This window comes from Uranotaenia lowii, chromosome 2 (assembly GCF_029784155.1).
Source record: "Uranotaenia lowii strain MFRU-FL chromosome 2, ASM2978415v1, whole genome shotgun sequence".
NCBI classification, from domain to species: Eukaryota; Metazoa; Arthropoda; class Insecta; order Diptera; family Culicidae; genus Uranotaenia; species Uranotaenia lowii.
Genome location: NC_073692.1, coordinates 428507394 through 428579482, shown reverse-complemented (window position 1 = coordinate 428579482; position 72089 = coordinate 428507394). Strand labels below are relative to the sequence as shown.

Here is a 72089-nt window from a genome sequence, read left to right as displayed (position 1 = left end):
CACTCCTCGTTTGTCTGTCTTTCCGCTAAACTGAGAGAAAAATTCTATTCAGCCAGCCAGCCAGCCAGACCGGAGATTATCGATTCTGTGACGATGCTCTTCGGGGAGAAAAGTATGTTGTTGTGCGAATTTAAAGCTAACCTACCACCCACCGATGGAACATGTGGGTTACGTTCGAACGAGGATATCGAACATAGGCACTCATTTTCCCCTACACTTGAAAAGTGAGAGCAGAGTGCGAGTGGTTGAGTAGCACAATTGAAAGCTTTCGGTGAGCTTTAACCCTTAGTAAAACTAGTATATTATTGATGGTGAAATAGAAAAAAAAATTAAAATAAATACAACATGATGAACTTTTTTTTCAAAACTTAAAACTTTATTGAATTTTTTTATGACAAATCGACAAAAATGACAAAAATGACAAAAATGACAAAAATGACAAAAATGACAAAAATGACAAAAATGACAAAAATGACAAAAATGACAAAAATGACAAAAATGACAAAAATGACAAAAATGACAGAAATGACAAAAATGACAAAAATGACAAATATTACAAAAATGACAAAAATGACAAAAATGACAAAAATGACAAAAATGACAAAAATGACAAAAATGACAAAAATGACAAAAATGACAAAAATGACAAAAATGACAAAAATGACAAAAATGACAAAAATGACAAAAATGACAAAAATGACAAAAATGACAAAAATGACAAAAATGACAAAAATGACAAAAATGACAAAAATGACAAAAATGACAAAAATGACAAAAATGACAAAAATGACAAAAATGACAAAAATGACAAAAATGACAAAAATGACAAAAATGACAAAAATGACAAAAATGACAAAAATGACAAAAATGACAAAAATGACAAAAATGACAAAAATGACAAAAATGACAAAAATGACAAAAATGACAAAAATGACAAAAATGACAAAAATGACAAAAATGACAAAAATGACAAAAATGACAAAAATGACAAAAATGACAAAAATGACAAAAATGACAAAAATGACAAAAATGACAAAAATGACAAAAATGACAAAAATGACAAAAATGACAAAAATGACAAAAATGACAAAAATGACAAAAATGACAAAAATGACAAAAATGACAAAAATGACAAAAATGACAAAAATGACAAAAATGACAAAAATGACAAAAATGACAAAAATGACAAAAATGACAAAAATGACAAAAATGACAAAAATGACAAAAATGACAAAAATGACAAAAATGACAAAAATGACAAAAATGACAAAAATGACAAAAATGACAAAAATGACAAAAATGACAAAAATGACAAAAATGACAAAAATGACAAAAATGACAAAAATGACAAAAATGACAAAAATGACAAAAATGACAAAAATGACAAAAATGACAAAAATGACAAAAATGACAAAAATGAAAAAAATGAAAAAAATGACAAAAATGACAAAAATGACAAAAATGACAAAAATGACAAAAATGACAAAAATGACAAAAATGACAAAAATGACAAAAATGACAAAAATGACAAAAATGACAAAAATGACAAAAATGACAAAAATGACAAAAATGACAAAAATGACAAAAATGACAAAAATGACAAAAATGACAAAAATGACAAAAATGACAAAAATGACAAAAATGACAAAAATGACAAAAATGACAAAAATGACAAAAATGACAAAAATGACAAAAATGACAAAATTGACAAAATTGACAAAATTGACAAAATTGACAAAATTGACAAAATTGACAAAATTGACAAAATTGACAAAATTGACAAAATTGACAAAATTGACAAAATTGACAAAATTGACAAAATTGACAAAATTGACAAAATTGACAAAATTGACAAAATTGACAAAATTGACAAAATTGACAAATGATTTGTAAATTTTGTAAATTTTGTAAATTTTGTAAATTTTGTAAATTTTGTAAATTTTGTAAATTTTGTAAATTTTGTAAATTTTGTAAATTTTGTCAATTTTGTCAATTTTGTAAATTTTGTAAATTTTGTAAATTTTGTCAATTTTGTAAATTTCTGTAATTTTGTAAATTTTGTAAATTTTGTAACTTTCATAAATTTTGTAAACTTTGTACATTTTTTAAATTTTGTAAATTTTGTACATTTGGTCAATTTTGTAAATTTTGTAAATTTTGTAAATTTTGTAAATTTTGTAAATTTTGTAAATTTTGTAAATTTTGTAAATTTTGTAAATTTTGTAAATTTTGTAAATTTTGTAAATTTTGTAAATTTTGTAAATTTTGTAAATTTTGTAAATTTTGTAAATTTTGTAAATTTTGTAAATTTTGTAAATTTTGTAAATTTTGTAAATTTTGTAAATTTTGTAAATTTTGTAAATTTTGTAAATTTTGTAAATTTTGTAAATTTTGTAAATTTTGTAAATTTTGTAAATTTTGTAAATTTTGTAAATTTTGTAAATTTTGTAAATTTTGTAAATTTTGTAAATTTTGTAAATTTTGTAAATTTTGTAAATTTTGTAAATTTTGTAAATTTTGTAAATTTTGTAAATTTTGTAAATTTTGTAAATTTTGTAAATTTTGTAAATTTTGTAAATTTTGTAAATTTTGTAAATTTTTTGTAAATTTTGTAAATTTTGTAAAATTTGTAAATTTTGTAAATTTTGTAAATTTTGTAAATTTTGTAAATTTTGTAAATTTTGTAAATTTTGTAAATTTTGTAAATTTTGTAAATTTTGTAAATTTTGTAAATTTTGTAAATTTTGTAAATTTTGTAAATTTTGTAAATTTTGTAAATTTTGTAAATTTTGTAAATTTTTTGTAAATTTTGTAAATTTTGTAAAATTTGTAAATTTTGTAAATTTTGTAAATTTTGTTAATTTTGTAAATTTTGTCAATTTTGTCAATTTTGTCAATTTTGTAAATTTTGTAAATTTTGTAAATTTTGTAAATTTTGTAAATTTTGTAAATTTTGTAAATTTTGTAAATTTTGTAAATTTTGTAAATTTTGTAAATTTTGTAAATTTTGTAAATTTTGTAAATTTTGTAAATTTTGTCAATTTTGTAAATTTTGTAAATTTTGTAAATTTTGTAAATTTTGTAAATTTTGTAAATTTTATAAATTTTGTAAATTTTGTAAATTTTGTAAATTTTGTAAATTTTTTACACTTTGAAAATTTTTTAAATTTTGTAAATTTTGTAAATTTTGTAAATATTGTAAATTTTGTAAATCTTGTAAATCTTGTAAATTTGTCATTTTTGCCATTTTTGTCATTTTTGTCATTTTTGTCATTTTTGTCATTTTTGTCATTTTTGTCATTTTTGTCATTTTTGTCATTTTTGTCATTTTTGTCATTTTTGTCATTTTTGTCATTTTTGTCATTTTTGTCATTTTTGTCATTTTTGTCATTTTTGTCATTTTTGTCATTTTTGTCATTTTTGTCATTTTTGTCATTTTTGTCATTTTTGTCATTTTTATCATTTTTGTCATTTTTGTCATTTTAAATCGATAACAAGTTTCATGAAGAATGTTACCATATTCTTTTTTGAAAGATACCCGAAGATGAATTTATGAAAGTAAATTTAGTTGAAATGTTTTAAATTTTTATCTAGAATTTGTTTTTTATTAGCAGCTTTTTATTTATTATGATTATTTATCATGATTCACTTCCAAAAAAGTGTGGTCGACAACCATGTTAATTCACCTCTTGAAAAACACCCAACCGATAATATTATTTCACCAGTTATTGCCTACTGGCAGGCGTATTCATTATCTCCTCTCATAGGTGTTTTGTCATAGAACATAAAGTTCCCATGTGGCTTTATATTTGTGTTTTATAAGCATTATAACGATTTAAATATTCATAACTCATTATGCAGAATGCAACTCATGCTAAAAAGTTCCCCCCTTTTAAATCACCGAACCAGGTTCAGCTTAAATATGCTGGGCATCCAAATATTCCATTCTGACGACGACGACTCAATATAATTTACGAAACGCATTCCCTCTTCAGCACACATGCACCTGTATTTTGCGAACGAGGCCAAAAATGAGGTGTCAGGCAGCCAGAGTGCTGTCGTCCCATGCAAATTTCGGAAACCAACTTAACCAAAAACCTCAATCCATCCCTCCTGTTCGGATCGTGTCACACGGGTCGGGTGAGGACGTGATGTGTCAGCGAAAGCGACAGCACTGTCGAGGTTCGGATTTGGAAAAGTCACGCGAATGCTACTTGTTGAATGAAAGAGCACCCCCATTAAACTCTGGCCATAAATCCTGGCTCGGCCATCAGCAGCAACAGCTCTCCCCTATTCCGCCACAATCTAATGCAAAGCAGCCGAAATGAATGGGTGGCAGCCACAAAACTATTTTTCCACAAACGGAAAAATAAAACGTTCAATTGGAAGTGAAATTGATTGCGAGTTGGTTGGAGCGGACTTTTTGTATGTTGTTCTTCTGGTTTAGAAAATCAACCGAAAAAGAATAATTTGGAATGATTGAATCTAACTACAGACATTTCAACAATAATGAATGAAGTTTCCAATTTTGGAATACGAATGTTAACAGATCTAAGAACTTCACCTTGAAAGAGACTTCGATACTTTCAGTTTGTCTTAGGCAACACAAGGTTTTAGCCATGTGGCTTAGTCCCGGGAAGAATCTAAAATATTCTAATTTTAGAACATCCCCGCGAAATTCAAATAAGGGCAAACAAACCAGTAAAAATCAAACCTACATACTTTTAAAAATGTAGTTCTACCAACAGTGGGTGCATCTGATGGAAAAGCATGGTTATTTATTAGGGTGACGAACAACTGTGCGTTTCTCCGCAACAAGAAGATCAAGCTAGTGACCTACCTAGTGGTAAAATTCAAAGCAAAATTTTTTGCGAAAAACTTTATTCCAGTGAATAGTTACGAGGAAAGTTCATTCGATTCCGGATCTCGATCCAGGCGCACGATTACATTGCACAAATCAGTAAGTTATCAGGATTTGGAACAAGGTCCAGAATCAGGGATAAGACCCAAGATAATCATCTCGATTTACTTCTAGGGCCCAAATCACTATCCAGGAGCTAAAGATCCACAGAACAAGTTTGCAGTAAACAGTAAGGCCTTTGCTATTATTATTTTACCCTTAAATGCTTGACTTTTTTTAAATGAGAATTGCAGTTATTGATTCAGTGAAATAGTAACATTTTAATTCGAATAACAAAACTCAACAAGTTAGTGAAGTCGTTATTTTGAGTATATTAGACCAAGCCCACCGCAAGTTGCTATTTCTGTCGGTATTCTAGAAGTTTTGATTGGTTGCGTTTTTATCTACTTACTTATTTTCGCACCCATTGTTGCGATCCAGGTTGGTAATTGTGTTTGTTTATTTTCTGATAGCAACTACCGGCTGCGTTGCTACCGGGTTGCTACATAAACGAATCCTGTAACAACCTACTGCTCGAATGCTATTTCTTGAATCAAGTTAGCGACTGTTGGTGCGATGATGGGTTGATAAATATGTTGCTGAATGTTCTCGATTCGCGGTTTAGCAACCATTGGTGGGCTTGGTCTTATAAAAGTTATGGCCCATCAAAGTTGAAAAATAATTTTTGAAATTTTTAGTTCATTTGAATACCATTTTGCTAATTTCTTCAAAACCTTGTTAATTTGGTGCAGAAAAGTGTTTGTGATTATTGAGATTAAAAAATTTGTTAGAATTTGCAAATCTGAAGAAATAACCATTATTTTTTAAGCAATACTTTGTCCGATCGTATGTGAAACTCATTTACGAGCTGAATCTGTATCTGAATTTTGAATATTTATTCTGAATCTGAAATCCGAATTTGAGATAAAAATTTTAATTTTCAATATGTTTCCGAATTTTTAAAAATTTTATGAAATTTGCAAAAAGCAATTTCTTAATCTAAATGACAGATAAGAATTTTTCATTTTAGCAATGAAGTGAATTTTGTTTCAGAGCCCTCAACTCATGAACCAAAAATTAAAATTCTGATGTTTTGGACTTCAATCTTAATTGATTATTATTTGCGTTATTTATTTTTGATCCGGCTTGTGACTCTGAATTAAAAAATGAATTTCAAATGGTTAATCTGGTTTTTCAATTCTTGATCGCCGTTTTAAGGCTTTGTTGTGTATGAATTCTGCATAAGAATTAATTTTAAAAACTTCATATGTCATGTAGGTCATTTTGATTGTTACTTATTGTTACAACACTTTTTAAAGTAGGAAATTTTTCGAGTTTTGTCATGCTACAAATTATTATTCTCATTATTTGATTTTAAATTACAGAATGTAAATTATACTCTTATAAGCTATCTATATAAGTACTAAAAAAAAACTCAAGATGGTTTCTAATTTTCTTTTATTATCATCTTAAGACATTGCGGACCGAGTACGAGATATCCCTTTTTTTCGCTCACCGCTAGTGTACAACATTTAGTAGCATAACTCAAATGTTATCAAATTAAAAACGAAACTATATGAGACATTTAAACACAACACTTTCGGTAACTCAAAGCTACTAACTTCGTTGAGTTTGGTCCAGTGATTTCTGATACGTAGAATGCCGAATTTCGGTGTTTCCCAGCTTACATTCCTTCGCGGTCCTTGATGTGTAAATATTGAGTTTCAAAAATCATGAATAAAATTTTGAAATAAATGCATTTTTCATTTCAAATTGAAATTGCTATCGATCATTAGAACTAAAAATCAGGAATCTTAAATTGGATACAGAATCCGACGTATGAAAACAGAAATACAATATTAATCTTTGTAATGACAAACCAGAACCTCGAAATGAGTTTCATCTCATTTAAAGTTTTATTAAAGAACTGAATTTCTATCAACAAGCGGGAAAATTTGGAAAAACCGTACACAGAAAAAAAAATTGTAACGTTGGACGATGTAATTTATGATGATGTTAGCAAACCTACGTATTTTTATTGATTTAGGTTAAAATATTACATCAAAATGATGTGCTTTCCGAACGCGTCATGTTGTGTAATATTCCAACTTGCTATGTAGTATTACATCAAGTAGTCAGTGTTTATTCCAATTGACATTTTCAATAGTTTTCGTGTCGGAAAGTTTGGAACGGATTGTGGAGCTCAGGAGGATTTGTTCTGTTGGTAAGTCATATCAATTTTGATAATACATCTAAGCAAAACTATTGGTAATAATTTCTTTACATAATTTTGCTCTTTTAGGAATTTTGGCCATCGTTAATCAGTGATACAAAAGAGTTCCGGTGAAAAGAAAATAAAAACAGTTGTATTTGAGGTGAGTTTTCTGCGTACAATTTTTAATACTCCCTGTAAACTTTTTCATTCAATGTTTACAGGAATTGGATTGCTACAGTTTGCAAACGCGAAAGTGTATGACAAATTGCCTTCAAAGGGACAGATAAAACGGATACGGAACCTTGCCAATCAGTGTTTTTTTCGCGTGTAAATGTCTGGCTGAAGATCGAATGCCCCCTTTCCAGTTTCCTTTTAAAGTAAGGATATAATTTCAACAGGATTACCAAAGGTCAACCGACGCACAAGTGATTGACTCCATTTTAATGCTTCCATCCTTCATTTGTTAGTTTGTCGTATTATTCATGGAATAAAATTGTCTCTTAGTTTTTAATGGTTTGAATTACTCTGATAAAATTTTCTGAACCCATCCTACATACATAAGCAGAGGCCTAAATTATGAATCTTTAATTTGAATTGTCGAATTATTTCAACATATCAGAAATTATCCAAATTTTGAAAATGATGATGGTTAATGATTTTATCACGAGATGTATTTTATCTCTGTGCTTGATCATGTCTACTGCGTTACATATATTCAGTGTATTTTTTTACATCCAAAACGTGTAGTTACTTGGTACATCAAAACAATGTAATATTAGATACCTTTAGCGACTCGAGTTATGTGCACGTTTTTGATGTAATATCGCAACACTTTTTTTGCTGTGTATCAAAATTCTGAACCTTGGAAAGTTGTTGAGGTTCTCGCATCAGTTCTGAGCAAGGCTGCCGAGAAAATTCTGTGTTTTTACGTAAATTCTGTATTTCTGTAATTTTACCAAAAAACTCTGAAATTGTTTTCTGTGATGCAATTCCCATTAATTTCATAGGAAAATAATAATAAATTAGGTCTTTTTACATTTTAAATAAGAAAAAATCAATCTTATTACACAGCAAAAAAAGTGTTGCGATATTACATCAAAAACGTGCACATAACTTGAGTCGCAAAAGGTATCAATATTACACTCCTTTGATGTAAAAAACAATGTAAAAAAATACATTAGATGTATGTATCGAGTAGACTAATTCGAGCTCGAAGATAATATTGCCATTTCAATACGGTTTGATGTTTCGAAATTCGCTTAACTTTCTTAGACTGGATTTTTGGTTCTATTTATTTTTGTATTTGAGTGTCAAATTCTAGCCCCTAATTTAAAACATGGATTTGTTACGATACAATGATCAGGGTATCAAAAGAGAATAAAATTGAGAAATCATTCAAACTGTTAGTATGTCGTTTATTTGAAATTATAATGAATATTTACACCTGTATCCTCAGGTTTTTAATGCGCTTATTCTAAGTGAGATCTTTCCTTTGTGGGATATCCGGATACGGAATGTATACATAGATCTTACGTGGAGTCACTAGTCCTTTTTTCATGCTGAAAGAATCCAGCGGCTCTTATTACGATGGATTCTTCGTAATCCAATAGATTCATTTCACTCGATTCACTACAATTATTTATCACGGACTTTGCGATGAAAGATTGGTGAGAATACTTCCTTACGGTAGTTAGAATTTTACAGCTAAATTCCTATCTTCCAGGTATCGTTAACTTGATATTTTGACCAATTCGAGATTTCGTATCCCTAAGAAGACATAGCCAGTATGTTTGTAAACGGGGAAGGATTTTTTTTTTCTATAAGAGTGTGTTGAAAGTTAACATATGATGGATAAACATGTCGAAGAAATATACTCACCTTAATATCCGGATGATTTAAAATCTTTCTTCATTTCCATAGGCTAACCGGCGTCTCTGGGCAATACTGACCAGCACTGAAAAATGAAAAACATAACCTTGTTCAATGTTTTTGCTAGGTTATTACGAAAAGATTGATACCACTCACCAGAAAAACAAATCCTCCTGAGTCTCGCAATCCTTCTCCAACTTTTCGATGTGTATAACAAAACAAATGTCAATTTGGACTAACATTGGCTACTTGATGGAATATTACAATGCTGTTTGTGATATTACACTAAAAGACTTGCTGAAATGGTGTACATAGAAATGATGTATTATTTAATAAAACGAAAATCATGCTTGCCTCCTCCAAAATTACATCGGCCAACGTTACATTTTTTTTTTTGCTGTGTATATTTTTCCGATGCAAAGCTATAATTCCAAAATTTTTACTGGCATAAAAAATTGTTATTTTGATAATACAATGAAATTTTAAAAAAAATGAGATTATTTACAAAATTCTGCGTTCTGTGACACAGATTCTGTGATGAGAATTTACCAAAAATTCTGTGAAACTATACATTATTCTTTGATTTTAGCTACCTTGGAGCTGTGAGTCAAGATTGTTAAAGAACCTTACTCAAGCTTGACTAAGAATTTAAAATGTTGAGTGTTTAGTGAAATACCTGAAATAACCTGAAATAAGTTTATTAGATTTTGATCTTAGTTCTGAGTCGAGATTTTGACTCGCGTATTATCGATAATTGACAAAATCTGATAAAAAAAATGATTTAGGTATAGGATAGATCACAGGTATTTTAAATATCAAATATTTTAATTTACTCTTCAATTTTCCTCAACATTTCTAAGATTTTTTTGGTTTAAAACTTCTTCAACATTTCGTAAAATACACCCTTATTCTGGTTTTCGATCGAATGGCATTCGTTCGAAAGTTCCCCCAAAAAGTATTCTTGTTTTCGTTCGAACGAATAAGAACAGTTCGATTTTTCGAACATAGTTCGTTCGAACGAATGTAGGTATTCTCGTTTTCGATCGAACGTATTTCTGCTACCGCCTGACAAACGCAAGTCCAATGCTGCGAACAGAGTGCGTTTGATTGAAAAATTCTCACACGATGCCAACATATTTTTGAAAAATTAAAAGAAAATAGGAGAATAAAATGATTATAGGGAAATTCCGATTCAAAATTAATTCAGCCAATAGTTGACAGATATTTTTGCCATTAAATAAGACCGGTAGTGGAATTCCAAGGATTTTTAAATTATTTAACTTTTGCGGAGTGCAATAAAGTGATAAAAAAATCGTTTATTTTAAAAATAAAAATCAATAATTTGCAAGTTGGAATATGTAAATCATTTTATTATAGAAGAATTATTCATTTGATAGCGGATTTTGAACCGAATTAAACATATGCAAACGAGAATGAGGCCGTACATCTTGGGAGGAACAGCAGAGATAGAGAAGCATCATTAACACCGGCGGGTAATGGCTCCGGCTCGATTGCCATCTTTTTAACACCCGTTTTAGCTGCTGCTGGTGATGTTGACGGCAGGCAAGATCCATTCGTACAGCGTTTTCCCTGGTTTCCGGCTTCCGTACTTCAATCCGCCGAGCAAAATTTCACAACCCCACAAAACAAGAACGGTTGTTTACATTGAATTTGCTTGCCAGAAATGTCATTTTGATACGCAGGGCTGCCTATAAATTTCGAATTTCATCTGGTAACACCAATCTCGTACGTATCTGATTCGAACGAAAACAAGAATAGCCTTTTCGAATTCGTTCGAAAGTATCCGTTCGAACGGAAGCTAGATACGCCGTAAACAAGAATACACAGCAAAAAAAGTAGTGTGATATTACATCAAATACCTGCACATAACTTGAGTCGCAAAAGGTACCTAATTTTACATTGTCTCGATGTACCCGGCTGTTTGGAGACAAAGAATATGTTTCTTACCGCTGATCCATATGGGCCAAATTTCCTAAAAAATGAAAAATAATGAAATTATTTTTCAAGCTGTGGGTTTGCTTATATTTTTGATTAATTTTGGTAGTACTTACAAGCCAAACAAATACAGCTGAGGTCCGTAATCCGTTTCTTAATTTTTGAAATGAAATCAAATTTGAACGTCAACAAAGGAAAACATTGACTACTTGATGCGATATCACATAGAAGGTTGTGATATTACACTTCACGACGTATTCGAGTTGTGTACATCATTTAGATGTATTATTGCAACAGAAATCTGTAATCCCCAGAAATTACATCGTCCATCGTTACATTTTTTTTTGCTGTGTAGGGGTGATAATCTTTTTTTTCAATTTGGCATGGGATCTTCTGGCAGGTTAACCAGCGATTTCCTCATCCTTACATGAACAAGGATCACAGCTGACTCAAGTATTAGGATCCGGAATGCAAAGCAAGAATTTCTAATCTGAGTCCAGAATCTAGGATCAGGTTGTCAGATAAGGATCAGGTTCCAAGGTTAGGAGCAACATTTAGGGTTAGGAACCAAAATTCAGGATCATATAAAGAAGATAAATCAGAATTAGATAAAGATCAAAAGGGACAAGGATCGATATTCCAGATCAATCCAGAATCAGAGTCTCCAACAAAATCTGGAATCAAGAATCGGAGATCAAAATCCGGAATCAGAATCAGGCTTAAAATTTGCGTTCAAGATCAGAACCCGGAACCAGAATCAGTATCAAAGTCAAACATCGAGACCAGGAACAAGAATCGGGATCAGGATCATTATCATTATCGATTAAATCTATTTGGGATTTGGAAAAGAATACGCAGTAGGATTAGTAGGATACTGAATTCGTATCCAGAATTAACACCACGATTTGGAACAAAGATCCAGAATCAGTTATCAGGACCCGAGATAATCATCACGATCATCACAGAACATGTTTGAAGAAAACCGTAAGATCTTAGCTATTATTATTTTAAAAAAAAACCTTGAGACCTTAATAATACCTAACTTTGCCATCAGGAAAAATTTGTATTCATTTGGTTATAGATAGCTTATATTCGTTCCAGATTTTTATCATTTTGGGCATCAAAATCTGCTCGGATAAATCTTAAACATTAATGAAATTAAGATGTTTCAATCATTTTTCATCTCCGCTGTTTTATGTTGCTTCGGATGATCCTTAAGGAAAAGTTTGGGATGGTTTTATTACCTAATGCTCAAGCAGGTAAATTCCATTTGATTATCGACTCGTCTGAAATTTTTTAGTTTAAACTTTAAAGCTCTCACGATTTCAAATTTAAGTTCAAGTTTGTAAATTCCTTATACAGCTCAGATATCTGGGTCATTTTCAATTTTTTTTTTTTTGCCGAATTATTTCCGACCCCTTTCCAACGAGTGTCAAAACAAGCAATGTGTGTCAAACAAATTGCACACCTTGGCTGTAAACAGCAAGCACCTTCCTTCGCAACAACAACGACGCCACGCATTTCCCAGCCGGGGCAATGCAACCGGTAAAATTTCTCAGGTTAATCCTTCCAATGTTGGTTGAGATCAAACAACCCACAAGAGATTAACGGAGAAGGATGCACTCATCTGGTTTTATCTTTGTTTTGCTTCACTTTCACTGATTGAGTTGCACCTTTCTGATGTGATAAACTACAGATAGAGAGAGTTTTTTTTTGTTTTTTAACGCTGGTTATCAGTGTTTGATTATTATTGTTTTTATTATCATCTCGAAAAGAGAACGACGGATGTTAACACTAGTCGCTTGACTGTTTAAATATTTACAAAATAAAAATATATTTCTATTTGTTTTTTTTGTGTGAGTGTTTTTGTGTTGGTGTGCTTGTATGAGGGTTTGTATATGTATATACACAGTAAATTGTATAAGAAGACATCATGCGTAGTTCTAAATATTTGACGGAAAGAAAACATCAACTTGATGATGCAGCTGGTACGCGTGCAGTACAATTTGTACGAATAACGGATATTGTTTTCCCTAGCCTTTACGTATTTGTTTCTCGTTTGTGCAGTGATGTGTCTTGTCTTGCGAATGCGACTGGCCCTAAGCAATGGATGTTCGCCTCTCGACCGATCCCTGGAAGCTTCACAATCTATCATCTGGTCCAGCAGTATTAGACCTCATCGTTTGGGCAGTTTTGTAAAACATATTTTATAGACTCTTGTAAACTTTGGATCACAACCCATTTTCACAACCCACTTGTATGGGTTTTTTGTTTCCTATAACGTTATAACAAACAATTTTACTCTACCTTTCTTTACAACTTAACTAGAAAATCACTCGCTGACATCCTTTTTCATAAACAGGATGATCTAGAATTGTTTACAATCAAAGATTTAAAGCATCGAATATGAGGAAAGTTGAGAACAAGTGGTGAAAGTGGAAAATCGTGAGCTTGAAGAAAGTGGGTTCGATTGGTACTAATGTCTATTGTCTTTTGACCGAGTTAGAGAAATATCCTACCCTAGCAACGAGGAAAGGACGTTAGGAGGAAGTGGGGGACCTAACATCACAGCTCTATGTCTGTCAGTTTGTCTGTCTATTGCGCTGCCGTCCGATGCGTCACACCGTTTCCGTTGCTGACTCCATTGTGGCCGTTCTCCTGCTGGCTAGGTGCTTCTATCGAGGCTGGCTTTTCGATTTCATCGTTGTCCGGATTGTCCCACGGCTGTCGGGTACCCGATGCGAAGATGTTGTAGAAGGTGGCCGTGAAAATGTAGACACCGGCCGCGATCACAAAAACGATCCTCCATTGAGCAATTGTGGGCTGGTTTAAAAACGACAACCGGATTATAATCATAAGTACTTTATACGGATTATATGCAATAAGAGTATAGAGTGAAGGATGCATGATAATATGTGCACAAAAGATACGAATTGTGGCAATAAAAGATTATCGTCACTTGGAATGGTCTTAACATACTTATAACCTTAATCAGTGGGACGTACCTTTCCTTCAATGATGTTGCCAGCCGCAATTGGTGCCAATAAACCTGCCAGATTAGCGGAGCAGTTAGTGATGGCCATCAGAATGCCAGCGTACCGTGGCGTAATATCGAGATGGTTGATTTTGAAGCCGGCATAGATGCCACCGTTGAGGCCGACGCCAATTGTCAAAATGGCCACCGTCAGGGCTCGGTTGCAACCGGTGAAGGAAGCGATGATAAGCGCAATGGCCGGACCATACTGACCGATGCTGTTGGAAATCTTACGGGTGATGGTGTGTGTGAATCGACCGGAAGTCAACATCCAATCCGCAACCCATCCTACGACAATCGAGAACAGCCACATGGCCAAATATGGCAAAGCCGAAAGTGTTCCGTTCTATCAAGAGAGAAAAAAAATCATTCAATGGACAACACTGGACCGGATCAATCCAATTAAGGCACTTACGGCTTTGATCGAGAATCGCAGCACCTGCTTCATGTACGTGGGCAGTTCCGTCATCAGCGTTTCGTAGCCATAGTTCTGGCCCAAGTGAGCCAACAAGATCGCATAGAATGGCATACTGGTCAGAATGGATTTCCACGGAATCGGAGGAATGTTGACACCGGCCTTGCCCCACAGCGCCTGTTGGATGTATTTCCTTTCTTCGTTATCGATTGTGGGATGTGTGATCGGATCTTCGTGACACGTGAAGAGGAAAGCTACGGACCAAACCGTACCGATAATTCCGAAAACGTAGAAAATCGATGGCCAGCCACCGTCGAATCCATGATCTGCCAGCAGTCCGGACAGAGGCATCGAAATTACCGTTCCAAATTGAGCACCTGTTGATAGTAAATTAAATTAGAATCTCCAAAATTAGATTCACAAGACAAAAAAAAACCTACCGGAATACACAATCGAGCCGACGCGAGATCTTTCATTGGGTGGAATCCATTTAGCCAACATGGCATGGGTACACGGCACGATCGGACCTTCCCCGAGACCCTGGATAAATCGGATGATGATAAGCCAGACGGCACCGCCCTCACGAGCAGCCACCGGAACCAGGAAAGCAAACACCGAATTGATCAACATTCCCCATCCGAGGAACCTCATTGCACCGTACTTTTTGGCCAGCAATCCAAACGGAATCTGCGTGATCACGTAGCCATAGAAGAACGACGACAAGATGTAACCCTGCATACTGGTGGTCCACATGAACTCCCCATCCTGGTGGGCTTCCTCAGCCTGGAGTTCCCTATCCGGACACTCGTCGTCGAAAGTGTCCTCCTTGTGGAGGGCCGTCTGATTCACCATTGCCACGATGGCCACCGACATGTTCGTTCGCATGACGTAGGCGTTGGCCATGCCGAGGAACAGCATGAAGACCACATAGTGACGAGTTCCGAAACGGCCTGAAAGAAAGAACAAATAGAATGATTCGTCATTTTCACGTTTGTGCAAACTAGCGGGCAACAACCAAGCGGCTGGGAAAGTATTTCTTGGATTTACAACAGGGATTAGGAAGCGGATCTGTTCTTGTGGCGGTTGATGGATGCGATAAAAGTGGATGTATCTTATTTGCTTTCGTAGTATCTACACAGTGGAAAATCACCTTACTGAGTTTTGTAAAGTACAATCCTTGTAAAAAAAAACCTCCGAAAGCTAAAGTTGCGATTCTTTAGTAGTAGATAAACGACTTAGGATAAAATAAAAGGAAAAAATAGTAGCTTTATGATTAAGGCAACTAATCGATTTCTAATTTGTCATCGGATGACTATTGTACTACGCTCTGCTGTATAATAGGAAGATCCATACATCCATGGTGGTATCAAAATTCGACTTTTCAAATATATTTTAGAGGCTTGGATACCTCGCACATTTAAATCAATGGAAAGCAGTTCAGAAGAAAATTACGACGGGAATTTGGGGAGGACAGCAAATTAGGGTTTCTTGGTAGCACTCCAAAGTCTAAGAGCAAATAAGAGTCATCCGTGTTGACTATAACCTAGTTATAGTAACAAAGTTCCAACATTGTTTGGTTGTGTCAGCGTCACTTTGCGAAAAAGTGCATTGTGCAAAACAAACACTTTTTTAAAATTTTCCATTACAATAAGTACACACTATTTCCAATTAGAATTATTATTTAAAAAAATCTTAAATGAGGGTTAAATTGTTGCTAAGCCAAACACAGATTATCATGCCATATATCAGCCCATTCGGTTACTCTATGAGGCTCAAATTTGTATGAAATTTTAGCACGATTTGTTGGAGCTTACACCTCCAATCCTAACAAACAATTCAACTATAAATACGATAGTAAAAGGCATGTAGGATTAGATTGGTCCATAACAAAAAAAAACCGTATATTCCACGCGGCACCCTCTAGATTGGTGCATTTAGACGAAAAAATGACTTTCTGAATGTTTCAGGTCATTTGGTAGAAGCACGAGCTGGCGCATAGGACTTGAAATTTGTATGGAGATATTCGGCAAAATGTATGAAAAATCGACATACTTTCACTCTTTGTGTTCTATAATATGTTTCCAGTATGCTAGAAAGCTCAGAATTTTAGGAATTGTAGTTCAAACATTGACAAAGAAGTTTGTAGAAGATTGTGACGCGATACGAGTTATCCGCAATTGAATGTGTGATTTTTTTTCGCACTTCTTTGATGTATCGTGAACGGTGTATAGGATAATAATCGCACTAACTTGATCGCATCGTCACACAATGAGAATAAAAAATAGAAAGTTTGTGTCCTCGGAAAAGTTGCGAAAAAAGCTCTAACAAACATTATTGCAGCCGAGAACACAAACTTTCTATCTGTTATTCTCATTGTGTGACAATGCGATCAAGTTAAGTACTAATAATCCATCTATACACCACGATATATCGATGAAATGCGAAAAAAATCACACATTCGATAGCGGATAACTCATCACAGTCAACTCGTATCGCGTCACAATCTTCTACAAACTTCTTTGTCATTGTTTGAACTATAATTCCTGAAATTCTGAGCTTTCTAGCACACTGGAAACATATTATAGAACACAAAGGGTGAAAGTATGTTGATTTTTCATATATTTTGCCGAAAATCTCCATACAAATTTCAAGTCCTTTGCGCCAGCTCGTGTTTCTGCCAAATGGTCTGAAACTTTCAGAAAGTAATTTTTTCACCTAAATGCACCAATCTATGCACCAAAAATGTTGTAAAAATCATCCCATACAAATTGGGTCAGTCTAATGTAGGATACACATTATCATCTAATGAAGTTAAATTATAACAGTGATCTGAATTTCAAAAAGTTATTTATAAAAATGAAAAAAGAATATTAAACCTTTGTTCACGTATCTTCTATTTCCTATTGAGATACTGTATTTTTCCATTCAAGATCCCGCAGCAATTGGATTAGTAGTGTTAGCGTACTGATCATTTGCTTATTGTTCCAATTTCCAGTATCTATTATCAAAAAACCTGAGAAGCCTGTAGGAGTCAATACAATGAACCGGGAATGTGTTTCCCTCAATCAGTAGGAAAGAATGACCGCAGTGTTGAATTCCCAGAAAAAAAAATCCTTCAATCATTTTGTTTTGGTACATACACTCAACCAATGTCTGAACCACTTTGAATATAACGCTTCTAGAATTTGCTTTTGGTTTAAGGTTTATATAAAAACAATTGAAACAAACAATTCCTTCGACCTAACATCGTCAAATAAGTTGAAGAATTTGATTTAAAGTTTTAGAAAGTGATCGGATAAAAGACAAAAAATGTGAATTTTTTAGACAAAATCCAGTTTACTTAGATGTGTTTTGATATATTCTAGTAAATTGCTTTAAAACATAAATTAATTTCCATGCGCTAACTTACGATTCTCTCATCATTATTGCTCATTTCACTCTGTCTTATTTCACGGAGGTAATGTATATTTTTATAGGCCATTCCACACAAAAAATTTTATATTCGTTATATCATACATTAAAAATTTCACAATTTAGGATTTTTTTTATTCCGATGTAAACATTAAAACACTTTCAATAAGGTGTCTGTTTTTCCTGTCGGAGAGAGAGAGTCCATTGCGACCCTTAACTTGATCTATTTTGGTATTACCCCGCGTTACTATATTTTACTTTGCTATGCTACTTGACACCCCTGCACTATTGGTTGAAGTTGCAGTTGTTTACCGGAAGCACTAAGAGCCCAGACATACAGTACCGTTCATAATTGTATAGAAATTGGAAGCACGCGCACTGTCATTTTGACTTTGAACGTCCATAACTTTTTACTCTGATGATATTTTTTGATCAAATTTGCTTCGTAAGATAGATCAACTATCAACTATTTATAGAAATCGCATTTTAAGGTTCATGCTTGAAATATTGTACATCGCGAAACTTTTGATCCCATCGATAGAACTTTTCAAAAACTTCAGACATTTTATCTTTATATTTCAACAATCTCACTGTAAAATTTCAATAAAAAAACGTTGCGTGGTTTCTGAGATATTGCAGTTTGAATGGTGAAAGTCCAAAAGTCCCATTTTTGTAGAACTACTGTATCTCTGGCCACTCAATTTTTAGAAAGCTCAAATTTCGTGATATGATAGTGTAATAGTTGATCTACCTTACGCAGATAATTTGATCAAAAAATATCATCAGAGAAAAAAGTTATGGACGTTCAAAGTCAACATGATGAAGCCCAAGCTGCCAATTTCTTTACAATTATGAACGGTACTGTATCTAGGTAGGATCTCTAAGTACAATCTAAGATCCCTTGAAAAGATCCATCCACATGCGTGCTGCATCATTGAGGCGTAAAATTCCAAAGTTTACCCGGCTAGCATTTCACTAATGCTAAAATCGTCAACTTTCATCATACTATGTGTGCCAGGTTATATCGCAACCGAAATTCGATCTCATGACCGTTGGCTTAGAAGACAAGGATGCTATCATCTAGGCCACGATCTGCTGTTAGGTGTCACAAAGCAGGGAAAAATGAATAAGACATTTTTTCTGACACATCAAAAGGGGAAACTATGATTTGATGCTGAGAAATCATACTGAACTCGCTGAGATATGCTTTTTTATGGTTATGTTTCATCACGGCTCATTATAACGCGCCAATCGTAATATGCTGAAGATAGCATCAATTTTTCGCCCAAAGACGCCCAAAGACATGCAGCCGTTTGGGTTCCATGAAATTCGCCAATGGGAATTCATATAAGTTTACCTGATGTATTGGAATTTTGATTAATCGAGAACATTTGAATTTTCAAAGAAAAGTTTGCGTGGATTATAACTGGACAGTGAGAATTTCTATATGGAATTGATATCAGTCGCTCTCTGATAACAATCAACTGGATAATCGTGCTCGTCGTCGAAATCGGTCTGTCTGAATAGCAATTTCCAAGAATTTTCAATGGAAGACGCAGGGACTGCAGCCCATGCCTCAGCTATTCAAAACTTTACATCTTTAATGTCAATACGCTTAACATTGTCGGTAAATTCTCCAGGACGAATAAACACATTTTGCATCAGCTTTTGTCGATAACATGGTTTGATTCAGTGTTCGGCATCGCTAATTGAAAAATTAGCGGCGCTTATTAAATCGCTAACTCATTCAAATTTAGCGATCGCTAATCAAAACCGCTAAATGAGCGGAAAAAGTTATCGCTCCAAGCTTATATCCCTAATCTCTAACTGTTGATAAACAATAACGTAAACAGGATGGCAACAGTATGGATTATGGATGCATCTCAATTCGTTTGCTCAAATACCTACTTTACAAACATAGTGCAGATAGTTTATTGTGCCCAGTCTATTGAAAAATTTCATTTCAGGTTTCATTTTTTTTTTCAAACTTTCAAAATAGTAATGCAAAATTTTCGTGATAGGAGCATTGCCAAACGTGTATCTAAAAAACTTAATGAAATAAATATGCAAATTCATTCTATGGTGATACTATCTTATTTTTATTTCACCTGATTTAAAATACTTATTAAAACTGCTTTGTGAAAAGTAAAAATCTCATCTACTTAAAACAAGTTGTAAAAAGCGAATTTCGAGACTCGCCGTGTGAGATAGTAATGTGAGATCTAAAAAAAAACTTAGAAATTTGGAAAAGCTTTTGAAAATCCATCGATTAACCTAAAAAGCACATTTCAACAAATCACCGCATGTGGACGACCGTGCTAAAGTCATGTAAAATATTGATCAAGTAGGCCGTTTACTGTACTTTTGTAAGCAAAAAACAGTATCTAAAATATGACCTTCTAGCTTTGAATTATATAAATGATGTTTAAAATAGTTTAATACTGTTTAACAATATTTATCGAAGTACTTAAAGAGAAAAAAAAGTTAATCTGTATTAGGCACTTCTGCCCTGAGACCATTCGAAGTGACCATTTTCACTTGGAGCGCATATTGGTGTAAGAATGATGCTCGATGTCTCCTTTACTTGTCAAATGACAAAAAGTCTACTTTTATCAGTAATAGAAGTAACATTTGAAACAAGTAAATGGAAGTTAGCGTTTTTCATTTAGCGGAATTAAAAAAATAGCGGAACTTTTTAATTCGCTAGCTCAATCAAAATTTTGCGGCAAAATTAAACCGCTAACAAAAAGTTATCGGACTATCTAGCGATTAGCGGTTTAGCGTTTTTGTGCCGAACACTGGGTTTGATGATTATAAAACCATTCCTTAAAGAGATGAAGAGTCGTTCACGACTTTTTTGAAGTCATGTAGTACGCGGGCTTTTTCTACGTAGAGAAATAGTAAAAAAAAGTGTTTGTGAAGTTATTTTGTTGACTCGATAACCCCGGGTTGATGGAGCAGAGTGACGCCGATGTAGAAGAAGACAACAGGGGGATTGGGATTCAAAACAATCCCAGTAACGATTTACCATTCTATGGTGGCGACGATACATTTTCGACAACAGGAAATTCTTCTTCAAGTGTAGATCCCCCAATCGATAGGGAAGAATGAGGATACTTGGTCTCTGGGGATACTTGATTCTTTCGGTTTATCTCGAAACAGGAATGTCTTACAAATAAAAAATGTTCGAGAAAAATGTGCCAAATAGAACAAAAAAAAACAATTCTGTTATCTCAAAAAATTATAAAAATTTCATTTTTCGAGTAATTGAACTTTGTTTGAAAGATTTTACGAAATTTAATTTGAAGATCTTTTTTCTAGGGTAGAACACACACTTTTAGAATTCTCTTTGTCTGATATACACAAACTGTGAAATGAGAACTAATATGGCAAAAAAGTCACCGGAACTTTTATCTTTGGATTTTACTAGATTTTTGAGTCAGGGCACCCTGAATTAAGGATCAAGTCTCCTTTAGTAAAGGATCAAGTCTCCTGTAACTGCTAAATTTTCCCAAAAAGATATGATGAAAATGAGAAAAGGGGATCAAGTACCGCAGCCCGTGGCGTAGAGGATAGCCTTCAAGTCTCCTAAGCCAGCGGGTATTTTGCTCAATTTTGTAGCTAAATTTGTTCAAAAGTCATTTAAAAGATTTTTTTTAAATACGGATATATTAAACATTAACTGTACTCTACCAGAATACAAGCAAAGAGAATTGTTTAATCGGCAATATTAAAACTATAAAACTGGCATCTTTCAGTTAAGTAATTTTAGTAGTAAAACCACAGAGAACAGACATACAAGCTAGCACACAAAACTTGTGTAAAAATCCCAACACCCTTTTTGAACCAATTTTCGTTTTTTGGCTGGGCGACCAGATGTCTCCAAACACACCAAAGAGAACTGCCAAAAAAAGCTGACTAAGTTTCAGTCAGTTTTCTATAGGTCATATGAGCTGCTCAGCATGCTTCAAGTAAATCGCTGTTGAAGTTTCGTACCTAATACGTTCATCATGTTGCATGAAAAAAATAATCATAAAAGTTATTATCTTTTTCCATCAAACTTGTTAGAAATACAAAGTTTAAAACAGCTGGATGCTAAAGTGATATGTGAAAGAAACCCGCTTTGAGATGCCTAGAATCAGTACTGCTGGGTGAGAATGATCGTCAAGAATGTTCTTGTATTTGACTGGACATAGGTGATGCATTTTCTACCATGAATTACTGTTCAAGAAGTGCGAAAACTAATACCAAAGCTGTTAGTTATTTTAACTGTCATAGTAGTACAAAGATAAAGAAAGTGAAATTTCGCCCAGCTAAATAAATGAAATCATAGTTACGATTTCATTTATTAAGCAATAAATTAAAACCGTCCATTTTACTGAGACATTGGATTGTTTTTTTTTGTGAGTTCATATACGATTAAGCCTTTTCGAAATCTGGGCACTTCAAAGTTGATTTGTAACTTTTGAACGGCGCAATAGATGCCACTGTTTGTAGTCAATTTCTAACGTATTTTTTTGGTGATAGCATTTGAAATTTTACACACTTTTTTGACGATTTTTTGTTCGAGTTTGTACGTCTGTTCTCTGTGGTAAAACCTCATGCGTACAAATGAAACTTTATGTTCACTAAAGTTGAAAGATTACGCTTTCTAATGTATATAATTTGGTTTTGTACTATCTATTATATAAAATTCTCTTGTAACGGTGTTTGTAGTACTACTCCTCCGAAATGACCCAAACGATTCGAATGAAATTATTTTTAGAATATTCTGTAGCCATGCGAATCGGTTTATATCGAATAAAAACAACACAAAGTGGCATCAATTGTCCGTAATTATTAAATTTGTAGTTTTTTGAATGAAATGAAAGTCATGGCTTCCATTTTTTCGAGATTTTTTTTCCTTTGGGCGGTTTGTTTTTCGTCTCCAAGGTCGAGGCGTCGCGTCCTGACGTCGTTAGAAGATAGTAACCATGGCATAGCATACTGATCAGTGAGAATATTTTGGCACGTATTTCTCAACCAAGCATATTTTCAATGCAAGTGGTGGCGATATGATGCCTTGATGTGATTTTTTTATTCTTGATGTTATTTTTTTATTCTTGATTGCTAGCTCATTTCTACAGCACATGGTTATGAATGACGCCTAGATGTGACTCAGGTTGACATTTTGCTGATCGGATAAAACATATAATATTTGTTTTGCTAAAATCTGAAATTGAAAAGTCAGGCATCCATTTTTAGAGATTTTCTTTTCTTCGAGAGATTTGTTTTTCGTCTCCATGGGCGAGGCGTCGGAAGCAAACGTCGTTGCAAGATAATAGTAACCAAAGCATACTGTTCATTGATCGCTGGAAAAATTTAAAAATTAGGCGCCTATTTCTCAACCAAGTATGTACCTATATTTCTTATGCACGTGGGGGCGATATGCAACCTAGATGTGTTTTTTTTCTTGCTTATTTGTACACAGCACATGGTAATATATAACGCCTAGATGTGACACGGATTGATATTTTATCGATCGAATCAAAACCATATAAATGATTTCAAATATTAAAACCATTTTTAATTCGTGTTAATTTAAGTAGTAAATTGTTGTCCAAAAAATATGAATTTGGTAAAGATAAATATGAAATAATGTTATGACACTTTGCGGACGTTTGAAAATAAGAAATTGGGAAGCTTTACATTCAATTTCGTATAATCCAATACGCCTAGAACGCTAGACACATTAACTGAACAAGAATCTATTCTATTCTATTTTGTGTATTTATAGAGGATTTTAACCAACTTGGTCATTCGTCCTCTCAACAAGAGTCTGTTCTTTGAAATAGATTAGATAGGATTGAAGTTTTAAAAGGCCGAATGAACTATTTGATTTTTTGCAAACGTAAATTGAAGTTATCAATAAAATAATCCACTTTTTAATGACAAAAAGTGTGGATATGCATTTTCTGGAAAAAATTTTAAATAAGAAAGTAGACTAGAGCAAGTGCAAACTATCAACTTTTACAAAAAATGTTTACATTATTTCTTCATCTAAATCATTGTTGGACCCAAAAAAAAATTTGATTAAATAAACTTAACTCTTTTTTTAAAATCATTCACCAAAAAACTGTTTACACGTTAACTGTTTGTTTACACACAATTCAAGTACAAACTTAACATGAAAATTGTGTTTTTGTTTTACATATTTTAGCTATATAGAAGAGACTTTTGATTCACTTTTTTGTTGAAAAGTTTTTTTGTAATTAATATTTCAGGGGCTGCAGATTTTTATGATGAACTTTTAATATGATCTGAAAGTGTTAAAAATTATATTAATTCCTGTAATTTCTCAGGTGGAATAAGTGAAAACGCGCCATTCAGCTATGAAACATTTACAATTTAAGAATTTTATCTCCAGAATGGCCAGAAAGGATATCCCGAGTGTTGAATCTGAAGCGGATATTCAAAATTTTTATAAAGGTTTTTTTTTTGTAAATCAAGGTCTTTTGGTTGAACAGCATTCAGTAAAATTGAAGTACCAAGCATTAATTTATTCCGGAGAAAAACTTAGGATATAGCAATGAAAGTTGATAAAACAGACAAACAAGAACAAGTATTAAATTAATTTAAAGTCTTTTCACTGACGCATCTGAGAAGACCTATGTGTTTTCACTTGCCCCAATAAATGGGACAAATGTATACTTCGATATTTCTTTTTGTCAACATAACTAATTTTTTTTTGAACAAATACCTTTTTTCAGAGAATATGAAAGTTGAACTGTGGTGATATTATTTAGGATTTAACCGGTGTTTCAATTTTGAAAATAAAGATTTACAGTAAAATGACACATAATTTTTATTAAGGTTTTGTTTGCATGATAATTTCCAGGAATCAAAATGAACTCATGAAACCATCGGAGCCTGAACAGATAATTTCTTTTCGATATATTAAATTTAAAAAAATCTGCTTTTCAATTGAATGTTATTAAATCTTAAAAATATAACGTAATCCTAAATGAAATCGCAGATCACCACCAACAATGTTCAGGAAATTTTGAAATCAGAACTGCTTCAATTAAAATCTTTAAAATAATGGTTTGTATATTTAAACATTTGTTTTCCTCTTTTCAAAACCAATCGTTTCTTTGTTCAAAGTTCAAAGGAATTAAAAGGAATTAATTGGCATTTTTTTGCTTGAATAAAAAAAAGTAATTTGCAATACGCAAAATCGCCAGATTTAATGCCATGACAAGTGCTGTATTGGAACACTTTAAGTTGAAATGTGTAAAGTCTATAACTTAAGTATTAGGCGAAGCTTTTTGGCAATGATTTTGGTGAAAATATGGATTTTAAATCAAACTGCTTCGAAGGATGAAGATGATGAATAAAAAGCTGTTTGAAAATGGTTAGTAAAAAAAATTTCTTTTGTTTTTTTTTTATTCCTTCAGCTCTAAAAAATACACCATCCAAAGCTAATTGGGAGCTGAAAGCACTGCTTTAGGCAAAATATTCGGCAAACACTCAAAAAATTGTTCCGAAATTGAAAACAATATAACAAAACGGAATAAATTTACTGAATGGAATACAGCAAATGATACGCACATATTATCAACATACAGTTATTTATTGAACAAGTTACAAAAATTAGATTTTAAAAGATCCGTTGAGTTTGAATTCTTTGGTTTAATTTTGATAGAATTGAGCGGGACGATTCGAGTAAAAGGAAAGAAGGAAAATGTAAAGAAAACTAGGAAATATAGAAAATGGACGCCAAATTGAACATTGTAAGACGAAGTTTACCGGGTCTGCTAGTAGTACTATAAAACAGTACAAAATATAGTACAGTACTATAGTACAAAAGTACTATAAAACTTCTAAATAGTGATTTGACACCTTCAATTAAGTTGTGTAGTTTTACAATTGTCACAACTCTCTCATACAAAGTTTATCTCAAAACTCGCTTCGAAATAAGTTGAACGAATTATTTGTTTTTTTTTTTTAATGTTAGTTTTTGAAAAAAATGTCTTTTTAACGCGTTGTTTCAAAAGACAGAGCTTTGACGTCTTCAACAAAATTTCCTAAAATCTGATGATCTACAACTTTCTTGAAGACGTCATAGTGATAAAATGATAAATAAAAAAATTGAAAATTCATCTCACTTATAGGTGATTTAATCAGGAAAAAATTACAACAAAATATGCGCATTTGAAAATGATGAAACATTGTAGAGCATATCATAAAACTATTTTGACAGTTAGGCCTTTAAAAAGCCCATGATCACGTTTTTCGAGTTTTAAACCATTGTGCCCAGGTTGCAAAAGTTATAAAAGGTAATTTCTTGACGCGACTTTCTAGTTCCTACACCTGCCTATTGGAATATCTAACAGTTTTTTTTAAATATTTGATTGATAATGGGGAGCAACTATGAAATATCTGAAACATTTGAATAATTGAGAGTTCAGAAATCCTATGGACCTCGTCAAATCCTAGAATTCAATAGGCAGATATCTGCAAGGATCCTATAGTGTTTATTTCTTCTTATTCAAATGAACGTTTCAATTGTCAACAATTGATTTTTCTCCGAAACACTTCCGACCTCGTGGTGAAATCCAATCAGTATGGATCTGCCAATCATATGTAACTAAGACGCCCATAGTTATCAAACAGCCATTGTTTCAGGCTCTCTAATTTCCGTTATCTCAAGTTTGTATCATAAAACGGTCCCCGGGTTCGTTTATCACTAGTTACAATGCTAGGCCAAATACCTCCTACAGAGGCGCGCACAAAACGCGCGCAAAGTTGTCGTCAGCTCAGGTGCCAAATTTCGGCTAACAGTTTAATAAATATGTACACGTTCGTTTTTTAATCCAAAAAATGAGTCACTAATGCGCACAAATTCCACATAAAGGGAAAAAAGTTACAAATAAATTAATCTAAACACAGCAGACCGGTGAGATGGTGTTCCATCACGTCGTCATCTACCTACTTTGCTTAGAACGGAAAGAAGCGACGCGATAGCTGAGCGCCGCCATTCGACCGCGAGAAAACAAAAAAAAATACCAGTCTGTGTCTGACTGAAGTCCACTCGGACGACGACGACGACGACCCGGTCTCGGAGACGCTGCTTTGGTTTCGAACGGTTCGAAGCGTCACAAACGGACATATTGGCACGTGCAAAACGAACGATTCGAATTGTGTGATCGCGTGCCCACACGTCGCCTGCTGTGCTCAGCAAGTGAGTGAGAATACACGACGTTCCTTGTCAATGTTTTTTATTATTATTGAAGCAAACTTTTGACAGCTTTGTAATCGAATCGAGTTGTAATTTTGGCTAATTGTAACGCACACCATAAATTTCCGTTTTTTTGTCTCTCGCTTTTGGATGTTTCACCACAAAAAAAACAGTAGCACTTCGGCTTTTCATTATTGCACCGTGCGCTCCCATTCATTGACGAAGTGAAATGTGACCATTTCTTTCGGTTTTGTTGAATTACTTTGTGTGTTTCCCTGTCATCCCGAGGGGTCATATGAATGTCAATCGAGGTTTTTTTTCCTTCTTCTTGTATATAAATATTCGCGAAATCACGAGGATTGACGCTGGCGTCTTACTTATCGGGGAAGATTGAAATAAGGGGTTCATTTACATCAACGACTACGACTAGTTTACCAACAGGAGATTGTACTAACATCCTTTCTTCGGTTGTTCCTCTTCGGAGATGCCGGCTTGCTCCCATACCAGAACGTGCCCATCGCGGGTTCGATTTTCGGTGCTCGCTGCAGGTGGCATTATCGAAATCGTAGGTTTAACACACTTAGAACTTAATCACTACTACCCTAAAAACCCGAACGAAACACTCTTCGAGACGGGGAGAATCTTTTTTCTACACTAGTTGGTTTACTCGAGGTTAAAACAGTAAAAAAAATCACGCTCAGAATGAACACAAATCGTACTTTACGCTCCGAAGATGCTGATGATAGTGACCGAGCCAATGCCAATCGTGATGCTGTGCATTACTTTCGCTCCCATTGACTTGACTTGTTGAATCTTATCACGACTACGGTACAGCACCAAATTAATACACTTTTATTCAATCGGTCAACAGGCAACTGGGGCAGCTAATCCGGCAAACTGAGGAAAACAAACAGTAGACTAAACTTAGATACGCAGAAACAACGGCAGCAGCAGCAGTTGCTGAACTTGAATCATTCCGTATGTGTGGGCGTAGCGAGGTGACGTGACGTAACGAACTTAACTCGCGGCAGCACCTTTAAATCAACGCGATTCCGGTTTCTTCACTCTCCAACCAATAAACTAATCCGTCTATCCCGGGGACACACAGAAAGTCCGCCGGCCAACCACACAACAATTTATTCTTGGCAACGACGCCACCTGTGAATTTAGTAGTAGCTACCTTCCTATGTTGGACACCGTTTATCACTACTAGTACCTAGAACTGCTGCATTGTTGTTTTCGTTATCAGATCCGGTAAGATTTACTAAACTAAAATCGGAATACATCTAGTGTCTATCTCTAAGCATAACCGGTTCGACCGTTTTTTTCTCTCTCTCTTGATCTACTAACTAACGCGTCGTTCCCGACAAACAACCTAACTAACCCTAGACTGGACTACTAGCTACACACCTTCCGAGTCGTTACGGATCTATCGGGCGACTACAGGGAAGAATGTGACCGAACGCGACTTCATGCTTCGTCGAAGCACGTTGCCGTTGTCGCGATGTCCCGGTCTCGGAGCTGCCGCTGCCACTTCTGCTGATAACAACTGCTGCTGCGACGCGCAAGAGTTCTCGTCGTCCGTCGTTCGTCTATCCATATGGATCGGAAGTCTGCGGGGTTCGCGGCGCACGGCGCTGAATGAAATCGAACGACTAACGACAGACAGACCGACATCAATGAAAAAGAAAACAATCTAATTCTTACTGTCAATACAGGGAAAACAGCACACACCAAACATAGCACACTTGTGCGGTGAAAGGGTGTGTGTGTTTGTGTTTGTGTACATTGTTGGTGTCGATCAGCGTTTGCACGTTTGCTTTCATGGTGGCTTGCCTCGTTTTTTCCTCAAAGTGACATATTACTGTTCGGGTAGAATAAACAAGTGTATTTGATCGGTAGCAATCAGTGAAAATAGAATTTACTCTCCAGTTTTTATCATATTCAAACAATTGCTAGATATTTTGCAAATAAAGAGAGAAAATCTTACTGAATTCAAGAACAGTCTCAAGAAATTAGGAAGAGTTTGTGCAGCATAATGATCATAATTCTCTAGAAATTGGATGCTTTGTCATTTTAATTTTTTTTTTTTATATTAAAGGAACTTTGAACTTTCATATCCTCTAACTGATGATGTTAAAATTTTCTACTAACGATACACCAACTGTTAGATATCAAACGAAATAAGACGTTCCTAAAATAATTGTGCTGTGTCTAAACACCCCGTTTGTAGGTTTTCTACACAATGTTAGCTTACTATCCGATCCTTAGAGATTTTTTCTCAATTTGATGGATGTGTAGCGCTTTGGGTAAAATCTTTTTTAATCATAGTTAATAACTTGGTTTTATTTATGTAACGAAAGATTACAATCTTTAAAAATGTTAAAATGTGGTGGATGTTTGTTGTTTTTTAAACTAATGTGCAAATCGTTCCATTTTCGCAATTCTTAATCATGTCGTTTTACTACATGTATTCTTGAGGAAAACTGGGAGATTATTCTAATTTACAATTCTTCTAACAAAAAAGGATCTGCCATAATAAGATGAGCAATACGGAGGGATGAATATGTTTCCAGTGTAAGAATTTCTTAGCGAAGTGAGAAAATTTTTCAAATAATCTGGCTTTCTAGAGCTGAGAGTTCGATACATCACCATGCATGATCGATATTTATACAAATTATCAAATGAACAATCAATCAGAACTGTTTGAAGATGGGAAACTCTACAATTAGGAGTGTATTCGAAAAAATTGCTGCACTTTGTATTGTGAATAATATTTTTTTGTTTCCTAAAGCTTGGCTTTCAAACCACTCAATTTTTTTTGATTTTATCGAAGTTATGGCAAATTTAGCCCATATATATAACAACATATTTGACTTGTTATAACTCCATCTTTGTTTTCGAGTTCTTGCACCTTTCCAGATCCAACCAAAACAGAGTATCGACTTTGTAGGACCTATGGAAGTGTTATTCAGGAAAAAAGGTTGAATTCGGGGGCAGCCTTCTTCGTATGTTCAGCCATTCCAATTGTCAATAGTTATGTAATACTAACTGATTTTCAGCTTTCACAGATCTTCAGCCAACTCAAATGCTAGACATGAAATTTTTCATTTTTTTTCTCCTTGTTCATCTTCGGAACATCCAGGCAAGACATGTCAACGAATTTTTTTTAGCTCGGAACCTGCCAGGTGCCCGATAAAGAGTTCTGTTTCTGTCCATCACGTTATTTTTCAAAATATTTCCCCACTAGCGGTTTCAATATTTTGCGCACGATTTGATCACCGTATTTTGTTTATTCTAAAGGCTTGTTGCATTTTTACCTTGCAGAACTGAAGTCAGGCCTGTTTATTAGTCATCTAAGCGAGCCAGTAGAAAAAGCTTTTTTTTTTTGTCTTTTACTAATCGAAATTTTTGGTTTGCGCTTGATAAAATCTTCAACATTTTCTACCTTCATGGAATCATTCATTTTCACTTCATGAATAGTGAAATTTGGAATGAATTAGCTTACCATTGGATCCTCTAGGACTCCATGAACGATTTACCATATGATTTTTTTGTTGAATAGTTGATTTCCAGTTGTTTTTGGGTCATCATGTCCACTTTTTTTTATAGGGGTTTGTAGTTATTTTTATCTTCGACAGGTTTGGAATTCTTCCAAGAGTTATAGGCCAAATTTCGGTTTATGATAGCATGATTTACTCAATGGTTCAACCATTCATTCTTGCGGTTTCTACGATATTTTGGTGAAAAAAAGACTCTTGAATTCCCTGCAAATAATTATTGAAAATATCAACTAGCATATCAGAATCATCAATGCTATGGAAACGGGTCAAATCCGATTCTTCCAGAAAAGCCGAAAGTTAATTTACAAAAAGTTTTTGTTGTCACGAAACCACCAAAAACCATCTTAGGCGTTAAAATGTATTCAGTTATGTTTTTGGATTAAGGTCAAGTTTCTTGGAAGCCTATATATCCTGAAACATTGAGATTCGAAACTCAACGATGTTCCAAATGGATAAGTCACGTGCTAACTCCTTTCAATACGGCATTGAAATTGAATAAATCGCTCATATTTTACGAGAGTGACTACTGTAAATAGCAACAAATCGGCTGGCAACGACGGCATCGCAGCTGAACTCAACAAAACGGGCCCGGACAAGTTGGCCGACGCCACAAGCAAACAGATTCGTGGGAAGTCATCAGGCTGGCTTTAAGAGGGAGGTCTACGATGGACCAGTTCTTCACATTACGGCAAATCCTCCAAAAATGCCTCCAGGCCGCACCATTTATTCATCGACTTCAAAGCGCATACGACACAATCGACGAGCTATAGAAAATCATGGACGAGAACTGCTTCTCCGGGAAGCTGACCAGACTGATCAAGGCGACGGTGGATGGAACGCAGTGCTGTGTGCGGATTTCGGGTAAAGTTCATTCAAATCGCTCAGGGGGCTTCGACAGGGCTATAGTCTATCCTGCATGATGTTCAACGTGCCGCTAGAAGGTGTTATTCGACGAGCGTGCGAAATGCGGGCACAAATTTCAACAGATCCAGTCAACTCATCTGCTTTGCCGACGACATGGATATAGTCGGCAGATCATCTGCGGCGGTGGAGGAGATCTGCCGCAAACTGGAACGCGAAGCAAGAAGGATTGGGTTAACGACTAATACGTCCAAGACGAAGTATATGCTGGCCTGCGGATCTGAGAACGACCGAACCCGCTTGTCAAGTAATAACAAGGCCACGATTGCCGGCGACGAGCTGGAGATAGTCGAAGACTTTGTCGATCTCGGCTCACTGGTGACCGCAGACAATAACACCAACCTTGAGATCCGACGGCGAATGATCAGCGGAATTCGAACATGTTCCGAATCGGAATTCTTGAGAGACTGACGAAGGAATCATGTAGCTTGAAAATTTCGTCGTTTTCTGTGGGCCATAACTGCTGCTCTTGTGATAACCAGGTGGAACCGTCAAACCACAAACTCTGTTTTATCAATTGCTATAAAGATGCACCGCTTGAAATCAAGTCTGCAGGATTTTCGATGATTCCATTTTTCGTTCTTAGTGATGTGCTGAATTTATGACACTCGGTTTGCGACGAACATCTACCATCTTGATAGTGAAGTGGCAAGCCAGTACATGACAATTATTAAATCTGTCCAAAAGAAGGTCTCGGCGATGTTTGGGTGGACTTGAGTGAACATTTCGTACCAATGCCTGAGGACCATAGGCTTGTTCTGATATGTCGCACTTCTGATGCGTGCAACTGAACTGATACAAGAGATTAACTCTAACCCAACGGGGAACTGTGATACAACAAATCTTTCTTCAGGCGCCCCAGTTATAAACGTTTACCGACTCTACCAACCTGTTGCTGAGTTCTTCCAGTCAGTTTCCTTGAATGACGATGGACTTCACCTGTTTCTCTTGAATCTTTACCGTCATACAATTTTCTTGTACCTACTCTTACACTTTCTGATGTTGACATCTATAATGCCCTTATAGCAGTGAACGTTTCGAAAGGACCAGGACTACACCAGTGCATAAAAGTGGCAGCGCACATTCCGTCGAAAACTACCGTCCGATTGCAATCCTTAACTGTTTTGCGAAAGTACTTGAATATTTAGTGTACGACGCTAGATATCCGTCCATTGCTCAGTTAATTGATGGTGCTCAACATAGATTCATAAAAAAACGTTCAACCACCTCAAAACTTATGGCATTTACAAATTTAGCCAAAACTCGAAAAACGTCAGCAAGTGCACACTGTATACATCGATTTTTCCAAAGCTCTTGACAGCGTTGCTCACATACTGGTAATAGACAAACTTACGACACCTTGGACTTCCTGAATGGATAGCAAAGTGGCTTGTGTCGTATTTGAACTCCCGCTTGGTCTATGTTAGAGTCAACTCTTCGAAGTTTTTGATACCATCCGGTGTTCCTCAAGGTAGTCACCTTAGACCATCATTATTCATACTGTTCGTTAACGATTTGTGTGACATGTTGACGTCGCGTAAACTATTTTATGCAGACGACCTGACATCTTTTCCGACAAATTATATTACCGCTGGACTGCATCATGTTGCAGAATGATCTCGACGTTGTTATGAGATGGTGCGGTTTGAATGGAAAGTTGGTGAACGTTAAAAAGTGCAAAACAATGAGTTTGTCAAGAACCTGTAACGTGCATTAGTATGACTACACAATGGGTGATACCGTTTTCGAAACTGTGGGCACAATTAAGGACCTGGGTGTTACTTTTGATAGCCGAATGAGATTTCACACGTATATCACTACAATAACCGCCAAGGCTTACGCTTTGTTTGGTTTCCTCCGTCACAAAACAATCCATTTCAACAACGTGTATGCACTTAAAACACTTTATTGTTCGATCGTCAGAAGTAACTATACTTGAATACACAGTTCCAGTTTGGGCGATGTTTCAACTGACTATGAGTCAATCTCCCGAAGGTGTCCAGCGAGCGTTTGTTCGCTTTGCTCTTCGGAAACTTAACTGGAATCCCGAGGTCAGGACTCCCTTTGAATATCGATGTAACCTGATTCATTTTGAAACGCTATCTCGTAGAAGGAAGTTCCTGCAGTGTTTATTCACATTCGACTTGCTGAGCGGCAATATTGAAAACAACGATCACCTGGATTGCATAAATTTGTACGCTTCGGAATCAAATGCTTCTTTTGATTCCATCTGATCGAACCACGTATGGCAACTACAATCCAATAGACCATGGGTGGCCAAACCATGGCCCGCGGGCCACATGTGGCCCGCGATCAACTTTTTGTGGCCCGCGAAGCTCATTTAGGAAAAGCCATGTTCAAAGAATTGATCGGTTTTCTCCGTCTGCGTTCATCATTTCAGGGTGGCCAGCGAACCGGGAAAACCGGGAATTGAAAATAGGACCGGGAAAACCGGGAGAAAACCGGGAATTTTAAATCAAAACCGGGAAAATTCTTTATGGATCATTTTTCCCCTATATAAACCAATTGAATTCTCCAAGATATATTGAGATATTAGATTTTTTTTTGTAAATCTACTAATTTTGACTTTTACAAATTTACAACTTTTTTATAAGCGTCAAAAGCGCGAAGAATTTATGTATCTTTCATATGTTCCAAAAAATTGTTTTTCACAAACAAATTCAATTTTTAACCTTTTAGAGCCGGGAATTCATAAGATTATGCGGGGAAGAATGCGAGAAATCAGAAAAATTCAAAATGAGTGGCCACTATGTTACATGGTTCTATAATAAAATGCCAAATAGGTAGAATGAGAGACCAAATGTTTGTGTGATTTTTTGACATTTTGCGCTTTTACTGGCAATCGCATTCTTTATTGATTAAAAAATTTGAAAAATACAGATGACATTAAGATATTATCACAATAAAAAAGCTAATTTTAAAAGCAAATTCAAGCCTTAGAATAATTTTCAAAATTAGTGTTAAAACTTCATATTTAAAGTTTGAATTACGATATTTAATTTTCTGGTTGGATTGCAAATTCAGACTCAGAGTTTAGATTAACATGCTAAGTCCAAAGTCAAGCTCTTAGAACTCAGGCTCAGGCTCAGGTATTCAAGACGAGAATCAAATCAACGTTTTAGAATAATAGGAGGAATAGAATTTAGTGGATTTTGTTCTCAAAATTTCAGTGAAAAAAATTAAATTAGAATATAAATCAATATTAATCAGGTAAAATTGGAATCATAAATCCAAACTTCAAGTTGTTAGGTTTTGATTTAAAGATCCGTAATTCATCGTTGATGATTATATTTCAAATTGTATAATTCAGAAACCAGAGCCGAATAATCAAAATCTGAGTGCGATAAAGTGATTTTTAATGGGAACATCATCGTTTTAATTGAATCGAAAAAGTGTTGACAAAATTATCAAATAATCAGAGTTTAGCTGCAGATGAAGAATAAGATATGAAGAATCGATTGGTATATGTACTAAACTCAAAGTTGGTGATTTTGGCACCTCACCCTCTGATTCTGAGGGCCTCAATTATATACTTCATCCTTTGTGTCAACAGTTTTCTGTAGAAATTCCAACAAACATTATCGTTATCAGAATATTCTTACGTTTGACATTGAAAAAAGAGCTTATTTTAGTTTTTAAAAAATCCTTCTTGTCACATTCATGTATTTCAAAACTGGGAAAATCATAAAATCTCGATCGAAAAACCGGGAAAAAACCGGGAATTTGAAAATGGAAACTTGCTGGCCAATGAAAAATAAATCTGAATCTATTCTAACTAAATTCAAAACAATGATCTGAAAGTCTCTTTGAAGTGATATAAGCCAAAGGGATAAAAGTGTAAAAAACTAATTTCAAGAAATTGTTGTGTTTGGCAATTTGTCATACATTTTTAAAAACTTTGCAACTTTCTTTCGAACGTAAAAGTATGCGAATATAATTTTGAAAATCTAAAATATTGAACAGGGAGAATTGTTCGGCATTATTTACTCAAAATCGACCACTTTTGCACTTATACCCCTTTGGCTCTGCGGGCCTTATAAAATTTTACAAAAAAGGTTACCGTCACTGTTAAAAAAAACAATGAGGTACAATAACAAATTTTCTATTTATCAAAAACGGTATTTGACACATGATCTGTCAATTTAACAACACATTTTCCCATGTTTTCTGATTGGGTTTTGGTGACTACATATCATTGGTATGAAGAGCATTCAAGCGAACTCAAGTTTTAATATTGAGAAGTTTAGAAAGCCTCTGAAAAATAATTTACAACAACTTCAGCCATTCGTAACATGAATTCTACTTCAACAACGTCGTTCATCCACCCAAATTCAATAAGTTTTGCAAATTATTCAAAATATCGAAAGTTTGCTATGTAAATTTTTCAATTTGATATTGCTTGCAAAGCTTTAACAGAAAAAAGTATATTTATGAAAATTGAACCAAATACAAATAAATTTTAATTGGCATCTTGCTCTGTATTTATGAACATTAATCATGAAAAACTAGACATTATTTAAAGTTGGGAAGTAAAATTCAACTATAACCGGTGTTTTTTTTTGCAAAAGTTGACTTCATTTGGTGCAATGATTAAAAAAGGTTCAAATTCGTAATCATCCTGTTCATAGAAGGCTTTACTTGTCAATTCGAGATATTGAAAAATTTGGAAAAAGTTGGATTGAGTTGAGGTTGAGGTCCGTACTTTGAAAATCAATATTATTTCGCCGGCCTTCGACCAGACCGAACTAAGCGCCATTAGAAAATTTAAAAACAACCGAAACTAAATCTTGAGTTATTCGTATCCTAGATCGCAAAACCGTATACAAATGATTCAAATGAATTCCTTGAATTAAAAACTATTGATTCTTGCTCATAAACTTCATAGATTTTATTTATAGATGAATATATTTGCACATGAAGTTCAAGTGTCTCGAGAAAATGCTGATGGCGTTCAGTTCGATCTGGTCGAATCACGACCATTTATGATATAGCTAGAGTTCGTTGAAACGTCAGAAGCTTGTGAATGCTACTTTTTTGACTGTCCGCCAACTGCATCGTTGATATAAGTCGCGAATGACATAAAGATGTTAATGGGCTTGTGATATAGCTCAGTTGGCAAGTCTGTTGTCTCCTGAGCCGATGTCCGCGAGTTCGAGCCCAAGAGTAAACATCGAACACAGTTGTACCGGATAGTTTTTCAATAACGATCCGCCAACTGCAACGTTGATAAAGTCGCGAATGCCATAAAGATGGTAAAACGACTATAATCGAAACAAAAAAAAAATAAAGTTGTTAAAACGACTATTGGGTAAATGTACCCGAACTTGGCCCCTAAGGCATGGTTGACTATATTTCCCATGATTGTAGTCTCTCTGTAATATGTACATTGAAAAGTCCTTCGACAAATATGATTGCTTACTAGCCTGAAATGTAGTAAAAATATGTCCTTGCTTTAAAGCGGTGGATAATTTGATATAAACCTGATTAAACTATTGATTGAAATGCTCCTTATTGTGGCCCCCGTTCCGAATTGTGGCCCTTTCTGAGTTCCTTAAATTGGCCGCCTCTAGAAGAAATTTGCCTCACTAATACAACAACAGCTCCCACGAATTCGTTGATAATATCCTGGAAGGAAGCACAACAATGTTCTGTGTTGTTTTCAAAAAGTCGAAAGTACGAAATGTCAACCATTTTTTAGAATTGATATTTGCTTGCAGAATTATAATCTTACGTAAAAAAGTTTCATTTGTTTGTTTCAGTTTTTGGTGTGTTTAAAATTTCTATTATCAGAATGACAATCTAGAACAAATAGGTTCCAAAATATAGCATTGGTTAACATAAATATGTTTATTAACCGAGCAAACAAATCGTTTGTTCAATTTTTTAAAATGAAATCATGATAGATCTGTTTCCATTGAAGTTAACATACGATAGTAAATGTTCATATTTTTTTATTCCACTCCCATAAAAGGAGGAGAGACATTTTAAAAACCATTATGACCGAGGCAAGAAGCAAGCTAAAGCTAAAACTCAAGTAAGTGAACGATTCTTTGAATCATACCTACATATTTAAAATGTCGCCCTTAGGAATTTTCTAGCAATCGTTTGCGTACACCCGGATAGCAAAACAAGACAAACTATCGCTCACTCCAGCCAGCCTGATAGAAATATATTGCATCTCACTCGTTCGTTTGGGGACTATAGCCAATGAAAGCGAACAACAAATTTACAAGCTGGGTGAAATTCAAGCTGCATCCCACTCGCACTCATGCAAAATCATCATCCAAATTCGGCAGCGCTTCCTTCGCATATTCCTTTCCTACGGAAAACAAACGTCGTCACCTCTGCTGATGCACAGTGATCCATAATATAAAAACTTGGTCAAAATATTATTTTTGATTTCACATGAAATTGAAAACAATAAAATTTAGCTCTTAATAACATAATTTTTCAACATTGTAATGCAACTACATTTTTTTAATAAACATAATATTTAGAATGTCATAAATTGAACTTTGTAACTATTCCTTTAAAAGCGACACATAAACAGCAAATGTTCATCTCCAGCACAAATAAAATGAAATCAAAATACGTTGGACCTTATTTCCATTTGTAGACTTCTTTTTTGGGTATGGATAAAGTTACTTCAACGTTGAGATCCAAGATATCGATTCGGATCCGAATCCTGTTGATTTCGTGCTCAGAAGTTGAGAGGAAAAGTTCTAGAAATTTACCAAAAACAAAGGCAGCTAAACTTTTAGTATAATAATTCCAACTAAAATGCCAAATACGATTGTGAGATAAATAAATTGATTATAGTCCAAAATACATTTATGGTATTTTTAAATTATTTCAATTCAATCATTCGTTTTACTTTCGACCGGTTTTAAATTTCCAGACCACTGTGCACTAACGGCCGACAATTCGGCTGCCGGCTGCCGGCTACCTTCTGCCTGCTGATTTCGTTCTCACACATACATACAAACCTCAATTAGTGGAATTTCATGCCAAGATTAGGCGAAAAAAATGTTTATATTTTCTACAATTTTAGATCAAATATGTACGTTGTTTGGAGTAGGTTATAATTTTATATTTTTTCGCACGTTTTGCTGTAACCAACGGTATTTTTTAGTGATTTTTTCATAAGGAAGTGTGTTTTTTTAAATCGATCCGAAGGTGGCAGATGCACTAGCAAGGTAGGTTCATTTCAGATTTTTTCCGAAAATCGTAATTTTACTGCCAGTTCGTCATGTGAAAAAAAATTATTACGCAGTTATTTGGATTCAATTGCGGACAAATGCTATGCAGAATGTAGACAAATGCGATTTTCTTTTATGTTTGATTTATTTTATATTTTTAGGCATATGTTTGACATACAAATTACCAAAATGCATTTTGGCATGCCAAGATAAGGAGCATGCCAAGTTAAGGCTCGCTCACCCTAATCGAAATAAAAAAAAAAGTTTTTTTTATTTGTCAATCAATTTTTTTTTAAAGAAAAACAGTGAACTTAAAAACTTTGGAAAATGGACGTTAATTTTTTTTATATTTGATGACCATAAAATTGACTTTATGTCCTTTCTAGTCACATCATTTGACTTTTCTGGGATGAATAAACCGATTAAATTTCAAATTTCTTAAAAAAAAATTGACGTATATACATTAGTTGGGAGGTATAACTATTTTCGTATTCCGTAACATTTATAATATTTTTCAAATGGAACAAAATTTATAAAAATATGCAAAAAAAACGACTCATTAAGATGAACCTATACTGAAGTTGCCAGAATTTTTTCAGCACGTATCCGGGCCGGATAAATCCGGACTTTTTTCATCTAAAAACCTATAAAATCCGGGCATTTGATTTTAAAATTGTCGACCAAAACTCCAGCCAAATCAATAAAAAAAAAGACTTGAAATTTTGTTTTTGATTTTAAATCGTATTTTAGGCTTCCAAAAAACCATTCATGATTATTTTTATAAAACTTAATCAAAAATTCTCGTTTTGGAAGCATAAATAATAAATTTTTACAATGCAATTTGATTTTTTTTTTTTGTACGGTTTTGCAAAAAACATGGATAAATCCGAGCATTTGTCAATGAAATCCAGGCAACCATAAGCCGGACCGGATTATTTTCCAAATTTTGTGATAAATATCCGGGCAAACCCGGATAAAACCGGGCCATCTGGCAAGCTTAATTTTTCCTCGATGTGACCTATGCAAATATTTTAATCGCGTTTTCAAAAATCAGTTTTTTTAACACTCTAGAACTTTTTGATTTTTTTGGCCCGCCAGCCAATCTCTTTTCTGAAATTTGGCCCGCCTGTTGAAAATGTTGGCCACCCATGCAATAGACACATGTTACTGTTATTTTAATGAGTTTGCTAGAATTCTTGCTTTTGGTATGTCTAAGCTGTCATTTCAAAATAGGTTAAGGCATCTCTTAGAACAATAAGTCTGTGCGAAACAACATTTTTTTTTTTCGAAGACTAATGAATAAATAAATAATCGCTAAATCTGACCTTGTCATCTGAGGAAAACTGAAACAAAACTAGTCTTCTGATGGGTCCCAACTGGCTGTTGGATCTGTCGAGTTCAAACGTTCGCCACTTATCAAGCATGTGATTAGGAAGCTTCGACAAAATCTTGGAGGAATTCGCATTGCATTTTTTTTCAAGTTGAATCCTGCCTGAATAGTTTCAGCAAATGGTTACTGACCGATTTTCTAACTAATTTTCCAACTGGTGAACTGACATATTTCCAGACACTATCCATCCGAATATCGAATTCTGTAAAATTAGACCGTTGTCAACAAATTTCTGACATCCTTGCTTCAGCAGCTCAAAAAAGTATTCTGACCCCGTAATCATGTATATTGGACCAGGTTTCGGGTAAGGGTCGGGTAACACAACATTCGGCAAAGATTTTTGACGTTGGATTGGGCAGAAGATGGAACCGAATGATTTCGCAGAATTTTGAGATGGTGGACAAACGTGGTTGAATTTTGGTTTTTTTTAAAGTGACATTGCCTATTCCCTGGACTTTCAAAGTCTCTGGGGACTCATGCAGATTGAGTGTTTGTGCAAAGCTACTCGTCATATTCGAACACTGAAAGACATTGTTATGGTGTTGCCCACAAAAGACACAACGTTCAGGAGGCTGCGAGGTAAGATGTGTTGTTGTGTTCCTGAAGATGGATGGATTCTCTACCATCGCCACCCGTTGACAGTCTCTATCATCAGAGATTTCCACCTGAGACAGTTTCATGCTGGACAATAGCTTTTGATTACAAGCGTAAGAGAACAATTTTGGCCAACAAAAATAGCAAGTTTAGCTTGTTCCGTCATTCACTCCTGCGTTCCAACTTTTATTCAAAGCCAAACTTAAAGTCATTGAACCGTCGTGACCTTCCAGGAGTCAGAGTCACCAAAACTTTTCCATTCAGTCGAGTTGGAGTTGATTATTTTGGTCCGTTTGGTGTCATTTACCCGAATCGCCGAGCTGACTCCACAAGCAACTGGGGTCGAGCAGACTTAGCCCTAGCACGAAGTGTAACCTCATTCCACGGCTGTTCTCTACGGACACAAGACATGGATATTGCTCGAGGAAAACCAGCGTACACTCTGGAGAATTCGCAAACCCAGGCGAACCAGGAGTATCCAGAAGGAGGTGAAGGCTGGCCGGATATGCTGGGCAGGACATGTTGCGAGAATGCCAAACGACTGTCCTGGAAAACAAGTGTTTGCTATGAATCCGCGAGCGAGGTAGTTAGACCAAGTGAAGCGTGATCTGGCGAATGCGGGATGTCCGAGAAATTTGAGAACGGTTGCCATGGACCACGCAATTTTAGGAATTATGTTCATCAAGTTATATTGTCAGAAGGAATACTAAATATGTAAATAAATAAATAAAATAAGCCGCACCGTTTAAAAATAAATATACTTCAAAATTGATTTTTTATGAAATCATGTAATTCTCCATAAGTGAACTTAAAGCACCAATCAATATGAGTAGATATGGCAGATAAGGAACTGCAGCATTCATTAAACCAGCGTAAGTGGACATACGCGATGCGTCTTCATGTAGGTACAACTATCGACGTTCCTACCCTAGCGAGCTCAGAAACCGAACGATAGATTTGTTTACATATATTTGTCCGCTAACACTCATCAAATAGTCATAAAATCCCACACGTGAAGCCCTTCGCCCTCCTCGTTAGGTTGGTTTATGGAAAAGGGAATCGTCATATTTTTTATTTTCTATCTCCATTCGATTATTGAACATTGTCAAAGTTTAGAGTGATTGGAAGACTACTCAAACGTTCACTGCCCTAGAACAGAAACAATTGAATTGGAAAAGGTGTTTCCAATATGAAAAAATGTATCTACAAAAAGCTAAATTTTACGTTTTCTTCATATAACTTTCTACTAAAAAAATGTTAAAATCAACCAATTAATCGAATTACATCAATCAACATCTAAATAGATATCTACACAGCAAACTACTACTAGCTACGGGGCGTAGAAATGAATACTACAATTAGGTACACATGCAAGAGAAGAGAACACCCAAAGCGTTGCTTTACTTACTCCGCCGTTCTAAAGGTCTAGCACCTTCAGCAAAGCGATCAACTGACCCATAGCTCTGATAGGCTCGATCTAGAAGAATAAAGGATTTCGTTGCATTAGTATGTCTAACTAGAGGGTGTACTACTGAAGGGTACCACGAATAAAAATTTTGATAAGCAATATTTTTTTGAGAAAATATCTAGGAAGCATCCAATCAAGAGTACCAAAAGCTATTTGGTACTGAAGCAAAAGCTTTTTAGCATTCGTTAAGCTATAATAAATATCTTAAAATAATAACAAAGCAGAGGTCATGGCTTACTCCAAACTGAAACGCTCTGGGTAATAATAAATAATACAAATTTAAGGACTTATCCATTGAAGTCATAAATAATACCCTGCGGAATCCACAAGTTCTTGAAAAAAATACTAGAGGGCGTTGTCCCGTAAAATCAAATAATGGTCCAGTTGAACATTTCATTTGACCAAATGGTAAAAAAATCATCCAAACGCATATAGAAAAAATAAGCCGAACCCCTACCTGTCCGAAACGTTTCTGATTAAGCTTCTGAGTTATCAAAAAATAAACGGATGTAAACAATTCACCCTACATTGTAGTGATGCTGCAAGCAGAAAAATATCACAATTCATTCTGCCGAGGAGTAGGCCATGGCTTTGTCGAAAGAAATGTTCTTTTGTAGGTCAATGGTCGTACAATAGAATCACCGTACTGTTATTTCATAGAACATATACTTAGGCCTTTTTGGTAATACCTATTTAGTATCTTAGAAATCGTTTCCGGTATACCTCAAAGTGGAAGTATAGTAGAGCAGATTAGATGTTTTAAGCAATCACCTACCTACCCCTGGAGACAAGAATTCCACACTCAGCTCAATAGAACCGCACACAAAAAACACAGTTCAAATTTTATGATCCCAATCGACAGATAAACTCGGCTGATAACCACACATGGGAGTGGAGTGGAAAAAGACCATTGAGTGACTGGCGCAGTCAGCTATTGATGGATTGTCCGAGCGAGCCTCCCTAATTAGACTTAGCTCGGCTAAATTGAATTATTATCAAACAAAAGCGTGGAAAAACGGCGATCCCATCATTACGACCCAATTCAATCGGCTTTGAACAATACCGAAAAGGTTATTGTTTCTCAACAATATGGAATAGTTTTGAAAATTCAGTCTGGTTATTAATTTTGCCAAATCATCAAGAAATTTCGAGTGTAGCTTTAATCCATGTTCATGTATTCCAGGCCGTTTCCGCGTTATCGGCTAATGTATGGCGCTAATCCATAATTTGCACGTATATTTTTTTTGTTCAACACTCTTTTGGACATTTTATCAGTCGAATCAACAACAATATCTGCGACGCGTCCCCTCCCATTTTTTCCTTGACATCAACCTTCATGGGAGGACGCCGCCTTCACCAGTTCTGAGTGATGTTTACACGCACGCGAGTACCGAAAAATATTGTGAATCACGCGATGTTAAAATGATTGTTCGTTTCCGATACACGGATATCTATTACAGAACCAACAAAAAAGAATCAAAGATTGATAACGCGTGTTACTTCATTCCGCAACTTATAAGATCGATATCCGTTTATCTCATGTAACTCGTCTATGATGTTATCATAATAAACTAGTCTAGTATAATAAACTCTGTAAATAATTGTGAAATTCAAAGTACTTGTTTATCCACTGAACAAAAACATGCCGCTTTCAACGCGCACACCAATCAAAACAACGTGTAAGTAAATTAGTTCAACGGCCATCTGTTTCACAGGAGACCAACTACGAAGCTGGATTATCGGAAACATCTAAGCAACCCAACCAACTGCGATGGAAAAACATTGTGCAAAATTTTTCCAACTGTACCATCCTCGACGCGTAGGTTACTTTGATGTCAACGCGTGCCAATTGTATCCGATACGTTTTTTCAACCGAATCACTACGCAGCGCGACGATATTCCATACGAACCTATACGCCTATTCTAGCATATGTTTCGATGAGCACTAACCAATCGAGTGATTGAAAGTTCGACTAAATAGCTTAACCGTCCATAAATCGCAGTTCCGTTTTATGGCAGATTGTCTTTTGAACAATGATAACAATCCCTCGACAATCTTCCTTCCACTCGGAGCGAGCGGGAAAAACATTTCCTCTTTGTGAACTGATAAATGGACAAAACAATTTTCTAATACAATTTTGTGCGCCTTGTTTGGGAAAAAACCTTGCAGCTGTTTGAAAAAAAAACATTATCTTTATGAGTGATGAAAAACTAACCCTTGTTACGAAATACGCTGTTTTTCCTCAAGGTGTTTTCGAACACAGACATCCATATTAAGTTACGCCTAAAATGATAGGATGAGTCAAAAAAAGGTGAGGTCTTTTGAGCGCATCGTCATTGGACGGGATGTCATAAAGCACTAGAAAAGGCTAAGTCGTATTTGACACTTCCTGTGCTATTCATATTCAAGAGATTCTCAGTTGAATGTTGCTTAACCGTCAATATACAGCACGAAGAGAAGCGGCCACTAGTGAATACCCTGCGGAACACCCGAAGCTACATATCGAGGAGTTAGTACAACGAATGCATTGACCCTCTCAGTTGTCCCTTCGGGAAACACGTATACCTAAGTAGACTGAGTCGGTTTGGGGTAATATTCGGTTTCCTCAAACCCTAGGATCTTAAAAGCTTCGTTTTGGTTCAAAATTCATCCATTTTTTTTTTTTTTGTAAAATTTTCAAGTAATGTTTACTTGAGTAAATTTGAACGTTCATGTTTGTAAAAAAAAACAAATTGTAAATAAATTGGAAACTTAACTCGAAAATTCTGCAAAAAACATGGATGAGTTTTGAACCAAAACGAAGCTTTTATACTCCCAGGTTTTGAGAGATTCAAAATTACTCCAAATCGACTCAGTCTAACGTACCAGTCTTGTTTTTCTCTTAAAATTTTGACAGATACTTTGAAGAAAGATTTGGCAAAGTCGATGTCTTTCGAATCTACTTGCAGTGAATGTTGCACTATGAAATTCGCTGGCATGTTAAATTTTCTCTCGAATGGCAATGTTTTTTAAGATATGTGGCAGTGTGATCAGTGCTGGGAAGGTAATTTTGCAGAACTTCTTAAAACAACGACTTTCTATCATTTTTTCCACTTCAATTTTTTGTGTATTTAATCAAACGTATGTAAATCATAATGAAAAAAAAATTGGAATATGAGGTTGCAAGATGAATCTAAAGAGTATTCTACTAATATTTCTTCCCTTTCATCCTCATTGGTTACTAGGGCGTGGCTGGCGCCGTTATAGATTTTTTTTTTCAAAAGGGAGAGCATCAGTTTTGTGAACTGAGAATGTGCTGTTAATTCCAAACCCCATTCTGTTGGACTTTGCCCAGAATTTATGGCCTCGATCAATCACGGAGTACCAACTATTAGCAATGTGGAACTTGTTCTGCTTAGCCACGCCAACGATCAGAAAATTCTAAATGCTTTGAATGAATTAGAAATATAATTATGTTATATTTTTATGAAAAAAAATGAAAAATTGTTGTATTTCTGTAATGTAACTCTTAATGAATCAATTCGGGTTTTACGATTTATGGCGGATATAAGTAGTCAAACAAGCTAAGCTAAGCTTCACTTATTTGTGTATTAAAACAACACGTAATTCATAACAAAAGAAAAATAGAATTCATAAGTGTCAATTATTTAACTAGAACTAGCTGATAAGATGTGCTTAGGTACACTATCCAATATTTATTCAAAATTGTTAAAATAATCGATGTTCAAAAAACATAATTCTAAAGCAAACGATTAATAAATGTTGAACTTCAAATAGAATGAATTGATCTAGTTTTCAATTTCTATAAACCCTGAGCTGAAATCGGTTTTGCAATTTGTGTCTTTATTTGCCACGGTAAATGTCCGTTCAATGGAATATTCCCATAGATAATGACAGGCGAGACCCTCACGCTTTATTTTTTTATATACACTCTCGGTGAATTGTTATTAGGGGAATGTCTCTAAAAAAATATAATTTCGAAGACGCTCTCATAGTGAACTTTTTTTATGTCCTGAAATGACTTAATTTTTTTAGAAGACCTCTCGGAACTAATTCTCATATGCATCATCGGGTATTCTCTACACCAGAGAGTTCTACCTACCAAATGTTCTTTCGCCAAGGATGGTTCTCACAATAAATTTCTTTGAAAATATCCTCTCAGGAAACTTATTCCTTTAAAATCTCCTTTAGCGACTGCAATATGCATATATCCTCTAATGTCCTCTCAGGATACTTAAAATGAAATGCTTACAATTGTAATCATGCTTACAAACTGTCCTCACGTGGAATTTTGAATCGCATGTCCTTTAAGGAACTATAATATAGTAGAGGATCTTCAAAAAACTTTGAATAAAATGCTTACACGGACAACTTTTTAAGATTTTCCTCGCAGTGGACTTCTAATCGTATAGCCTCACAGGGAATCTGCCATAGCCACTTCTCATAAAACGTTTCCAAGCAATTTAAAAAAGTGATTATCTTATTTAAGAATGTTGTCACCAGAAATGTTTACTGGAAAATTGTCATATCAAGGAATTTTTACAGACAATGATAGGTCCTTACGGTTTTTTTTAAAGCCGCTTATGGAACTTCTTCCACAAAGAACAAATAAAGTAACCTCAGAGATTTCCAGAGGTGAACCAGCCTGGGGCTGAAAACCTCTTAAATAAAGACAAAAAAAACTCAGAGAGAACTTCTTTTAATTTCCTCATAGAGAACAGCCATTTCTTTTCAGGAATCGTCTGGGATGCTACTTACAAAAACAATTCTTATTAAATATCCTCTTTATAATCGATGCCTTTCAATTATCTTTCCAGGGACTGCAATGTTGTTTTACAAATGTCCTCACGTGGCATTTGAAATCATAGGTCCTCACATGGACTGTCGGATATGGACTTCACAGAGGATTTCTCGGAAAATTTCATCTTAGAGTGCTCTTTCTTATCAAATATCCTCAGGAACTATGATATAGGAGAAGATCTTCTCAGGGAACTTAAAATGAATGATTACACAGGCAACTTTTTACAACGGAAAAGGTCCTCACTGGAACCCTTCAAATTTGATCCCTTTTTTTAAATGGTCCTCACAGGGAACTTTAAATCAAATTTCCTCTCTGGAATCATCCAAGATGGTCCTCACAGGGAATTTCGGAGAAATTATATAAGAAATTATCCTCTTAGAGAACTCTCTTTTTCGAAAATGTCCTCACAGGGATAACAACGGAAAAGGTTCTCACAGGTACATGTTTGTTTAAACACTGGAAAACTTCGAATTAAATCCTTTTTTTTTTAATTGACCTCCCAGGGATTGTCGAAGATGGTCCTCAAGGAGAATTTCGCAGAAACAATCCTCTCAGGAAACTTTGGAAAATGTCCCCACAGGAGGTTAGTTGGAAAATGTCCTCAATGTGTTTTTTTTTTTGTTTTTGATAGGAGTTTAACCCGATTAGGTCATTCTTCCTCTCAATGTATATATTCAGAAATACTTACACAGGAAACTCTTTTTTTTCAATTGTTTTCACTGTGAATTTTTAATCAAATGTCCACAGAGATCTCCAATGATGGTCCTCATAGGGAATTTCTTTAAAATTATCCTCTATTCCTGGAAAATATTCTCACAAGAAATTGGCCCTCGAATGGACATGTATGTTCAGAAAATGGAAATCTCGTCACATGGATTGTTCAGATTATTAACCAATATTGATCAATCTCAGAGGAATTGGTTGATAAATTTAATTTGAAACAACCACTTAGGTAAGATTCTGAACTCCATCTTTCCATCACATTCTTGAATACTGAACTTTGTCCATACACAGACGTCCATTATGTTTTTAAGCACCAGTTTTCAAAAAAAAATCACATTTCTTTTTGGACATTCCTTAGTTTTTTTTAAATCGCGGTCAGAAATAAATTCAATGCTATGCGCCAGTATGCCAACCGGAATTTAATTTTCTTTAAAACTGATTTCCATTCTCTCTTCCAAGCATGTGAAAATCTCTTCAGAGTTGCTACTTTCAAAACTGTATTCTCTCACTTCACCCGCTAACTTTTTCTCTCATAAATATAAAGTGTGGTCTGTGGATATCTCCATCATCACTGATAAAAATAATATTCAATAAGTTATATGTTAGAATGTTTTTCTTTATCCATCGCTTGAAATTTCCTACATATTTAATTTTTATACATAATTATACCTACATTCACTACAATATTCTTAAGGCAATAGTCGACTTTTCACAAAACGCGATTCGATGTTGGTATTCGAAGAATGAACATAAATTTCATAATTCTCTTAACTTTATTTTTGTTAGAATACTCATAATCGAAATTAAAAATTAGTTGTTCTAGTTTCTTGCTAGATTGCCCGGTTTTAACCGGACTTGCTCGGTTATTTGACTGAAAATTCAGGAAAAGTTGGGTCCGGCCTGTTTGCCCGTATTTCGTCCGGATTTATTCACTTTATTTGCTTAATCTAACAAAAGCACTCAAATTGAGTTTTAATATTATTCGATTTTTGCGCCCAATAACGAATTTGTCATTTTTGGGCAATTAAAAATCTGCTGAAGTTTTCTGATTAAAAAATATTTCAAGTGTTATTTTTTTAATTTGTATTGAATAATTCCGTGTTTTTGTCTAAATTTTCCCAGATTTTTAGTTGAAAATTATGAAATCAATTGCCCGGATTTTGCCACGTTTTAAGATAAAATTGTCCGCATTTGCCCGGTCCGGATACGTCCGGGAAAAAATCTGGCAACTTTACCTTGAAAGTATGTGTAAATTTTAAACATTGAAAACTTGAGAAGATTTAATATATTCAAATAATAATTTAAATTTTGTAGGCATTTTTTATTTGAATTTTTGGAGTCAAAATTTAATTAATTCAAGATTAATTTATTGGCAAAAAGAGGGCCTTCACAATTGTCCGAGGAGATTTTGAATACAGCAAATCTAATGATTATGTGAAAAGTCTTTTTATACCAATTTAAAAAAAAATATTTCGATTGTTAAAATAGTTCATGTTGTTTTCAAGTGGGTTCTCAATACAATAAGACAATTTTATCCCTCAAATCAAATTTAGATAATGCACCAAACTTTATGGGAAAATAGTAACAAATTAAAAACTGTTCTATTGATAATATGCTGCATTTATTTCTCATGAAAGCTCACAAAAAATAGAGTAAATAAATCGTATTATTTTATCCAAAGTTGCATGCTGATCATTTTATCATGTTAATACTCTCATGATATAAATTTTTAATCAAATTCTTTAAAAAAGTTTTCGACTTTTGTCAGTCGACATGCAGATTGTTTAGGAAATTAGCTTTTTACAGATTGTATACTAGAAACAACTTATTTGTTTCATAACTTTTTTCTCCCACGGGACGTTTTTTTAGCCCATTAATGAAATTTTTTCGCATCGTCAAAATTGTTTTAAAATAGTTTAACTTCTGTAATACTTTACATTGAATTTACGTGGGAAGCTCCCACTCGATTTTCAATAAATGAAGAGTTTTCTTGTCTTGACCACCCAATAAATCATCTAAGCATGTTAAAATTTGTTTGCGTAGCAAATTTTTCTGGAAATCATTTACAAATTATTTGTGTTGTTAGTCTGAATCGAGGTCCTTTTTGAAGTTTTCTTGTGAGAATTTTCTATTTCCCATTATCTCATTATTTAAAACTTCCTCGCGTGTTGATTGTAATTCGATTGCCCCGACTGACGACTCTGCGCAATCGTTCCGTGAACGTGCCAAAAAACCGGCTCCCATAAAGCTTGCAATTTTTGTTTCTTGATAACACAAAGTAAGATGAACACATTGATACCCTCACATTGCAATCATTGACCTTTAATGATTAGTGTTTTTGTTTTATTAAAGCCAAAGCTAAGCTATTTCTAGCATATTCGCCAGAATAACTCCCGATCGATCTTCCGACATGCCTAATCAGTTTGACTAAGCTGAGATGACGCAGTCTTTTCACCGGCACAGTGTTTATTTCTTAATCAAATGATAACTGCTACGACGGTTCATTGCCCATTCCTATTAGATTTGAAATGACTGGGCTTATCAGTCTGCCGTTGTCCTGTTCAGAGGGTTCCAAGTGGTTCATTTCTAGGTACCCTGTTATTTAAACCGAAATACCGCGTTTATCTGATGAATTAGAGAAACGACGTTTGGCTGATAAAACTGAGATATAGAGGGCCGGGTGAGCTAGTTGCGCTAGCGACCGCCAGATGACTCTAACTTACGTTTTTTTTTAATTTTTTGCACAGCTTGCGTTCGGCTTATCTATCCGCGGAGCTCGTTTGACTCTTATCGGCTTAATCAACCTCATTCTAGTTGCCAATTGGATAATCACCCAAGCACTTAGCAGATGTCTTACTTGATTTGATGAGCTACTTTCGGTTTTCTTTTTCGAAAAAAAAACAAGCTCAAGGACAAATTATTTTATTAAATTTATGAAAAATTTGCCCGCAAACTGGAAGTGAACAATTTAACTTGTGTTGTGAAGATAATCGCTCTACTTGATGACTAATGCCTAAAAGGCCGCCGACGCATATGCCTTATTGTATTCACGTTGACAATGATTAATGGGAGAAAAATGCGCCATAACAACGACTTATTGTATCTCCTGAAAGATTAGACTCGGAATACCACCTGCCGCTCTGAATAATTTTGAATACCGGAATAGCATCAACAGGGTAAAAGTTTGATAGAATTTGTCAAGAATTTGGGCGCAAATCAAATCATAAAAAATTGGCATGCTGCGATCCAATCAAAGCAATCAATTTTCTCGGACGTGATCGACGTGACAATATCACATAAAAAAGTAAACTACTTAACTAACGCATCGGATTGCGCACGGCGCAAAAAAAACTATCTGATTTGTTGATTCGCGTGTGCTCTGGCAAAAAATAGCATCTGTCAAATTCGAACGGAAATAAATTAGCGGCAATTGTCAATGTCACGCGTAAGCTCGTTCTACAACTACTACTTTTTTCCTCAACTGTGTGATGATGATCGGTCAGAGATCGGGAGTACCGCTTTGTGTTTACTGTTTGTTTGGCTCGTGCAATTACTATTCACGGCGCGGCATAGCCGTGCTTGGTTTGTGATTTTTTTTTCTTTTAAAGGAAGGAAGGAGGCGCGTCACGATCGCCAAATGTGGGGAGATCCTGTACTAGCGCTCTGCTCACGTGCTGCCTGCTTCGGTTTCAGTCCATTGACACGGACCGGTAGGTAAGCAGGGATACCGGACGGAGAGCGGACAGTTTTATATAGGTACGGGGGAATTTAAATTATATGGCGACAAACGGCGCGGCGCATAATGATACATCGGGCGGCTACAAAGGCTCTCGCATATTGTGGGTAGTCGCATTTGTCAGTTACAGGTGAATGAAGTTCGTTAAGACGCTCGCTTTTACGATATTTGTTTGAAGCGTACACAAATGAATGAGTCAGGTACCGGGTTTATGTGAGACGACATAAGTAAGTATTCTGAACGGTTTGAAAATGAGAGTTTTATCGATGCGGAAATCGCGCTCTGGGGTAATAATCAGCATTCCTTGGTGAAAGAAAGAATTTGCTACTGGTACTTACTCGTAGGTTTCGCGGGCTCTACTTCTGCCAAGAATTCTTTGCTGACCGTCATTGTTGTAAGTTTGTGTTTTTGCTAGTGGATAGATGACAGTCCTGGATCGAAAGTGGTTGGTCCTTCGAAGCTTATGGAGGCTAGTTTTTGCTAGCTTAACGTTGTTGAGAGCTTCCTGATTAGTTTGCCAGCCGTCGCTTCACTAGCGAAGGTCGTTTCTCTTTGGGCGGTGATAATAAAAATAATAATAAAAGTAATAATACTGACGAGCTTAATGCTGACTGGATCTGGAAGAAAGAAGAAATAAACGAAGATACCGTTACTCGTGGTTGTTCAACCAGACTTTATTTAATTTATTATCAAAGTCCTATGTATTCTCTAGCAGCGAAGGTGGGATCAAAACTAGCTCTAACCGGCAACAGCAGAGTTGAGCGACATTTTAGCCCCGCAATAAACCGGCATTTCCAGCATGCGACCATTGCATGTGATTTGTTGGAATAATTAAAGTCAACTGATAATATTCCTTTATGACAGTTGCTGACCAATTATCTAAAATGTATGTACCTCCATATATTCTGATGAATGATAGGTAGCTTACACTCGGGCGCCAAGAGAGCCTCCGATAACTGAATAGCGGCCAGATGTTTGGAATATGCAAAATAACGTTCAGATTCCGCGCAGGTCGATAGCACTCATGGCATCACGTGCGTCACACAAAAGCTCAACAGAACAACAATAACAGGTCGTGCTAATAAAGTGTTAAAAAAAACACGCCGAAGGCCAATCGTGATTTCGTGATTTATTACTTTTTTGACAACCGAATCAAAACACTACCGAATTTCGACTCTTCCTAGACTTCTTTGAGTTTGCTTTTTTGCAAACAAAAACATATTCTCACACTGAACTAACCAAACAAAACATACTAGTAAACGCATGAGTTTCAAAGTGTGCTTTGATCGAATTTAATACTGAATAAGGAAAACACAACTTTTATTGTCAATTGTTAAAAACCCGTAAACAAGTGTGCCATGAGAATCGACTTCCGACTACATTGTAAAATTTGTAAGTCCATCTGTTTGAAAATTTTATTGATGCAACCCAGCTGTGTTTATTCAATCGATTTAACACCTATTTTCGATTTAGATGAAGATAAATCTGGAAACTAGTTTCATGAATGGAAAATAGCGTAATTTCTGTATGTTTAACTGCAATCTCAGTAGATCATTTCGATTTTAGCACGTTTGTCATAATTCGCTCGCAACGATAAGAGATAACCTGAATCGAACACGCTCATTAGTTAAATTTATATTGACGTGATAAAAAATTATGCATGATTGTTAGGAATCTATCGCACGTGTCATTAATGGTGTTGGAACTTTATGCATTATCTTCATCTGTGTTTTCGTCGTTCCATTCATTTATTTCTCGGTGTCTAAAAACACCTTCGATGACGCCAGAAGCCAATAATCGAATTCACACAATCTTCATAATCATTCTGATTCGCAATTTTTCTGCTTTTAGCTTAACCGAAAAGAACGATGAAAGCGCAACGAAAATTTCCATCATGCCGGACGTGACATATCTCGTTTTCGCCAAAAGCGACACCACATGAGTTCCGAATTCTTAGTCTGCTTTCTGAATTTTGATTAAAAAAAAACGAGAGCAACACTTGCAAAACAAATTTCGACCATACGAATGCGTTTTGTTCTGCTCACTTGTGCTTGGCATATACACTGCCGGCCAAAAGTTTGGGATCACCCACTAAAAAACATGCAAATTTTGATCGTTCATATCTCAGCCGTCTTAGGACATATTGCAAATCTTCTGATCTCATTTGAAAGATAATGAGCAATAGCTATCTCGGAGGTATTTTGCCCAAATATAATGTTTTAGTTTTGAACTTAAAACTTAACCTAAAGTTATACCATTTTCAAAAAATCGCACTCAATATTCAAAGCCGATCATCTCGGGATAGGGTGGACCAAATCTCAAAATTTGAGTGGCATTAGAATTCCTGTTCTTTACTTCTCAAAAAACAATCAAAAAATTTTGCGAAAAAATTCAAGAATGTATTTTTAATTAATAAAATAGACACTTGAGTTACCGCCCAAAAGTTTGGGATCACCTCTTTGTATGGTGGATTTGGGATCATTCTTATAAAAACATGCAAATTTATTTTATTCATATCTTTCTCATCAAACATCGTATTGCAGATCTGAAGGGTTCATTTGGAAGCTTGTTTTTGTTGGAATTGTTGTTTTTTAATAAATTCATTCAAAAATTATATTTTGAAGTGATAACCATAATAAAATCACCTGAAATTAATTGTTTTTTTGAAAGTTCCCAGATTTTTTTTCATAGTTCTCACCTTAAAATATAATTTTTGAATGAATTTATTAAAAAACAACAATTCCTAAGCTTCCAAATGAACCCTTCAAATATGCAATACGATGTTATATAAGAAAGATATGAATAAAATAAACTTGCATGTTTTTATAAGAATGATCCCAAACTCACCATACAAAGAGGTGATCCCAAACTTTTGGACGATAACTCAAGTGTCTATTTTATTAATTAAAAATACATTCTTGAATTTTTTCACAAAATTTTTTGATTGGTTTTTGAGAAGTAAGGAACAGGAATTCTAATGCCACTCAAATTTTGAGATTTGGTCCACCCTATCCCGAGATGATCGGCTTTGAATATTGAGTGCGATTTTTTGAAAATGTTATAACTTTAGGTTAAGTTTTAAGTTCAAAACTAAAACATTATATTTGGGCAAGATACCTCCGAGATAGCTATTGCTCATTATCTTTCAAATGAGATCAGAAGATTTGCAATATGTCCTAAGACGGCTGAGATATGAACGATCAAAATTTGCATGTTTTTTAGTGGGTGATCCCAAACTTTTGGCCGGCAGTGTAGGTATTCGTTCTAGATCAATTGCTAATCTGTAGCTGACTCCCCTAACTACTTGGGAAAAAATGCATCAAATCGGCTCGGAACGAGAGTCGAATTCTAATTTTCCGCATAACATTTGGTCATGTTACACCAGCGTTTTCCGTCTAATTTTCTCTGATAAGGCGTGAGGAATGTTCAGGAAAGAAAGTGGACACTGATTTTCCAATTTAACAAATTAAATATAGATGTTACAGTTGTCTGAATCATGTTAAGTTGTGTGTAAAACTCTGCTTCACTGATGAATAACAAGGCTAGCAAAGAGCTTATCACGATCTGCCCTAAGTTTTTCTTTAAAAAAATAGGGTAAGCATTCCAGATCGCCGATTTTTACCGGGCTTACCCGAATTTTCAAAGCAAAAAGCACGATGCGGTCCTTTCTAAAAAAAAACCCGGATTTTGCCAGGATTTTTTTACTATTTTAGCAAAATCCACACTTCTTGTGAACGTGAAAATGGAAATGCTCGATTATACTGCATTTCATGGTTGCGAAACTAGGTGAAATAGATGCGGAATGGTTGAAAGATTATTTTTGAACTCATTTCCTCGTTCAAAACCTTTTAAATTGGTTTTATTTCAATTCCCCAGATTTTCACTGCAGAATATTTTTCCCGCGATCGCTGCCATTCCGCTCGAAGTGTAAACTTACAGAGCGAACGTGAAAACGGAAAACAAACAAGAGTGGTGAATATTAATTCCACGTTCATTTTTTCGTGCGAATGGCAATGTGCACCCTGAAAGAATTTTTCACCGCTGACGAATAAAATTTTGCTCCACTTTATGCAACTCCAGACAATTAAAAGCTTAAAAATACTGCGAGTTTGCAATGAAACGCACACGATAATTTAAAAACCGCTGAAGCATCATTTAAGCTCTGGAAGGTATGTTATGGAAATAATTGGAAAGTGAAAATTTTTCAATAATAATATTTTAAAAAGAACTGAAAAACAGCAAATTAATTATTTTTTTAAACTGTTTTTTGCCAATTTTTTAATGAAGAACAAAAAAAATGCTATATTGTAGAAGTTATTCAAAACTTTTTTTCAATGAGTTTTTTTTAAAGAAACAAATAGCTAAACCTCGTTACTCTTTGATCGATGAATAGGTACCTACTTTTTGAGAGTACTTAAAATTTATAGCTTGAATATAAATTCATTGTATTCACAGATAAAGACTTTTGAATTATTATTTTAAATCAATCGTTTTCAAAGCTAAATATGTTTTGAAGAAGAACAATAATTAATTTATTTCTTTATATATTTCTTAACAACTACTAGTTCAACTAGTTTCGACCAAAACATTTGTTGAATGATCTGTCATTTACCGGTCGAAACCAATTTATTAATGTCGTTGAACAAACCTGTTGCTAATTTTGAAGATTTAACCGATTTGACAATTCAATGCGGAATATTTTGTCACTGTCAGGCTTCTCAATACATCTCAACAAGGACATGCATGTCAACACCACCTACTGCCGAAAGTTCCTACTAAAATCACTGATAGTATCACCACACGAAAAATAATAAAAAGGTAAAATTTACCAAGATATCAAGGTGAACGCTCGTGAAAGCCGAAAAGGTAATACTACATTTTCGAGGTGAAACTCACCTCACAGTGAGGTAAAGTATTCTACGTCATCGTCCAGATATCATTCCGGAAAATCCGGACCTGACTCTGAGAAGGGCATGAGTGTGTTAACGCAATGCAGGAGGATTCAGCGGTCATGGTGGCTCGGATAAACGCAATGCCGAACTGCCACGAGTCTTTAGAAGAAAGGACTTGCCTAAACAATATTTTTTTAAACACGGTGATAATTTCCAAGAATAAATATAAGGTAAAAGTCCCTATTTATCCGGAATAAATATAAATTTTTGAATTAATTTTGTTTATTCAAATTTTTGTTGAAGAAATCAATCAAACCAAAACTTTTAAATCAGTGAATGGAAAAACGGTATAATTGAATATTTCTCTAGGTGAATACGATAAAGTTAAAATTTATCTTTTTGCTAGGTGAACTGAAAAAGGTAAAATTTACCGAGAAAAAAGGGTGGAAAAAATCACCTCGCTTCTCGGTAAATTTCACCTTCTTTTAATTTTCCGTGCATCACCACCACCAGCGGCAAAAGCACCACCTACAAGTCAGAAATCCGCCAGAATTAGCTCAGATCGTTGACGTTTATACATGAGAGTTAGAACTTTCTCCACATGATGGCGTGCTTGATGTTTCAACTTGTTTTTAAAGAGAGAGGTATATTGGTTTTATTACTACACCGAAAATAATATAACACTAAAATTTATCGAGATAAAAAGGTGAATGCTTGTGAAATCCAAAAAGATAACTTTTACCTCACCTAGGTTAAACTCACCTCACAACGAGGTGTATTTTACAAGAATTGATCACAACAAAAAGATACAATCCACCTAGAAAAAAAACTAAATCCAAAAAAGGCACTTTCTACCTCTTTGAGGTAAAGCTTACCTCGTGGCGAGGTGAATTTGACCTGGATTGCGCTGAACAAAACGCTACAATTCACCTCGAAAAAAGGTAACTTATTTTCGGACCTGTTTATTGAGGTTAAGTTATTTTTTCAGTCAGGAATAAGTTTTGTTGTGTGTGTGTACAGTACATGGAAATTGGGACAAAAAAGGTAATTTTTTCATTAGATTTCATTTTGTTGCGCTAGTTCTCATCATTAAACTATATTACAGATTGGCCTACTGAGATACGAAGTATTTTCCTCATCATTCTGTAACCTCCAATATTATCCCCCAAATGGCCGGATGAGTTGAACGGAGAAAGGACGCAATGTGCTAACTGTAGAAGAATTCAGCGACCATGGTGGTGCGGAAGGACATGGGAAAGGTAGCGTTGATGTCCGAGAGGATGCAAAACAAACATTCGAGAAAAAAAAGGAGTTCACCGAGCTCACATAGATTGCCAAAACTTTAATCGCATAGGTTAAAGTTTGAAAACGTCTTTCTCAAATAAAAATCTAATCTTGAATAAATTTGTGTCTTTGTTTCATTTAATTTGGTGACTAACCAGAACAGTATTTAAGACTTGTAGAAAAAAAAACCATTTTTGGACAGTGAATGGGAAACCGGTAGAACGTTCCTTTTTGCTCAGTGAATCCCAAAAAGTTACAATTTACTTGAATCAAAGCAATCGGAAGATTCCTTTAAATTCAACCAAGGTAAAATAAAAGTTGAGATACCGGTATTTTGATAGAAACTTACTATCTTCTTCAGTGAACGTTTTCGATTCGCTCACTGAAAAAGATATTAAGTTGCTATCGAAAAACCGGTATCTGAACTTTTCTTTTAGCGTGATTGAATTAAAAGGAATCTTTCTATTGCTTTGATTCAGTTGAATCATCAAACCAAGTAGGCTTACTACACATATTGTCATATTACAGTAAAATTAACCTTTTTTTTAGGCGAAAAGAAAAACGATACAATTAAGCTTTTTGCTAGGTGAATGATAAAAAGGGGCATAATTTACCTCGAAAGAGGGCTTTTCCTTTGATTCTGACGTCTCTGCGCTCTCTGCTCCACAGTCGGCCCGGCCAGGTTATGTTTTCATGTAAACATAATGGAAAACATGAAGAAAGACCAGAAGAATAATAACAATCTTTCATTACTCTCCTGGATCAGAAATAAGTTCCGGCTGTAGAAGTATGAATAGTGAATAGTGATGACCTTTTTTTCTCCAGAGCAAGTTTTCTAAGAAGTATTTTTAGCAAGTTCCACTTTGATCTAGAAAACCTCTGAAACATCTCTCTCAACAATCATGGGAATTTTGATGAACCACGTCACTTTTTTGCATTTTGTGCTCAATTTAAAGAATATAGGTTATCAGCCCCATTAAATCCTCGATAACATTTTGGGGAAGAATCTAACTGAAACTTTGAAGGAATTAGAAGAGAAAAAAACATAATTTGAACAGCCATAGTTTCGACTTGAACGAATCCCGACAACGACAAACAATTGCTAGACAGTGTCTCGATTTCATTTACGGAGTATAAAATGGATGTTAATTTTATCTTTTAGCGTGATTCATGTCCTTAAGAAAATTTTGGAAGAATTTTCAGAAAAAGTGATGATAAGAAACTTTGGTTCAGTTCATAAGAAGCAAACGTGCGAAAGAGACTAAGGAACATTGAGATTTATGCATAGTATATTTAGTCGGGTGGAACGAACTGCTTAAAAAATCCTGGATAGCCCAATTAAGTTCATGCCAAACCAAATATTTTACATTATTCTGATTACAAGTAAACATAAAAGGTTCACAGTAATTTCGATTTTTATATTAAAACATGCCCAAGTGCACTCAAATAAATTTCCACTAAAAATGCGCTTATATCTTCCCACACTGTATAGGATCGCAGATGAGCGCCTGGAAATGGTTCAAGTCCTGATTTCAGGTGATATGAGTCAAACATTCGTTTACACCTCGCCAAATCACGTTCGTTAGAGATACAAACTGGCTAAATTAAATCATATTGTTGATTGATATTCTGACGAAAAGCCATTCAAACTCAGCTGAAATTGCCCATCAAACAACATAATCAAACAAAAATTAACATAAACGCTGGCAGATCACAGATTCGAAGAAATTCATATTCACAAGATTAAGGCTCAAGAACAACAACAGCACAAATAAACCGGTCCAAACTGTGCTGTCCAAGTCCGAGAGCCAGTAAATAATGAAGTCATATTTCGCAAACACAAAACGGCACCCCATTTATGTACATAAGTATGTAAATATAATACCAATAACGCATGTCCGCTGAGCTGAAACGGTTTTTCGGTAAATGCGAAGGCCAGATAACGATGCTGTTTGGAAGTTGAGTGAAATTCCAGTCACTTTGAAGATTATGTGCGTCAATCAACTCCACTTCTGTTGAGAAGAAAAGTTGAAACCCCAATAAGTTTTTTTATAAATTTAGACTTTTGTATCTCAAAAGAAACATTTAAAAATGATATTGTGGGAAAGATGTCGTAAGAGTTTGGATTCTCTGTAGGAGTTTTATCAACGCACATGATTGAAATATTAGCAACCAACCAATTCGGTTTGAGCTGGTTCCGTTTGGTTCTGATACCGGAATCAATTTTTGACGTTAGCTGATAGAACAAAAAAGGAACATCCTGTTTCCAAGATAAGCGTTTGTTTGATTTCTTCAGTACCACGTAATATTCTATGTCATTCTAAAGTTAACTGAGGGCAGGCGCGGTCCAATGGGGGGGGTGATCGGGGTGATCACCCCGACCCCAAGCGGCAAAAAACCGTTACAAAATACTCGCGAATGCTGGAATTTCTATAGAAACTTCGAACTTTTCCTAGTGGGTGTTCTTTCGAATTTTCAAAATTTTACACTCCGTGAGGGTGATTGTTAAAATAAAAGAATTTAATAATTTCTTAAATTCTTAAAATTAGAAAAAATTGGGTCCGCCAAACAAAAACAGCTGTAACTTGAAATTCCCTAGACCAATTTTCACCAAATGACTTTTGTTAAGGCACTTACAGTGTTTAATTAAATTTGCTGACCATATATGTTTCTTTTATACATTTTTTATACATTCATATCTATACAATTTTCTAAAAATATCAAAAATTCTACTTCTAAAAATAGAGGTGATGAACAAAATCTGATAAAAATTGAGTTCAAGAATAAACCTCTAAAAACAGTTTTTAAAACATAGGCTCCGAAAACATGCCTATGTATTAATTTTTCCCAGATGAGATTAAACCAGTGATAATAATATCCCGTCATCACTCGACTGTTTTCTCGAGAACAAGGTAGGTAATCGCTTAAGATATTTTTCTAATTTTTGACCAACACGGCTGGAGTTCCAAATTCACACCAATTATATCGCCGAAACTGCAGCTCATCAACGCAATAACGCAATAAAATTTTAAGTAGAAATCCAGCTTAATAATTTAAGTTGCAAATCCACCCTCAATCTGAAAGTTCCGTTATTCCAATTGAAATTGATTAGGACTTTCCATTGAAAAATAGTATGAGCTTTAAGAAATGAAACTTTTATTAATTTTTTTTTCATTTTAAATTGTACAATAAGTTTGAAAATATTGAGTACCTACATGATAAAATACATATTGAGTGTACGAACCAAAATACATTTTTTCAATTTTTACTAAATCATTCGTTTCAAATTTGTAACAATTTTTTCCGATTCAGTTCCAATAAATTTTAAAATCTTTGAGAGCTTGAAATTTAAGAGAAAACAAATAAAAATTAAGTACCGAAAGCTGCATACCTAAGAATTTGATTTTAATGATTTTGTTTTTGAATTAAATTTATATTTAGAAATTGAAGAATCGAAACAAGAGTTTACATTAATTCGTTTTTTCGAATCATGATTCAGCTATATAATTCAGAAAAATAATAAAATATTCAATTTTAAATTCATAGCAATTGTTAACACTTTATCAAATGAATGTTTGGATTTCCAAAGATATTGTTGCTAAACGAGAATCACTAAAATATTGGTGAGAGTTTTGCGGTGATAAATATTTACTCAAGAAAAATATTGTAGATAATTTGAGAATTTTTTCATATTTTCTTCTATAAAATGTGTGTATTTTTTCATTTGTAAAATTACATTTATATCGGAAGATTCTTTAAAGAGTTCTTAAATTGATAATTTTTAAATTGCTGAATATACAAATGATGAAAATGATCTTTTTATCAACAACTGTTCGCAGTAAATATTAAAGATTCGCAGATTGTTTTATAAAGGGATGCATAAGTTGTTTAGAAGGATATCAAAATATGTATCTAGAGAAAGTATGCAAAACTTCTCTAATTTCAAATGTTTTAAAATACAAACCTCAAATTTAGTTCAATAAAATTTGAAGGGAAGAAGAGAAGCAGTGTGCATCATGTTCGTGTTATATTGTTTTTTTTTTAAAGAAGTGTATTTTATCAAGTTCATCTATTACTATGATGATTAATCATTTAGATAAAAAAAATTGTTTGAATCATTACAAATTTTATGCTGATATGATTTTTTTTTTTCAAGAACGCATTTTCAGCCTCTATTTTTTATCTAAATGTTTAACTCTACATTCAAAAGGGTATTTATCAATTCACAAGTCCACAGAATTAACATTTTTTAGATGAAAACAATTTAAGAGCTAATTTTTGTTGGTGCCCGAGATTATTTTCAAATAGGTTAAGAATTATTTAAGTAAATTCTGCACTTTTCTGACAAAGCTTTTAAACATTACAATTAAAATTCGAAATATGGGTTCATACCACATTTCTATCCCCAAAGACGCAAGTAATTTTGACTTTTGTGAAAAAAATGAAGTTTTCTGTTTAATTAATGTTCCCAATTCTGTAAAATAAAAGACTTTTAACGAATGTTTAAAGAAGTAATGGCCACATTGAATTTAAGATATTTCTCAAAGCAGAAACCAAATCGATTTTCAGACCTAAGCATTTTTTTTTTAATGAAATAAAATCTTTATTTTTAAAAACTTTCTTAAGTAATGTCAGAAATACTTGTCTACCGAATTATTAAAAGCTGTAGATTTTTCAGAATCAGTTTTTTTTTTTCATGTTAACTTGTAAGTTCATCAGTTATCAATGATTGACTTCACTCAAAACTAATTCATTTAAAAAATTATAAACTCCATATCTCCAAAACGAGAGGTTATAAACAAAATCTAGTTGAAGATTCGAGTTCAGCGCACCAAAATCTACTAAATCAATCATTAAAACATAGACACCAAAATGCTATCTCTTGATTTATTTTGGTAAGACGTTTTTATTAGAACAAAATCAAAAATTTTCAAATGTTCAAAACTAATCTTTTTTATTTTCATATTTATGAAGAGTTTAATAACCGTGATTTTGTTTGTTATTTTGATTTATCAACAACATTTCAACAATATGAAAATTCTTAGCAAATAGGAAGTTAGAAGAAATGTATGGATATTGAAAATTAGAGATAAGAATTTTATAAGAAGCATTTTAATCACATCTCATCAATTCTTTCCTCATGGATAAAAAAAAACAATTAAATTAATATGGTTAATAATTAACATTATTATCAATTACTCTGACCAGATCTTTTTTTTTTCTTTATTATAGAGACTTTCAGCCTCGGGCTGGTTCGTCAACTGACCTGATCTGATTTTTTGTTAAAATTCAAGTTTAATTTTTTATTAAATCTGGTGCTATATTTGATGTATTTTTCTTCTGGCTCAAATTATGGCTTTATTCCAAATTTTAATTCGCGTTTCGTTTCTGATGTTTTGAAAAAACTTGATTTTTTTAAATACAAAATAAGAACCAACATTTAGAATAAGTTATTAATAACTAATGATTTTTTTAAACATAGAATAAGATCCAACATTTCGAAAAATTTATTAATAACTAACCAGAAATAAAATTGATTTGAAATTTTCATTCTGATTTATTTTGACTCGTGTCAGTACTTTTTTTTATAGTTTGTGTGATGATTCTGGGTTTGAATATGGTTTTGGAAATCAATTTGCCTATTTATTGTCCTCTTTTTTGGCAAACCCCCCACCCATGGACGTGTCCTTCGCACGGGTCTGGTGTGCAGCAAATATTTATTTGAAACTGTAAACTCCCTCCTCCCTCCCCTCACTCGCTCTAACCAATTGAACTTTTCTCCGCCATGTATTAAGAAACGTTATTGACTGATTTTTGAAAATTTGGAAAATCACCCCCCCCCCCCCTCCCCAAGAGCCAGCTCTAGGACCGCCCCTGACTGAGGGTGATAAGCCCAAATGAATAGGAGTATTTAACTTCCTGAAAAATGTTGTAACTAAGTCTGCAAAATTTATTTTTGTTTTGTTTTCCAAACATGTTACTCGTTATAAGAAACCACCGTCACTCAAAGCGTGAAAAGTGCCAATGTTAAGTCAAACGAAAGAGGTAGCACCGTTTTACTATGCTAATTTTTGCAAATTAACATAATGCAATCTACACAATCTTGTCACCTACATTCGCAGTTCCTAGTTCAGAAGCTCGATCAAACGGCTTTTTCCTCAGATTTGATGGAAACTATTTAGCAGTTCTATCGAAACATGTTTGTGTCTATAACACAAATTTTGAAATCTTTACAAACGCGGAATATTCGCAAAGTTAATTCCTACGATTAGCTTGCGCGATATTGGTAATTCTGAATAGCTATAATGTCTAGATCACCAGCAGCCGTGCCAACTAGACACCTGTTATCGGCAATTAAGCCTTAATTACCGGTGCGCCACCACACTAGATACTAACTAATAGGTGCACCTCCTGTAGTAGATTCTAACTGGCAACAACAATCAATTACCTAACAATCAAGCAAATTGATCGTGTGGGTTGATCGAAAACTAACTTTTTGTTTGGGTGGAAGCACTTTTGAAATTCTCAAAACCAAGTTTGGAAACAATTGAAAGGAAGAGACTTAATTGGAAGACGAGTCAGCCGCTTAGAAATCATCCAAAAAGACATTCCATAAGGAAGCATTTTGGGTCCACTCGTTTTTGGATTATAAGTCAACATTTCAACGTAACTAAGAGCTTACATTCTAGCAAACGAAGTTTTAAAGATTTGCTTCACAATGCGTATTGCGTACGACCCTCACTATAATAACTCTGAAAAGCAACAAATCCTCAATCGAACAACGACGTTTGCTTTCCTTTCCCTTTTTCCAGTTATCGCACTTTATAGCAATTATTTGCTGCACTTCCCATCCCCGTTTCGGTATCCTTCTACGAATTCCAGCTCCAGACATTCCTCACTCCGAGCCATTATGAAACCCGATAGTTCGAACGTGTGCATCATTCCCATGCAGTTCCACATTTTGCCGTTTGCCCGAAGGTTTTTGTTCGAAAAATCTAACCATCACTTTTGTTTTCACTGTTTGTTTCCCTTCTCTTTCTCGGATCCGTGCTCAAAGATCACCACCGCATCACATTTTATCCCTCGAAGGGATTGCACTTACATGCGTTAGGTTAGTTAGACGATGATGGCCAAACGCGCCCGGCAACCGAGCAATTTCGGTTCCACAAAAATTTACGCACTGATCCTTTTTCTGTTTTTTTTTTCTCCGCGCAGTCGCCTGAACCGACTGACTGTTGTTACTGCATCCAGAAAAATAGACCTACTACGATCACGGCTGTCGTTAGACTCCTGCGCCTGCCATCGATTGCGCCGTCTGAACATGGCCTGCTAGCATGGATGAGGCGCATTCTGAGACGGCAGCAATACAATTACAAAAACGTGACAGAATGTCGTCAACCGAACCGAATGGCCCACGGGGCACGTCTTTCCCGAAACACACGTCCCTAACTAAACGACGATATTCGTTTCGCTTTTGTTTTGAACTTTTTTTTTCGGTGTGTTTCGGAAGTTGCTGTAATTGCTGTAACAATTTGCGAGTCTGAGTTCGGCTTTGGAATTTTGCATCTTTTGCGTATGCATCTTCACCTGCGGCGGTGAACTCTGCGCTGACATCCAACGACGCCATCATCCGAGCAAGTTCAAAGTCATTGCCACGTTGTTGAACACAGGCCACCGAATCATCGTCGTCAGGTTATGCGAAAAGCTAGATGTCGAGGTATCGGATGCCGGCCTTGGGGAGCCCAGCCAGCGTTCATGTAACTGCACTCCGCAGCCACGCAACGAAACGCAGGCCGTCAACCAAAAGCCGGCTCGAAACAAGTTCCGTTGCGGCAGATAGCTGTTTTTGTTGTTGATGATGATATTGTCGGTGCAGTTCCGAGGAGATAAACCGCCTAGCCTCTGGCCTAGCGTAGGCACACCGGTCAACCGGAGATGATGCCCTCTTATCAACATGACTCGCTCGCTTGCTCGCTCGAGGTGGCAAAAGTGCACCGAATAAAACATTTCAAAAGAACAGGTATTTTGCGAAGGCAGCGTCGAGTCGATGGGGGGAAATTCACCGGAAACAACTTTCCACTACTTGCACTGGAAGCTATTCATCAAAGTAGGCAATCCCCCAATCTCGAGTAGGGAGCAAGGCCTACTCGGAGTGATTCGGCTACTGCGATTGGTCGACTTTAAGCTCGACTTTCAATTCATTACAGTTCTCCGGCAGTGATCGGCCATCGTTTTTCGTTTTGTACCCGCGCTATAAACGCGATAAATTAGAAGTGCATTCTATCACAATGAGGGTAGCTGAAAGGAATTTATTGATGCTTTCAGCTTATAAGCAGCGCACAATGAGAATGGAAACAAACACTTGAACAAACCTCAAGTAGCTCCTTCAGTTAGGGAATCACATGGCACATCATCAACTAACTACCTATCTAAGCTCTATTTAGTAGATACAAGTGCCGTAGACCGAGTTTGTGTCTATCTGTTTATAAAGGTGGACTATCAACAATTGATATTCGATGTGTCATGAAAATCAACATACAATAGTGGGAAAATTTACTGTCAGTACAGCTTACTAGCAGCTAGTTATACGTAGCTGGAAAAAGCACCTTCATCACATCTGTTGTTACGCAACAACGATCGTTTTCGTGAACGGATTTGACCCATTCGACCGTACAGAGCACTATTTAATTCGGACATCCGCGGATTACGTTACCTCAAATCTACCAGGCACAATATCTTAACGCCGGTCTTCCGTCATGATAAAACTGTAGTTTGAAGCACAAGTAATTGAAACACGTTTTGGCACAAGAGAATCAACAAGAAATGCACATGCAGCACGATAGCTCCCGTTTACACAGCTAAGCAAATTAGAAGCAAGAGAAACAAAAATAATCTTAACGAATCGGCCGGCGGTGGGGAGGAAACTTAGGTAGATATGACCTCGTGCGCGCATGGATCAAAAATAGTTTCACTCGCCGCTACACTATACTATTTCACTACTATCCGCGAGTTTGTTTGACTTCCATTCATTTTCGGCGGTTTTTCCACTCAGCACAACTCAACAAAAAACTACGCGATTGTCTAGGCGCACACACATCGTACACACTACTGAACCAAAAGAGAAAAAAAAAACCGCGCGTTACTCGAAAGTAAATCGACTGAAAATTCGAAATAAAATCAAAAAAGCACGATAACTGCCCCGACCGAAGACACCAAGGTGCGGGCCTCCTCGGTCTAGGACCGGGCTGACTGGCAAAACTACTTTATTACATACACAGCTGGTTCGCGAACGGGAAATTGAGCTTCGAGACACCTACACCTACCAATTAGTTTTGATGGAAATTACTTTTTCCCCCCTCTCTTTCGATAGTTTATCGGTTTTAGTTTTGAAAGTAATTCAGGTCACGGAAATTTTCTCCTCTCAAGGCTCACTTTGACTGTCACATTTTAAATTAGTTCTGCTTACTAGAAAGATAAAAAAATAACAATACTTACGTTTTGTCGAGGCAAAACAGGCAGTTGGTGTGGTCAAAGTTGACTGGTATTATTCATTTTATTCATCGCGATGGAAAGTTTCATTTTCATTTTGAACCACAAAAAGAGTTGTCAGAAAACGCCAGGCGAGAATACGGGCAAAAATTTCCAGTGATAGGAAATTTTGGGGTTGGGAAAACTAGCACCACAAACCGGGAGCGACTGATGATCGATTAATACTCATCACTGCCCATTGAGAGGTGGTTGATATTTATAATAAATTTTTCGGCTCTCGTCGAGGAGACGTTATTATCTCTGCTCCTCGCTCTCGCTCTGTATCTGTCTGTCTGTCTCTCTGTTTCCCCGGCTTAAGTTGACGTACACTAACACCAACGGTCTGGACACCTAGAGGAATACACTAGCTAAGGATGCATCGGAATCAACCAACCAGCAGCAAACCAACACAATCCCTCGGGAAGATCTTCTATCTAAACGTTGCGTTATCACTCGACAACACTCAACAACAACAACAACCGGCAACAACCATGCATTCACACAACTTCACGCGAAGCACATGGCACACGAGACGATTATTGTGGTGTCACCTACAAAAACAAAAACAAACGAGAGCAGGAAAAAAAACGCACGCCTGCTTGCGCTATCAATTTTGTCTATATTCCTCAAACCGAGACCGGACCCAACCAAACGCTTACTACGATCGACAACAGAGCTTATCAGCAACTGACTGACTGACTGACGAATTACTGCTCAATTTTGGCAAGCTAACACCACACTCTCGTCTCGCCACTAGCCCACTACAGCACAACCGCTGCATTTGAGTTTCGAGTTTCGAGCGAAGGTAGGTAATGCAGCAACTTCTCTTCCCTCATGTGTCTGGTCTGAGGCCTGAGCTAAGCCTATCATCATCATTCGCTGCAAAATTGCTCTCTTCATCATCATCTCCACCCGGCCTGTTCTGTCGGTAGTTTGAACGGCTGATTGTTCAACCACATTGGGTGGTGTTGAAGTCAGAGAGGGTAGTTTACGAAGAAAAAACGTCAGCAACCAACAACAACGATAAAAAAAATGATCCCAAACCTCCCAAACCCGCAAAGTCAATTGAGAGGATCGATCGATTGGTGGTTGGTAGGTGTGTGCTCTCTGTCTGACAGTTAGGCGAGCACCCCGCGATAACACCAAACAGTGTGACTACAGCACGACACAAAGCCTGCCGCGCCGCGGAGGAGACGATTTGCACGTTTTGCACCTGACGCTGTCAGCCAGACGAACCTACCACCTAGCGATTGTTCTCCCCATAACAATCGAGCTCCATCAGTTGGGAGCGTGTCTGTTCGGTTGCCCGTGTCAATCGAATCAGCTTCTGCGTGCTAGCAAGGGAGATCCCATCTCGCGATCAATCATCAATCATTTTTACATTTTTTCTGAATAAGTTAAGTTTGTGCTCTATGGGATTTTTGCACTTGTTGTATGACATTCAAAGATGTGAATGTTTGCCGTACAAATCCGTAGAAAGGAACGTCAAATTATCATAAATTTCGTATAATGATATATGTAATTATTAATTTTTATTCCTGTGATTGGAAGTTCTATATTGTTTGAATACGGGTTGAATACACATTTTCTTCCTGAGCTCGGTACAATATCGTCTTATACTTTGTTTTCCTTTTATTGATACCTACCTGTGCATGGAGAAAAATATTTCAAACAGGATTGGAGTCTTATCTTAGGCCATTTTACCTGTTGGAAATGTTCTAGAAAATTTAAGACTTAAATGCTACAGGTTTTGGGTAGGTTCCTTTTTTGTTGTTTTTAACGAATTTCGTACCTGTGTAACAATTTTACTGTATTTCGGAAAATCAAAGTCCCGGGCAAAATAATCGTCTGAATCAAAAACATAGAATAAAAAAATACATTTAAATTTATGCATCAAAACGTTTACAACAGGTCCTGATGGACTGTGGATACCATACATTATAGAGAACCGAGGTAAAACATAAGGCTATGATCATTTAGTATCCGGGCAGTTACAAACATGCAAACGATTGTATTTTAAAAACTATTCATTTGGTCGAAAATCTTTCTATGGGGGAAATGAAGGTGTTAATATGACATTTAATATAAAAATATAAAAAAAATATATTTATCAATGATTTCAAGAAATAATCTTACTTTTTCATGAAATTTCTTTTTTATCTTTGCACACTTGTGTTAGTCATGTATTGATCTATTATTTTTACCACAGAAGTAAAACCTTTGCAAAATCATGATATTTTACACAAACTCACCTGGAAAAGCAGTTGGAATCTGGTTGGAACCTTTTCATTAGTAGGCATCTCGAAAAATTTGATCTCTTAAATTCGGTTTTAACATAAATTTCTTCGTCCATCAGGACACATCTGTCACATTGCGTAAAAACCGGTTGCACATGTTGCAATCTAAGGAACTGTTCACTATTAGTTATTTACTAGGTATCTACTAGTCGGAAAACACTTTTTGACTGACGGAAATGGATTGATTGCATTATTTAAGGGGTCTGCATTCAGTTATCCCCAATAACCATAGACTTTTTACCATATTTAAGATCAAGGGTTCCATTCTTATGCTTGATTTGAACTTCGTGTGGATTCTAGAGTGGCTCCTTATACTTCTCAACCATCCGGTCCAAAAAAGAATCAGAAAAAAAATCAACAGTTTATGAGTTTCAAGTCGAAAATGAAGAGTTTTCGAGGCGCAAAAGGCGCAAATTTGTGCAAAATTATTTTTACCATGTCTTTTTGCATCGTAAATATCTCAAACACACATTACATTACATTAAAAATCTAGCAAAAATAGGCAAGATAGTCTTTTTCATAACTAACACAACGCTGCTAAAGTTTTGCATATCCGAGCTCTAATAACGTAGCAATCACCGAAATAAAATGCCCGGATACTAAATGATCATAGCCTTAGTCTATTCTACAGCAGACCGTTGCTGACACCAGGATTAAATCGAAGTTGTGGAGAAGCGCTAGGCACAGCCGACAGAGGCGATCGTTTTCAAGTCGTCCGTAAAAATAATTTTGGGAATTTAATAAGGAAGCCAAAATCATTCACAAAAAAACGAACAGCATGCACACAAAAGTACCTCTTTCAGGAGCAGCGGAAATTATCTTATTTTTTGTATTGTTTCAATTTTTTACCTACTCATAGCGTTCGTATAGATTCCAGATCCTAACAAAACAGGTTAGGTTTCAACTTTGTGGGGACTATGGAAGTGCAATAGAGAAAATATGGCGTTTTTCTGGTGGAGGTCTATTCGCGCTTGTGCGCTCCAAAGAAATTCTTAATAACGAGACCACTTCCAGCAATAACTCTCCTCAATACGACTTGACGCCTGTACACTCCTCTAATGCCTCGAGAACCGACATCTCCTCGCAATGCCTAGTGGTTATACAAATAACACACGACGCATTACAGGACACGACACATAACGTTCTTATTTTACGAAAAAAGGATATAAAGTTACCTTTTTGTCGACAGGTTTCGGGCTCGATGTTGCCCATTTACAGGACGATGTCCGACTGATTACACAAAGGATAATTACAGCTCCAGTTTCATACTTGATGTAGTATTCGTCGAACGCAATCGGCATTATGTGAATTTTTGGTTGATCAGGTTGAAGAGAGGAGAAATGATCGGCGGATCGTCTTCGTTCATCAACGTTTTTTCGGCGGTGCTGATGAACATCGACTCCCAAGCATTCAAATGTGATGTTTTTCGTACAAAATTCCTAAATTTAACCTTTTTCAATTGATGGAATGGTCAAAATCTGTTGTGTGGGCGGCAACACTCGATTAATTAATCCTCTCATTCTCAACGGCATTTTTGTGTTCTTTGAGGTGGACTTTGATTTTACGGCGAGTTTGACCAATATAAATAGCCGGGCAGCTGCTGCATGGAATTTCGTAAATTTCGGATGTATCTTCCTCAGGAATCTTGTTCTGAGCGAGACTAGACGATCCTTGAGGGTGTTTCCACTCTTGTATGCAGTTTTTAGACCATGTTGCAGAAGAATCTGGCTGATTCCGTTAGACAATTTTGGATAAAACGGTATACTAACTCTTTGCGATTCTTCTTTATCCGGTGTTAGTGTTGTTGCATCACTTCGGTGCTATAGAGGGGAAGGCGACTTGTTTTCGAGCACTAATGTGATTTGAGTCGACCGTAATATACCTGTCAGTTGAGGTTGGTTTCCGGTGGTTCCTTCACAAACCTTTTCTCTCGGTGACTCTAGGGCTGATCTCTTCTCGAACGACTCGAGTTCTAAGACTTTCCTCACAATGACTCGATGCGTATACGTATACGCACTCTTCTCTGCATGGCTTAAGACTCGATCTCTCCTGTTGCGACTCGAGATCCGACCTCTTATCGTGAAGACTCGGGATTAACCATACAAACCTCTCCTCCTGAAGACTCTAGGTCTAGCCTCTCCTCTAACGACTTGAGGCCCAGCCTCTTATCCCCAGGATTCGAGGTTTGCAACCTCGAGAGCAGCTTAACTAGACTCGCGCCTGCTACAGCATCCGCGCGGCACTTACACAACTAACGGGAGTTTCCCGACGAAATCATCATCTTAAACTGACCCGAATGACTCGCCCGGCGTCGAGAAACTTAGTATTTCCCGATCGTTTACCAAACATTTCCATTGCGAAGAGTCTTATCCCGGCAGCTTCGACCGTTGGGAACCGCACTACTTGGATACTTCCCGAAGGTGGAGCATCTTACGTACGAACGCGACGTACCCCCGGTATCCGTTATGCAAAAGATGTTGCCATATGTTTGAAGCTTTAAACTAAAAAGACCGGTGTTCGACAACAGTCTGGACCTTCAACGGTTCCTCGAAAACCCTGAGTCGTGAACACGGCGCCGCCATTCCCGCAGCAGCAGAGTTCCAGTTGGCCGGCCACCCCCACACACTACACTACACACAGCTGAGAATTAT

General features: G+C 35.5%; 1 protein-coding gene and 1 long non-coding RNA gene across 7 annotated transcripts; both read right to left on the bottom strand.

The window, feature by feature from the left end:
* Positions 1-8587: 8587 nt before the first annotated feature.
* Positions 8588-9244, bottom strand: LOC129743929 (uncharacterized). Its single transcript, XR_008736739.1, has 3 exons — positions 9141-9244; positions 8994-9069; positions 8588-8932 (listed from the first exon to the last, which is right to left on the bottom strand). It is a non-coding gene; the product is annotated as an uncharacterized LOC129743929 (long non-coding RNA).
* A 3426-nt stretch (positions 9245-12670) lies between these two features.
* LOC129746069 (putative inorganic phosphate cotransporter) lies at positions 12671-67670 on the bottom strand. 6 transcript variants are annotated; one of them, XM_055739509.1, is made up of 7 exons: positions 67109-67670; positions 51776-52054; positions 42117-42185; positions 14830-15339; positions 14390-14766; positions 13946-14320; positions 12671-13763 (listed from the first exon to the last, which is right to left on the bottom strand). In XM_055739509.1, exons 2-7 carry the CDS (start codon positions 51825-51827, stop codon positions 13536-13538), a joined length of 1611 nt encoding a protein of 536 aa, XP_055595484.1. In that variant the 5' UTR covers positions 51828-52054; positions 67109-67670; the 3' UTR covers positions 12671-13535. The 6 variants fall into 6 exon arrangements, with proteins under 6 accessions (XP_055595484.1, XP_055595486.1, XP_055595485.1 ...); XM_055739511.1 differs by lacking the exon at positions 67109-67670 and adding an exon at positions 66327-66344; XM_055739510.1 differs by lacking the exon at positions 67109-67670 and adding an exon at positions 64716-64882.
* Between the last annotated feature and the right edge of the window lie 4419 nt (positions 67671-72089).

What these genes read in the sequence shown, in the direction of transcription:
- LOC129746069 (XM_055739509.1), bottom strand. Translation starts at nt 51,827, where the DNA reads ATGACGGTCAGCAAAGAATTCTTGGCAGAAGTAGAGCCCGCGAAACCT. An exon ending in AGAGCCCGCGAAACCTACGA is followed by an intron (nt 42,186 to 51,775) that starts GTAAGTACCAGT and finishes TTATTCTTCTAG; the next exon opens with ATCGAGCCTATCAGAGCTAT. An exon ending in CGGCTCGATTGTGTATTCCG is followed by an intron (nt 14,767 to 14,829) that starts GTAGGTTTTTTT and finishes TACTATCAACAG; the next exon opens with GTGCTCAATTTGGAACGGTA.